Genomic DNA, 72,089 nt, shown 5'->3' with positions numbered 1-72,089 from the left:
TTCCAATTATGACTCTTCTGCAATGTCACAAGTTCTAGTGGGCATTATATTTGAAAAAAAAATTATCAAAATGTTTATATCTGTTCTAAAAAGTAGGTTTTATTATTCAGGTATGGTAAGGACAACAGAGATTATCATTGAACGATAATTTGTTATTCACAATATTGACTGAAAAAAAAAATGCACTGGGTGAGAATTGTGAGTTAAGTTTTTACTGGGGGCAACAGCCCAGGAGAGAGTTCTCAGGAATTGCTCCAAAGTGGTTGGGGGAAGGTCAGTATTTTATTTGATTTTAGTGCAGGGAGATAAGTACAAACACACATATAAACAGAAGGTTGCTGCTAGTCATGAGGAGGGGATGTCTCTGTTAATTATTTTAGTGCTTTTCTAAATATGAGAAGATTCAAAAAATTGGATTCATAAAATCTGAAAATATTTAACTCTCCAAAACCTGTTCTGCCAGTTTATCCAGAGCACAGAGTGCCTCATTCCTGATCTCCACCCTGAACTTCTTTCAGGTCAGTGACTGAAGTAGCCCAACCTAATCCTTATAGCAGCAGATGTTGTTGTTGTTAAGTCACTAAGTCGTGTCCAACTCTTTGTGACTCCATGGATGGTAGTCCACCATGCTCCTCTGTCCACAGAATTCTCGAGGCAAGAATACTGGAGTGGGTTGCCATTTCCTCTGCCAGGGGATTTTCCCAACCCAGGGATCAAACCCACGTGTCCTGCGTTTCATACATTGGCAGGCAGCTTCTTTACCACTGAGCTACCAGGGAAGCCCAGAGAGGCAGATGACAAGTGACAATTTTTAGCTGGCAACAGTTACCAAATGGAGGGGTCATGCCAAGCCATGGGTCTGTCCAGAGTAGAGGAAGCAAAGGGGAAAGATGGGCAAGAGGCTCTATTTTGGTTTCTGTGAGGAGCTGGGAAGACAGGGCAAATAGGTTTAGGATTGGCTAGTTTGAATGATTTCAGCAGGCTATTGGGTACTTAAGGCTTATTCCTAGTTGTCTGGTATCTGGCCCTGGAGTGATCAAGATAGAGTAATAGTGGCCCACAGGCAGTGGAGGTACGGACTCAGGATTGGTTCACTTGCATATAAAAGGTATGCTTGCAGCTGAGATGTTCAATGTCTCCAGGAACTGGTTGCCCTGGGAGGGACAGTCTCTCCAGGGTTAGTAAGGCCCCAGATGTCAAAGCACCAAAAATATAGAAAATAAACGGCATGATTAATAGAGTAGCAGTAACTATCTCAGCAAGAAACTGAAAGCACACTCAACTTAGGGCAATCTTATATGGTCTTAGTAAGAAAAGACTATTTTCGAAGGTTATGGAGAGGGTACAGAAAACTCACAAGGGACAGGAAAGTGGTGAAAACAAGGAATGTCCCTTGCCATCTAGTTCAGCAAGGATTACTGTCACTGACCAACGGTACACCCTAAAAGGAATTCAGGACTAAGAAAAAGTTGAGGCATTCTATGCTTAAGGGAAACAGGCCCTGAGATAGTAATATGAACCCAGATTCTTGCATCTTCCCACACTTAGAAAAGCACAAAAATAATTAACTGAGGTACCTGCTCCCTGTGACCAGCAGCAAATGTCTACTGAGATGTGTGCTGGGCTGCACCTACTCCTTAGTCAATATCACATTATATACTCACCTCTCCCCTTACATCCTCAGAGCAGTTCCTCAGAGCTCTCTGAAAGGCTGTCTCCCAGGTTGTAGTCCTTACTGAGTCCCCAGATAAAACTGAAACTTAGTTTTCTCACTGTGCCTTTTATGAGGAGAGGGAGTGGACACCAGAACTCAGAAGGGAGTTCTGAGGAAAGGACTGTCCCTGAGGAGTCCACAGTGATCCTGAAGGCAGAGAGCTGAACCTGCTCACTCTTCTGCCTCCCTCCACACCCTCAGTGGGCCTCCCCATGGACCAAACGCCTCTAGTCAGTCTCTGTAGCTAGAAACGGGGCAGACAGTGGGTCCAAAGGGGCAAAAGGAGATAGCAGGACTCTGATTTACATAAAACTTGGAAAACAGAGAAAATAAAAATACTTATACCTAACCAAGCACCTAACACACCAACTTTATCACAATGGTCTATTTCCTTCCTGTTCTATTTGTATATAGTTTAGTACATAACTGTATTTAAAATTAAATCATTGCACTTCCCTAATGGTCCAGTGGCAAGAATCTACTTGCTAGTGCAGGAGGACACAGGTTCAATGTGCCACAACGACTAAAGCCTAAACACCCCAGAACCTGTGCTCCACAACATGAGAAGCCACCGCGATGAGAAGTCCGCACACTGCAGCTAGAGGGTAGCTCTACTCTCGGCAACTAGCTCGTGTGCAGCAACAAAGACCCACATGATATACTCTGCATATAACTTAAATAAGCAGGGTGACAATACACATCCTTGAGGTATTCCTTCCCCAATTTGGAACCAATCCATTGTTCCATGTCCGGTTCTAACTGTTGCTTCTTGACCTGCATACAGATTTCTCAGGAGGCAGGTCAGGAGGCAGGTCAGGTGGTCTGGTATTCGAGTCTTTTTTACGAATTTTCCACAGCTCATTGTGATCTACACAGTCAAAGGCTTTGGCTTAGTCAGTAAAGCAGAAGTAGATGTTTTTCTGGAACTCTTTTGCTTTTTCAATGATCCAATGGATGCTGGCAATTTGATCTCTGGTTCCTCTGCCTTTTCTAAATCCAGCTTGAACATCTGGAAGTTCTTGGTTCACATACTGTTGAAGCCTGGCTTGAAGAATTTTGAGCATCACTTTGCTAGCATGTGAGATGAGTGCAATTGTGCAGTGATTTAAACATTCTTTGGTATTGCCTTTCTTTGGGATTGGAATGAAAACTGACCTTTTCCAGTCCTGTGACCACTGCTGAGTTTCCCAAATTTGCTGACACTTGAATGGAGCACTTTCACAGTATCATCTTTTAGGATTTGAAGTAGTTCAACTGGGATTCCATCACCTCCACTAGCTTTGTTTGTAGAGATGCTTCCTAAGGCCCACTCAACTTCACATTCTTGGATGTCTGGCTCTAGGTGAGTGATCACACCATCACGGTTATCTGGGTCATCTTTTTTGTACAGTTCATCTGTGTATTCTTGCCACCTCTTAATATCATCTGTTTCTGTTAGGTCTATACCGTTTCTGTCCTTTATTGTGCCCGTCTTTGCATGAAGTGTTCCCTTGGTTTCTCTAATTTTCTTGAAGAGATCTCTAGTCTTTCCCATTCCATTGTTTTCCTCTATTTATTTAAATTGATCACTTCGGAAGGCTTTATCTCTCCTTGCTATTCTTGGAACTCTGCATTTGGATGCATATATCTTTACTTTGCTCTTTTGGCTTTAGCTCCTCTTCTTTTCTCGGCTGTTTGTAAGGCCTCCTCAGACAACCATTTTGCCTTTTTGCATTTCTTTTCTTGGGGATGGTCTTGATCACTGCCTCCTGTTCAATGTCACAAACCTCCCTCCATAGTTCTTCAGGCACTCTATCAGATCTAATCCTTTGAATCTATTTGTCACTTCCACTGTATAATTGTAAGGGATTTGATTTAGGTCATACCTGAATGGTCTAGTGGTTTTCCCTACTTTCTTCAATTTAAGTCTGAAGTTGGCAAAAAGGAGTTCATGATTTGAGCCACAGTCAGCTCCCAGTCTTGTTTCTGCTGACTGTATAGAGCGTCTCCATCTTTGACAGCAAAGAATATACTCAATCTGATTTTAGTATTGACCATATGGTGATGTTCATATGTAGAGTTGTCTTTTGTGTTGTTGGAAGACGGTGTTTGCTATGACCAGTGTGTTCTCTTGACAAAACTGTTAGCCTTTGCCCTCCTTCATTTTGTACTCCAAGGTCAAACTTGCCTGTTCCTCCAGGTATTTCTTGACTTCCTACTTTTGCATTCCAGTCCCCTGTGATTAAAAGGACATCTTTTTTGGTTGTTAGTTCTAAAAGGTCTTGTAGGTCTTCATAGAACCATTCAACTTCAGCTTCTTTGGCTTAGTGGGTTGGGGCATAGACTTGGATTACTGTGATATTGAATGGTTTGCCTTGGAGACGAACAGAGATCATTCTGTCATTTTTGAGACTGCATCCAAGTACTGCAATTTGGACTCTTTTGTTGACTATGAGGACTACTCCATTTCTTCTAAGGGATTCTTGCCCAAGTAGTAGATATAAAGGTCATCTGAATTAAATTCACCCATTCCAGTCCATTTTAGTTCACTGATTCCTAAAATGTCGATGTTCACTCTTGCCGTCTCCTGTTTGACCACTCCTAATTTACCTTAATTCATGGATCTAACATTCCAAGTTCCTATGCAATATTGCTCTTTACAGCATCAGACTTTACTTCCATCACCAGTCACATCCACAACTGAGTGTTGTTTTCGCTTTGGCTCCATCTCTTCATTCTTTCTGGAGTTATTTCTCCACTCTTCTCTAGTAACATACTGGGTACCTACCAACCTGGGGAGTTCATCTTTCAGTGTCATACCTTTTTGCCTTTTTATAGTGTTTATGGGATTCTCAAGGCAAGAATACTGAAGTGGTTTGCCATTCCCTTCTCCAGTGGACCAGGTTTCGTCAGATGGCCTCACTGGTGCTGACCAGAAAATTCCAAACTGAGCAGTTAAAACTACATTCCTGGAAAAGACTGAAACTGCAACTAGGTTAGGTTCTAAGTTTCAGTTCGGTGATGTGACCTTAGCACTCATGACTTCATTAGAGGCCTGTTGCTTCTCTTGTAACAATAGTATATTTTATATTTTTCATTAAAATTATTTCATAAGGTTTTTGCTCTCCTCTGTCTTCATAATCATGATTTTTAATGCCTCTGTAATAAACTAAACAGTAGCTGCATCAAATTTAATGAAGCAATGATACACTGTGGCTGCTTCCTTTTTTAATTTTTGCTAAACAGCAATGTTAAATAATGTAATGTACATCCCTGAGATAGAAGTTTTTCCCATATTTTATTTTATTTCTTTAGGATCTACATCTCCAGGAATGAGAATATTGAAGCTAAGGATATAAACATTTTTGTGGCTCCAAATACATATTCCTAAATTACATTCCTAAAGAGTTGTACCAATGCCTAGTGCTACCAGTAATGCACAAGAAAGCTGTGATCATAAAATACTTATCTACATTGAATATTATCACTTGCAACTTTTTTTTTTGCTAATTTAACAGGTGGCATGCTCATTTTTTATTAATTTGCTTTTCTTTGATTACTATTACCGTTTCTGTATTTTACTGTATCTTTATTTACTAGTTGTACTTACTGCTTAGTTTTTGACTTTATACTGAATCAGTGACCAGTCCCTAAAACTGCTGCTGAAATTGACTCTTGGAAGAATCCTCACTGAAAACAATTGAGCATCATGGTGATAAGACAGTAATTTCAAAGGAAAGAGGCTAATGAATTTCAAGTTAAGGGTTTATGGTCTTAACATCTACTTTTCTGGGAAGTTTATTATTTAACTCTATTGGATTATAAGATATATCCTCCTCTTCCCTAGTACCCTTCTTGCCCCTTGTTTCACCACTTAAAAGAACTTTTGCAAAACTAAATTCAGTCTGAATGACTGCAGTAGCCAGTCATGTTACTTTCTGTTCTTTATTGGCAACATGATGATCCAGCATCCATCCCAGGAGATACTGGCCTTGACTGACTGATTCTGAGATATATATGGGTCTATTATGGCATAGACCATATTATTATCATCATCATCAATCATCTTCTTCTCTCTTTCATCATTTCACATGTTATTTGAAGAAGTATCTTCCTTGACCCACCAGAATCCAGGGCAGTGAAGGGCTTCTTATTATATCAGAGATTCTCAAAAATCAGAAGAATCACCTATGACAGATTACTAAAATCACGACCCTTGCACCTCATTGTTGGAGATTCAGATTCAATCGATATGAGGTGACCCCAGGAATCTACACTTTTTTTTAATGATTGAGAAGGAGAGGAGTCTAATGATCAAAAAACACTGGCATAAATCCTTGAGATAGGAAGTAAATTTGTATTGAAAATATTCAATATAGAGGCAGAAAAGAGGCTAGCAGTGGGAAGATTGGGGAGTATAGTCCATTAAGAGCTCCCTCTGGGCCCATTCTCCAAAAGTGTCAATGTGGAGGAAACTGCAAATAATGCCAGAATTGGGTGGAGAAGGTGGTCAAAGTACACCCAGAGCAACTTTCAAAATTGCAGGATTGTTTAAGATTTCTTCTAGGTTATATTCATGAAATGTCAGTGGTGGACAAGGATACCAGCTAACCACACTGTAGAGGTGCAGAAGCAAAGAAACAGCCAAATCTGGTGTCTTTTCCAACAGCACAGCAACTAGCAAATACATTTGGGGCGGGGGCCGCGGGGACCTGTCTCCTACTCCTGGCCCAAGGCTGCCATCTTGTGGCCATCTAAGGAATGGTGATGCAAGCTTATAGATTTTAAGAACTTTTGTTTTAGGGGAGGATGTGAATATATTGGTCCCCTGGAAGAAGTCTTCACATTTTCTTCTCACATCTTCTATAAAATTTTAGCTTGGATAAAACCTACTTTGGCTAATTCTGAAAGTAGAAAAAAACCTACTCAGATAAGCATAGAAATTTAGAACAGAAAAGATTTTAGAAATCACCTTATGAAGAAATAGCCTTGCTTTTTGTAAAACTAGTTCACCAAAATGCCAACACCTTGATGTGTCTATCACTCTGCAAAAATCACTAAAGACCACATTATACATTTTTCACACAGTAACTGTGCATTGTGAAATTCCTCTTTATCCTGAAATGAAATCACTCCTAAGGAAAGATTTCATTTGATACTCATTGCAGAAACCAACCGCCTCTGTTTGAAGTGCTCTCCCTGGCTCGTTTTTCTTTAGGGCTTCAACTATACATGCATATCTACAGTTCTGATGTCTTCCCTTGAGCAAAGGAAAAATCCTTGTTTCCAAACCCTTGGTAAACACCTCCAGTACTGTGTCATTTTCTTGTTTCCTCTCTGAAACGACTTGTAAGGCTCTACTCTCATCACTGAAAAGCACAAAACATCAAGTACACATACACATATATACAAAAATCTACCCTGGGCAAGCACTTTAGTTGTCCTCAGCACAGCTTTGGGCACTGTACCAAATGCACGAATAGTGTCAGAGCTCAGTAAGGTGGAAGCCACCACGGGAAGGGGGACTCGCAGAGACTGATTGCCAAATATAAAATGGAAGAGCAGTCCCTGGCAGCACTCACAGTAAAGAGTTAAGCAGTTACATGCACACAGATGTTTTTTTTTCCTCTAGCTCTCTGAAAGAAAATTTTTACCATAGATTTGTACAGGATTATCATAAATACAGTGTTATTGTAACAGACTACTTTTTGTTGATTTGCTGTGTGTGAGGTCAGGGGTTCAACAAGATCTGGTGGTGAACAAGGAGCTCACAGTCTTGTGGCAGCGATAGGCAATAACCAAGAACAAGCAAGTGATAACACGCTACAGCAGGTGCAGATTGGTTCAGATGCTGTTCAGTGCAGGGCAAGCAAGGGAGGCTTCCTGGTGTAACCCAACTCTCTCACTTGACTGAGGAGAAAAATATTCCGTTGTCCAAAAAGTTCAGATTTTTCCATAACATTTTATGAAAACCCGAACAAATTCTTTGGCCAACTCACTAAATCATCTGTATATAATGGTTTGCCCAGTGTTTCTGAGTTAGTAAATGGCAGCTCCAAGACCAAAAGCCACATCCGTGATTCCCAAGAAGGAACTAACAACGGCCCAGAGGAGCATGGCTTGTTCAGGAAATTCAACACTGTCTCATGAGGCTATGGTGATTGCTAAGGCAGTGTATGCATTTGTCTAGATTTCTAATCCCACCCTCCTTACCTCCACCTCAACCTCTCCCTCTTGTTTAGATTTTCAGTTCTCTGTCATTCTCCTTATTCAAAGTAACAGAAGATCATTCCCAAGATGAACATACACTAAAGATGGTTAGATTATGTTGTGGTAGAAAAAAGAAGCAAAGACAAAAGAGAAGAAGAGTTTAAGTTAAAGATTTACTCTTTCGACTTTTTAGTATGGAATGCATTCGCTTCCTAGAGATGCCAAAACAAAGAACCAGAGAGTAGGTAACTTGAGCCAACAAAAACATTTATTGTCCCGTGGCCCAGAGGCCAGAAATCAAGGTGTTATTAGGATCATGCTCCCTCTGATGAGTCATCAGATGAGAATCCTTCCTTGCCTCTGTCTAGTCTGGGGATAGCCATCAATGCTTGGTATTTCTTGGTTTGCACTTGTACCACTCTAGTCTCTGCCTCTGCCAGTCACATGGCATTTCCCTTAAGTGTCTCCATCCAAATTCCCCTTTTCCTTTTTTTTCCCCAGCTTTACTGAATATAACTGACATATAACACTGTGAAAGTTTAAGGTGTACAAAGAGTTGACTGGATACATTTCTACACTGCAAAAGGATTACCATCACTTTGCATTAGCTTATACCTCCATCAGCTCACACAACTGCCAATTCTACTCTCCAGTTCTACATTGGAGAGTAGATCCAATGTAAGATCTACTCTCATAGACTTTCAAGTATATAATATAGTATTATTAACTATAATCACCATACTATACTTGGATCCTCAGAATTGAATTCATTCATTTTTTTAATATTAATTTTTATTTATTTATTTGGCTGCACCAGGTCTTAGTCAAGGTACACGCAGGACCTTTGATCTTTGTTGTGGCATGTGGGACCTTTTAGCTGCAGCATATGGGATCTAGTTCTCTGACCAGGGATTGAACCCAGGGCCTCAGCATAGGCAGTGCAGAGTCTTAGCCACAGGACCACCACAGAAGCCACTAAACCACCAGGGAAGCACAACATCTTTTTAAATTTTGATTTAAAGTTAATTAAAATGAAATAATATTAGAAATGCACTTCCTCAGTCACACTAGCTATATTTCAAGTGCATAAGAGCCATGTGTGGCTAGTAATCAAAATTTATGAATCACATAAAATCTAGATGTCTAGCTTTTTAAACAAAAATGAAACAATTATCCTAGCCTAGGCTTAGCCTCTTCCATGGCAATATTGGCTGAATCTGAATATGCTTTTCTCAAGTTACCACAGTCGCCAGCACTCCCAACTGGAGTCCTGCCATGGGCCTGGAGTATCACTGGCCACTTACCATTGCGCTTGTGCTCTTGATTCTCTTATAATTGGCTTGCTTCATTCATTTACGTCACTTGCTTGACTTTTAGAGTCTGTCACCCTTGTCCCAGGTAATCTGCTGCATCTAGATGCTCTGTGGCTACAAAAAAATAATAATAATTTCATAACAATAATTATTCTAGAGCATCACTGTCCAATAGAACATTCTGAGATGATGGAAACGTTCTGTAATCTGCAGTGTCCAATACTGTAACCACTAGCCACATGTGGCTCTTGTGCACTTGAAATATGGCTAGTGTGACTGAAGAATTGAATTTCTAATGTTATTTCATTTTAATTAATTTAATTTTAATGGCCAGTGACTACTGTATTAGAGATGCAGTTCGAGGGCAGAGCTTCTTGAGATTTAACTTGCATAGAAATACCCTGGGGAGGGAGGGGGCATTGGGGAGCAAGAAACCTCTGGCGGTCCAGTGGTTAGGACTCTGAGCTCCCACTGCTGAGGGCATGGGTTCAATTTCTGGTCAGGGAACGAAGATCCCACAAGTTGTTTGGTGTGGCAAAAAAAAAAAAAAAAAAACTGGTGATCTTGTTAAAACACAGATTATAATTGAGCAGCTCCAGAGTGAAGCCCAAGATTCTGACTGTCTGTCTAATAAGTTCACAGATGATGCCAATGATTCTGGGGTTTGGTCCACACTTTGGGAAGGAAGATTTTAGAACGGTGCTCCTCAAACTTTAGCATGCACCTGGAGATTCCAGAAAGATTCCAAAACATATTCCTAGGCCCTGCCCCTCATAGTTTCTGACTGAGTAGGTTTGGGGTGAGGTCCAATAGTTTGCATTTGTAACAAGCAACTGGGTGATGCTGGACTACCAAAGGAATGGGATGGTGTTGGCCAAATAAATATCTTTTTAGTCACTTTCTGATTTTCTTCCCCATTACTATTAATAGTTAATATTTGTGTTTGATATTTATTATCCCATTTTACTGATGAGAAAACTGAGGCACAGGGAGGGTAATGAACTTACCTAAGCTTACTGCGAAGGTAACTGCTTTCTCTAGCGCAACCTTCTTAACCACACAATTCTCACCATGGATGATGTCACCATGGATGTTGCCCAGTATACTGTCCCTGCCTTGATGTAAAGACTTCATAATTCCTTGAATTTAAACTGGAAGATAAGAATCAAAAGCAGAACAGTCTACTTTGGATTCCCAATTTTCCTGCTTTCCTTCCACATCTCATTTTAAGAGAGGAAATGGGTTCAGAGAAGTAAAGGGCTTGCCTGAGGCCACACAGCTTATCATTTCTCTTTAAGTATGATCTGATAAATAACCTTCAGGCAGGCTTTTTTTCTTTCCTTTCCTTCTGTTTTTTCTGCAAAAAGCTTTACTGTTTCCATATGGTCCAAGGCTTGGGAAAGAGCTCCAGAGTGCTTAAAAAGCTACTTAGTGGCTGCAGAGAGGGGCTTCAGGCAGAAGGCTGTCACCAGAGGGGCTCTTCAAAGGCTGCTGGACTTCGGAGGCCACTAGTCATGCTGGAGGTGTGCCTTTGGAAGAGATACTCGCCCTGCCCCGCCTGGGAACCAGCCAGCCTGTGAAGGTTGGTCAGGTAGCTGCCTATTTTCTTGATGAGTTTCACCTTCTTGTTTAGGAAGCCGGTCGCCAAGGAGTCACAGAGGTGGGAGGGTGCGCGGACAGACCATCAGAATGGCGGCTTCCACACAGTCCTGGGTTTTACCCCACTCCTGCAAGTGGCTACTGCCGCTGGTTTTGCATTTTCCAGAGAGGCTCAACCTCGTGCTTCTCCTTAGCCAATTTCCAGAAAATAGTGTCCCAAGTTCTCCAGAGCCATATCCTTCGTGGTGGAAATACAAACCCAGAGAGAGAGAGGTGTAGGAGGCCCTCAGACCCCTGTTGACCAGGCGGCTGAAGACAACCTCCATCTCAGTGGGATAATTCTGAGGTATCTGGGAGCTCACGGTTGATCGGTAATAAGGAGTTAAGCTCAAAAACATGGTGTTAGCATGTCCTGGCGGCTGAGGATAGCCGAGTAACTGATTCCAAAGCTTGCGACTGGAAAATAGCCTGGAGGGGGTCGAGGCTTGAAGGGGTGTGCCTCGGTCTGTTCTGTCCAAACACTGTTGAAGCAAGAGCCGTGGACCTCTGACCTCGCGGCCCCCCGTCAGTCCCTCACCCACTCCTCACCAGCTGGCAGAGGAAAGGCACTGGGGGCGAGGCCAAGGTGAAAGAGGAGAAGGACGGTCTGGGAGAGCCAGTTCTGTGCTCCCAGTCAGGCCAGGGCGAGTCGCAACCGCTGAGGAATTGTTTAAAACGAGCCTAGCGAGAACAAGCCTCCGGAACAGGCCCCGAGGAGACCTTTCTTCCCGCCAGCAGGACTCAACGCGCGGCAGCGGCAGCAGGGGGCGCTCCAAGCGGCCTCCTCGGCTGGAGGTGAAAACCAGAGAGAACCGTGGTGAAGGCAACTGCCTTCGAAGGTGACTGCCTCTCACAGACCTGTTGGGAGCCCAAATGAAGCGCTTCTGGGGCCAGGGGAACCCCAAAAAATGAGCCGTGGCCCGGAAGGGAGAACTCTAATCTCCTGTATGCAGGTAGAGCTATCAAGATGTTAACCATTTCATCTGTAACCTACTTAAGCTACGTGGTCCTCAACACGTGGCACTTTAGTATTACCTGGAGCTGTGAAAACCCAGCGCCCTGGGGACAGACATAGAGGCCAATTAAATCAGAACCTCTGGGTTTGAGACCCAGACACCGAGGGGTGCACATTCCCAAGGCAGATTGCAAGACTGAGAAAAATGATTTCACACACACACAAAAATTAACTAAATTTAAAAATCTGTTTTCCATTCTATTGTAGTTTTTAGGATATAAAAAAAGCTACAAATTCCTCCAGAAAATGGAGTTAGTTGTGAGATTTAAACACGATACATGAGAAAATGCCTTGGAAACTGGTAAAGATAAGAGTTATTATTATTATTGTTATTATTTTACCTGTTTTAGAACCTCCCCTGATAGTCTAGTGGGCTGCAAAGTATTTAAATACTTTAATATACTCTGAAAACAAGTCACCATTGTCTTCAGAGATGGGATGCTATCAAGAATGGTATTGAACTCAAATGAATGTAAAAAAATAATTGAGGTATTCGAGGCTGTGCCTATAGATAGATATATTAATACATACTTAATTGTAATCTCTCCTTTTCTATCTCTGCCCTTTTACTTAAATGAACAGTAAGAAAGGAAGAGTTATTAGAAAAAATGACAGAGAAGGAACATTCTCCTCTGCCTTTCCTGTCCTCACTAATCTTTGACTTCCTCTTCTGGACTACACACTCCATGTTTCCACACCCTCCTGGCCCCCACCAGAGCCCTGAACAGGCCAACTCTGAACCTGGTCCTGAGCCAAGAGTCTATGTTCTATAAAGGGGAGATTCTTAATCCCAGCCTCAGGGAGAAAAAACTGGATCAGAGAATTCAAGTCATTTGCCCTAAATCTCACGATAGTTTAGAACCAGAGAAAGATCTAATTTTCCTTCAACCTAACCTAGATTCCACTGTGAAAACCTTTACTCTTGGCTGCTAATTAATACAAAAGTCATCAAAGCAAAAACATTGGAAGACATGAGAGCCGAGGTGGGAGGAAAAACGGTGAGAATGACCTGCCTAAAACAAAATGTTCTCCACCACGAGGGTAAGACGACACAGGGAGCTGAGAATAATACTAAACACACAGCCACGCTGATGCGTATCAGAAAACCTGAAATTGAAGGGAATTGAAGCCTTTCTTGTGAGACATTTCATCATTTTCTCAGTAATTGCATCAGTTTTATAATTTCTTCCATCACTGAGTCCCCAGTAGCCCTGGCATCTCCTCGTCTGTGATATGGAGGTGGTAGGTAATGGTGTTTGCCTTCAGGAAATTAAAGACCCCTCTCAATAACTGCATTAGTCATCCACACTTGCTGCTATGATTGATCTTGTAACCACAATCAGATCTGGGCACGGAAAGGATATGAAAATTCATAAGCGGGAAAGCAACCTTATCTTCCCCTGATCCAGCTCTCTCTTTACGAGAAATATCTGCAAAGTTTTTTTTCGCGTTTCTAATTTGCTCATCAAAGGGCATGTTTTTGACAGGCTGGTATATGTCCATGGGCGACTAGGAACTATTGGGGATCATAGGAAATTGTGAATTCTGCCCAAGTTTTCGAGATTTGCTCTGTTGAGTTGCCCTTTACTTAAAAGAGCAAAAATGTTTTAGAATTGTATTTCAACTTTTCGGGACACCCAGAAGCCATAACACTGAAAAGAATATCCTGAGCTCGTCCTGTCTCTGTGGAAGATACTAGAAGTATACTCTGATTTTATTTTTACTTTATATCTTGGGCAATCCCTGGTACAGCAGGGGGTCAGAGACAGCTGGTAAATTGTTCCATAAGCTTCAAACTGAGGTACTCAACAAAGTCTATCCTAGAGTGGAAAAGACTAAATACAAGAATCCCAATGAACATGAACTATTTTCTGGGTTTTACAATTCAGTGGCTCTAAGATCTGCAACTTACCAAACTGCATCTGTTGTTTGCTGAACTATATGGTAATCTAATTATGTGTGTGTGAAAATCACTAAGTCATGTCTTTGCAACCCCTTGGACTGTAGCCTACCAGGCTCCCCTGTCCATGGAATTCTCCAGGCCAGAATACTGGAGTGGGTAGCTGTTCTGTTCTCCAGGGGACCTTCCCAGCCCAGGGTCTCCCACATTGCAGGTGGATTCTTTACCATCTGAGCCACCAGGGAAACCCAATCTAATTCTAAATATACATATACACTCTTTGATCCGTTCCCATAAGAAGTATTTATCTTACAGTATATTTCACATACAAGAAACTGTGTGTAAAGCTATTCACTACATTGATCTTTGTGTTTCAGGGGAAAATTGAAATAACCTGGAAAGGCTCAAGTAAAGCAAATTAAATAAATTATGGTTCACACAATGAAAACCATGTAGCAGATTAAGAAAAAAAAGGGTAGAATTTACATACTAAACATGGAAAAATCTCCAAGACATAGAAACTGAATAAATGAAAGGTACGCCACAGTACGGAGAAGGCAATGGCACCCCACTCCAGTACGCTTGCCTGGCAAATCCCATGGACGGAGGAGCCTGGTAGGCTGCAGTCCATGGGGTCGCTAAGAGTCAGACCCGACTGAGCAACTTCACTTTCTCTTTTCACTTTCATGCATTGGAAAAGGAAATGGCAACCCACTCCAATGTTCTTGCCTGGAGAATCCCAGGTACAGGGGAGCCTGGTGGGCTGCCATCTGTGGGGTCGCACAGAGTCGGACACAACTGAAGTGCCAGCAGCAGCAGCAGCAGCAGCAGAGTCGGACATGACTGAAGTGACTTAGCAGCAGCAGCAGCAGCATGCCACAGGATAGTGTTCCCATTTGAGTAGAGAAAAGAACAGAAACACATGTAGGTGTGTAATGCACAAGATATCTGGAAGGATATACAAGAAACAGTGCTTCTGAGATGGAGAATTGGAGGAAAGGTAACAAGGAGGGAAAGAGGCCACAATTCTGTTAACTGATTATCACAAGGTTTAATATGTAAGAATAGTAATAGTACACTTAGTGCCTATTATGTGCCAGGCATGCACTAATCACATGACATACCTAAACTAATATAGCATGCCCCTTTTAAACTACGAGATATTCAGATATCTGTCTTATTTCACGAAATTATCAACTGTGCTAAGTGTGCTAATTTGTTTCAGTCATGTCTGACTCTGCAAACTCATGGACGGTAGCCTTCCAGGTTCCTCTGTCCATGGGATTCTCTAGGCAAGAATACTGGAGTGGGTTGCCATTTCCTTTTCTGGGGGATTTTCCCGACCCAAGGATCAAACCTATGTCTCTTACATCTCCTGTTGGCAGGCAGGTTCTTTATCACTAGCACCACCTTAAGCATTTTTATATCCTACACAAAGTGAAAGTTGCTCAGTCATATCTGACTCTTTGTGACTCCTTCCAGGCCAGAATACTGGAATGGGTAGCCTATCTCTTCTCCAGCAGATCTTCCCAACCCAGGAATCAAACCGAGGTCTCCTGCATTGCAGATGGATTCTTTCCCAACTGAGCTATCAGGGAAGCCCCAATTGCTAGTACATATCACATAATAATTTTCTCAAGAAATATGTGCCTCATTTATTCACTCATTCAATATCAAATATAAGAGAAACTAATTATCTTTTCCCTTTAGAGATGACTTAAGAGCTTAATCACTTTTATGTAAAATTATCTTTTCATAATCATTTTGCTATGCCATGAATTCAAGCCATAATCCAGTAATAAGTGGCTTTGAAAATGTGCTGTTACACATACATACAATTGTGATTGTGCTGGACACACTGGGGAATTCAAACAAATTACTGAGGAAAGTTGTCCAGTTTTCTTCTTACTTTTTATTCAAAGAGAAACACTCTTTCTTTTGATTGTATTATCAAAGTATAGTCACCTCCCTTTTTAAGTCTTGAGTTCAGGAGAGTTCTTAACTGTTTTAATGTGAAAGATCTCCTACTAAGTTAGATGGAATCAAGTAAATAAAGTGCTTAGCACAAGGCTGACCTATCCGAAATCCCTATTCAAGTGGCACTATTTCTTTAGAGGCTATTTCTTATTTAGAGGCTTCAAATGGGAGAGGAAATTAAACAAGAGCTAATGCTCAGTCTTATCAACAGTTGGGAAATATGTCTGTGACAAAAGCAGAGCAGACTAGGGGAATAAGAATGTTTTTCCCCTCCACAAGTCATTAAAAGTCATCAGTGCTGTAAATCAGACAGTCTAGGCGAAAAAAGAGGAAAAAATTAAAACCCTGATTCTTTAGATTCAAAAATTCAGTTATTCAATCTGGTATTTATTCGAGTGCCTACTTGGGCCAGGCAGGCATTATGACAGGCAACTATAGTCCAAAAATTTATTTTATTAATTTAACACGCAATCTCTTTGGAATTTACTTTCTGTTTTTGAAATAAACTTTGTAGATACGTTAACAATGCCAAAATACATTTTACTGAAGTGGTAAAATGTTGATAGAAATAATTATTTAAATGGCTGGCCCTGATTTTTGGATTTGACAAAACAACAAAACTTCAAATAATATTAAGGGAACCAATACAGGGTTGTATTTGTTTAAAAAAAAAAAGTTCTCATCTATGTTAGGTACTGAATCATGTTCCCTTAAAATTCATTTATTGAAGTCCCAACTCCCAGTAGCTCAGAATGTAACCTTATTTGGAGATGAGCTCTTTAAAGGGATGAAGTTAAAGGATGCTTTTAGGCATCCTTTCGAATATGGAGTCCTAATCGAATATCACTGATGCTCATAAGAAGAAAGGCCTTTGTGAGGATAAAGCAGCCATCTGCTAGGGAAGGAGAAAGGCCTCAAAAGAAATCAAATATGCATACACCTTGACCTTGGACTTCTAACCTCCAGAACCCTGAGAATTATTGTTTAAGTCACCCAGTCTGTTGTATTTTGTTATGGCATCCCAACCAATACAATCTAATATGACACTATTTCATAAAAGGGAATCACATTTTAAATCACAAAGATAGGAAGGACATAATTTCTGAATTATTTTGCTTTTAAAAAAATCTTCCTATATTTTTATTTTTTTCACTTTGCTATAGAATAGTGAAAATTCTGTTTTGAACAAAAAACTCCTGCTCTAAAATCATTTTTCTTCTTAATTTTTCTTTCACTTCTTTCCACAATAAAAAATAACCATCAACTACACTCCTGGTAGGCTGCAGTCCATGGGGTCTCGAAGAGTCAGACATGACTGAGCAACTTCACGTTCACTTTTCACTTTCATGCATTGGAGAAGGAAATGGCAACCCACTCTAGTGTTCTTGCCTGGAGAATCCCAGGGACGGTGGAGCCTGGTGGGCTGCCGTCTATGGGGTCACACAGAGTTGGACACTACTGAAGCAACTGAGCAGCACACTCATGATAAACCTAGTAATTCCAACCCAAAAAGGACATATTACCTCATAGGTCCATTTTCATAGTTAGAATATAGTTTATAAATGTATCACCTGCCATATAATAAAAGAAATCTTGTAAAAACATTTTCTCGAATAATATTTTAAATTTATAATTATTAAAATTGAAGTAGAAATACTTATTCAAATTATTTTCAAAATACAACTGAATTATAAATTCATTATGGGGACTTGCATGGTGGTTCAGTGATTAAGAATCAGCCTTCCAATGCAGGGGAGGCAAGTTCAATTCCTGGTCAGGGAACTAAGATCCCACATGCCTCAGAGCAACTAAGCCCAAGCACCACAACTAGAGAGCCCGTCTGCCGCAACTAGAGAATCTGAGTGCTGCAACAAAAGATCTCTCATGATGCAACTAAGGCCCAATGTGTGTGCGTGATCAGTCACTTCAATCGTGTCCAACTCTGCAACCCCATGGACGGTAGCCTGCCAGGTTCCTCTGCCCGTGGAATTCTCCAGCCAAGAATACTGGAGTAAGTTGCCATTCCCTTCTCCAAGGGATAAGGCCTGATCCAGCCAAATAAATAAATTTTTTAAATAAAAAATTCATTATGAACTTTGGAAAGATTATTTATTTCATTCAATTTACACAAGTAATTTCACATTTCATTTTAAGTTCAGAGTCACAAAACATTTCTTGTATATCCAGCACTAATAAAGATCATGGAGATCAATGAAATATTTAATAACAGGGATTGATTTTTAATAGATATCTATAAATAACATTAACAGGAAAATACACATAATACAATCTACTCTGGATCTAAGGGCCTTAATTTACTTCAATATTGAAAGAAATTAGTCTGAAAATTTTCTCATTTAAAAAACACATTGAGAGAATGGGTTCAAGGATGGAGGAATGATTTGGTACTCAGCAATTCACAAATATGACATTTTTAAGATCTGAAGAAAGACTGCAAGTTGGCAGCACAAGAAATGATCTCTCTTCTCTCTCTCTCTCTCTTTCTTTCTTTTTCTCTCTCCTCTATGGAACAGGGATATTTCATATTTCATAGTTTCTGAATTTCCTCAGGAGTTCTGAAGGAGCATCCCCAGACCAGCGGAAACGAAGGTGCCAACAGTTCACGTCTGCAAAACCTGTAGAAGAGAGAAGGGGATATTTTAAAATCAAAGGTGGGAAAAGTCAAGCTTATCATAGTAAAACAGCTCGTTCATAAGATTTCAAGCAATAAATGAAATGCAAGGGTAAGTCTTTGGTGTCAGTTTTTAGTATCTTACATAAATGGATAAGCAGACTTTTGAATCCTTATGAAAAGGAATTGGTTTATATGGATGAGAGGACTTCACATGTTTAAATGCTTAAAAATAAAAGGATATATATAGATGCTTCCAGTGGTAGGAATTTTGACAATTCATCTGCAAAGAAATTGGAAACTACTTTCAAACAGCTGCCAAAAGTAAAAGGTCAATGGAAAGAATCCCTGGAACTACAAATAATTTATTCTACAATAGTAAGATTGTTTTATTCTAATAAACAACTTTGTTGAAAACTAGAAAAAAGGTCATGTTCATTCTCTACTAGAGGCAGGGTCGGTTTTGTTCAGTTCATTTGCTCAGTCATGTCCAACTCTTTGCGACCCCATGAATCGCAGCACGCCAGGCCTCCCTGTCCATCACCAACTCCCGGAGTTCACTCAAACTCATGTCCATCAGATCAGTGATGCCATCCAGCCATCTCATCCTCTGTCGTCCCCTTCTCCTCCTGCCCCCAATCCCTCCCAGCATCAGAGTCTTTTCCAATGAGTCAACTCTTCGCATGAGGTGGCCAAAAGTACAGGACTTTCAGCTTAACATCATTCCTTCCAAAGAACACCCAGGACTGATCTCCTTTAGAATGGATTGGTTGGATCTCCTGGCAGTCCAAGCGACTCTCAAGAGTCTTCTCCAACACCACAATTCAAAAGCATCAATTCTTCGGGGCTCAGCTTTCTTCACAGTTCAACTCTCACATCCATACATGACCACAGGAAAAACCATCACCTTGACTAGATGGACCTTAGTCGGCAAAGTAATGTCTCTGCTTTTGAACATGCTATCTAGGTTGGTCATAGCTTTTCTTCCACGGAGTAAGCATCTTTTAATTTCATGGCTGCAGTCACCATCTGCAGTGATTTTGGAGTCCCCAAAAATAAAGTCTGACACTGTTTCCACTGTTTCCCCATCCATTTCCCATGAAGTGATGGGACCGGATACCATGATCTTCGTTTTCTGAATGTTGAGCTTTAAGCCAACTTTTTCACTCTCCTCTTTCACCTTCATCAAGAGGCTTTTTAGTTCCTCTTCACTTTCTGCCATAAGGGTGGTGTCATCTGCATATCTGAGGTTATTGATATTTCTCCCGGCAATCTTGATTCCAGCTTGTGCTTCTTCCAGCCCAGTGTTTCTCATGATGTATGTACTCTGCATAGAAGTTTAATAAGCAGGGTGACAATATACAGCCTTGACGTACTCCTTTTCTATTTGTAACCAGTCTGTTGTTCCATGTCCAGTTCTAACTGTTGCTTCCTGACCTGCATATAGGCTTCTCAAGAGGTAGGTCAGGTGGTCTGGTATTCCCATCTCTTTCAGGAAGGGTAAATTGGCAAATTTCTTCTAGCAAAATTCTTCTAGCAGGTAATTTGGCAATATTTATCAAACTCATTAAAATGTATAAACCTTCAAACCAATAATTCTACTTCTAGAAATTTATCTTAATGAAATAATCATGATGTGCCCAAGGATTTAACTATAAGATGTTTATTGTGATACCATCTATAAATGTTTCAAAGAAACAATCTAAATCTTCAATAACAGAAAATTGGTTAAAAGGTTTTAATGTAGTCATTAACAATTTTTTTAATATTTATCATTATAGAAAAATGTTCATAATATATTGCTAAGTAACTAGTAGTTAGGAAATAATTTAGACAGCATGATCTCATTCATAAATTCATTATTTACATGGGTATTTATATAAAAGCTTTTTTAAGTCTACAAGGAATTACCCCTAAATGTTGATAGTAGCTATTCCTGAAGAGTTACAATACATATGATTTTCATTCTTTATACTCTTTTTCTGTTCATCTGTATTTTCTTACTTTTCTACAATGAACAAGTATGCTTTATATTATTTTTTATGTTTAAAATATTGCCAATTAAAAACAGGTTACAGAATAATACATAAAATATAGAATAATAAATAATATATACTTCACTGATATTTAAAATATTATCTAAATATCTAGCAGGAAAAATATACACAGAATAGTTGACAGTGATTATCCCAGGAAAATAGGATCTGCACTTTCTTTACAATTATCAGAGAAAAAAATCTGAAGAATTTCCATTTGGGGGAAAAAGCAAAAAGAAAATTGTTTCCAACAACCTGTAATTGAAACACACACACAAAATATGTACAGTGATATCCTTTTCATTTTAAGTATACTAACATATCTTAAAAATATACCAAAATAGCAATAATAAAAATTTCCCTAAGTGGTAAGACTGCAAGTTATTGTATTTTGTTCCTTTTGCTTGACCGTATTTTCCTCACATTTCTACACTAAATATGTGTTGTTTTGGGAATTTAAAAAAAGATGTTTTCACATTTGGGTTACCCTAGAAATAGACCCCAGACAAGAATTTGAACGCAAGTGGTAATCTGGGAGGTGATCCCAAGAGACCCTGATAGGGAAGTAGGGAAAGGAGCCAAGTCTATAAAAGGTACATTTTCAGGAAGTTACTACTCTGGACAACTAGGATTTGATCCCCTGGGGAGCCCTGGGAGAAAATACTAAAAAAAAAAAAAACTCAAAGCTTGTTCCATTTGAGGGGTGAAGGTGTTGGAGAACTTATCCTCCCACTCACACTCATTATCTGACGGCTACATCCACAGGGTGTTTACTCCCTGGCACTTAACTGTCCGCTCACTTGCTGCCAAACCAGATTCACTGCCAGTGAAAGCCCTCTCGTGGGAGCCGTATGGTTGGCAATGCCTGGGAAGGCAGATGCCCAGAGGATATGTTGGCACATCAACAGCATCTGCTATTTTGATTTTTTTTTTTTTACTCCAGGATGTTATGCAATACTATTTGATTCTAGAACTGTATTTATCAGAAGGCACATTTATTGCATATTTAAATGAAAATAAAGTAAACATTAGATTGTCTCTCATGTGGGTTTTCAGATGCTGTGCTCCTTTTTTTCCTGGTTGCAATGAAGAGTTGGAAATGATGGGGGCTGTTTGATGGATGTTTATGACATAAGAGGCATCAAAAGGCAAACTTCAAAGTAAATACCAAGCACTGCTTGAGGAAATCAACAAAAGTGCTGAAAAGTTATGTGGGAAGCCACTTGGGGCTTAGTAAAGCTGGCATGAATAATATTTCTTAAATGCTGACATTATAAAAATTTTCATTGCAGTCAAATGAAATTATAAATAAGCATGCAACTGTACTTTGGCATATGAAAACCCAACTTTAAGGCACTACTCAGAACAGCCAATAATCTCTTAAATAACGTTAAGAAAATACTGATATATGCAGGCTTCAGCAAAATTTCCTAATTCTTATTCTTCAGTAGCAGCTTTCAGAACAGTGATCCTCTCCCCCCTCACCCCCTTCACCTCCTTCCTCAACCATAGTATAATATACTTCATGATATGAGGGTATCAAAACTGGCATCACAACTTGTTCAGAGTCAATTACAATATATCTACACTATGAAATATTTATCAGTTGTTAAAACCAATGAGTTCATTCTAAATATAAGGGTCTAAGGAGAAACCCCATAGTAATAAAAGCTAACACTAAAAAAGCACTGGCCATGTACCAGGTCTAAATAGTTTACATATGTGATTTACTTCTCAAAAAGACCTTATAAGGTAGACACTAATATTTTAACCATTATAGAGAGATAAGAAGATATAAATACAGAGAGGTTAATTTGCTTGCCCAAGGTCACATAACTCAGCAGTGGAAAAAGCCAGGCTCTGGTTACAGAGTCTGTACTCTTAGTTACTGTATAACAGAGAGGAATGTGCACGGTATAACCCTCACAAACGAACATATATTTATGCATGCCTTTGTTAACACAGAACAAGTGTAGAAGGAGACACACCTGGGCATTTGCACTATTTACTTCAGGAAGTAGAAGCAGAGAAGCATGAGACACTAGGGTAGACACTAAGTTATTGTCTATGTATGATTCTTTGAATTTTTAAAAATTTTTTTATTTTTTGGCTGCACTGCTTGAGATGTGGGACCTTAATTCCCAGACCAGAGATCAGACCTGAGCTCCCTGCCCTCTGGAAGTGGGGAGTCTTAACCACTGGACCACCAGGGATGTCCTGATTCTTTGAATTTTCAATGGTAAGCTCATATTACTTTGAGGCTTTTAAATATCTAAATAACTTTTTTAAAAGAAAGAGAAAATTTTATAGAATCTTATGAAAGGGATTTAAGCGTGGCCTTAGTGTAAGGCTCTGACATGATCAACCCCCTCAAATCTAGTGAACTCAGAATAGGCCTGAATCTGAAATAAAAAGTCACAAGGAGGGCCTAGAGAGGTTCAGAAAGCATAGATCTGAACATTCCAAGGATAAATGGGGAAGCAGTCACGTGTTTACCTGTATATGCAAACTGTGGTGGGTGGGTGGGTATTTGTATGTGAATGTTTCCCTGAAACACTTCTTGGGACATCTGGCCTTCTCCTTTGATCTGTTTGTTATATTATAACCGTTGCCAGTTATGAGGCTGATGCAATCAACTGCAGGCTCTATGAAAGGATCTCTTGGAAAACCAGCAGAGGTACCTGAATGCAGCACTAAGAATCTTCATTCCCACCAAGAAATTAGCATGTAAAAATTCTCCCCAGAGAGTTTAGAAGTGACTATTTCTAGAAAGACTATAGTTCACCGTAACCTAATTAGTTTCTGTTTTTATAAGAAGATTTTGAGGACATTCAGGAAACTTCTTCTTAAAGACTAGGGACTTCCCTGGCAGTCCAGTGACTAAGACTTTGCCTTTTGATGCAGGGGGTGTGGGTTTGATCCTTGATTGGGGAGCTAAGATCCCATATGGCCAAAAATCCAAAGCATAAAACAGAAGCAATATTGTACTTAAAGGCTAAATTCTACTGGGGTGTTGAGGGTAGAGTGTGGATACATAACACACCTATACAAGATAAACAGATGGGCAAATAGACAAAGAAATCATAACCATAGCTAACAATTGTCCAGGGCCTGCTATAGGCAAATCACTGTCCTAAGCATTTTGCATGGATCACCTCATTTAATCCTCTTGGTAACTCTATAAGAAGGTACCACTTAGATCTCTGTTTTGTAGATGAGGAAACTAAAGTGTAAAGGAGTTAAATAACTTTCACTTCATTTCACTTCAGTCAGTCATGTCCGACTCTTTGCAACCCTATGAACGGCAGCACGCCAGGCCTCCCTGTCCATCACCAACTCCCGGAGTTTACCCAAACCCATATCCATTGAGTTGGTGATGCCATCCAACCATCTCATCCTCTGTCCGGCCCTCTCTCCTCCTGCCCTTAATCTTTCCCAGCATCAGGGTCTTTTCAAATGAGTCAGCTCTTCGCATCAGGTGGCCAAAAGATTGGAGTTTCAGCTTCAACGTCAGTCCTTCCAATGAACACCCAGGACTGATCTCCTTTAGGATGGACTGGTTGGATCTCCTTGCAGTCCAAGGGACTCTCAAGAGTCTTCTCCAACACCACAGTTCAAAAGCATCAATTCTTCAGTGCTCAGCTTTTTTTATAGTCCAACTCTCACATCCGTACATGACTACTGGAAAAACCATAGCCTTGACTAGATGGGCCTTTGTTGACAAAGTGGTGTCTACTTTTTAATATGCTATCTAGGTTGGTCATAACTTTCCTTCCAAGGAGTAGGCATCTTTTAATTTCATGGCTGCAATCACCATCTGCAGTGATTTGGGAGCCCAAGAAAATAAAGTCAGCCACTGTTTCCACTGTTTCCTCATCTATTTGCCATGAAGTGATGGGACCAGATGCCATGATCTTGGTTTTCTGAATGTTGAGCTTTAAGCCAACTTTTTCACTCTCCTCTTTCACTTTCATCAAGAGGCTCTTTAGTTCTTCTTCACTTTCTGCCATAAGGGTGGTATCATCTGCATATCTGAGGTTATTGATATTTCTCCCGGCAATCTTGATTCCAAGTAATATAAATAATAAATGGTAGAGCTAGAATGTGAGCTGACATGGTCTCCTTCAGTGTCTATTGCCAAGGACATTGGGCCTCTGGATGCACGCATGGCTCTGGGCCTTTGGACCACCACCTGGCACCCAACTTGGCCCTTGCTGCTTGAGCTCTTTCATGTGCATCTGGATTTTTAGGGGCTTCCCTCGTGGCTCAGACAGTAGAGAATCTGCCTGCAATGCAGGAGACCTGGGTTCAATCCCTGGGTTGGGAAGATCCCCTGGAGGAGGGCATGGCAACCCACCCCAGTATTCTTGCCTGCAGAATCCCCTGGACAGAGGAGCCTACAGGGCTACAGTCTGTAGGGTCACAAAAAGTTGGACAACAACTGAAGGAACTTAGCATGGAATGTGAACCCAGGTGGGTTAGCTTAGGAGCCAAGAGTTTAACCTTTGTAATACCCTGCTTCAGTGGACCTATACGTGGGTCAGATGTCTACAGAGCTACCTACAGATAATGTATCTTCTGAGGAGAGTGCAGTGCCTTAGAATGCAGACTCTGCAGTCAAACTGTCTCATCTCAGACCCCCTCCCTGCCACATACAAGCTGGATAACCTTGAGAAAATTATTCAGCCTCCCGAGGGTTCAGTGTTCTCATCTGTAAAATGAGAATAATACTTGTAATGAGGATTAAATAAATTAACTCATGTAAAATTAATATTAAATAATAGATTTTAAGTAATATATGTGAAGAACTGCACACAGTAAATACCCAACACAGGGATTTCGTTGGTGGTCCAGTGGTTAAGACTTTGCCTTCCAATGCATGGGGTGTGGGTTCAATCCCTGGTTGGGGAGCTAAGATCCCACATGCCCCAAGGCCACAAAATCAAAACATAAAACAGAAACAATATTGTAACAAATTCAATAAAGACTTTAAAAATGGTCCCACATCAAAAAATCCAAAAAAAAAGTTTAAAAATAAATAAATATATACATATATACCCAACACAAGCTAGCTAGTGTTATTTCAGTAAAGCAGAAGATGATCCCAGAAATGTCTCAAGTTTTTGCTTGCAAGGAATGTGTTAAGGAGTATATCTAGTTTCTGTGTCGATGCTAAGTATCTTTCAAGGTGTCAAAACAACATTTATAGTTGGTAGTACTATGTAATTGGAAAGGTTGAGAATACATGTGATGTAAAATGGGTCTTTTAATTTCAGACCTCTGTTCTACAAAATACATAACATGACTTACCTGGAGAATCTGGATTTTGTGGGGAGAATGACTTCTCCACAGATTTGGATTCTTTCTGCTCCATTTTCTCTGTGGTTGAACCAAACTCCTCTTTCTTTATCTGTTTTTGCTCATCCTGTTCCTCATTTTCAATTTTGTCAGTAGGAGTCTGGTCAGATTCTTCCAACATCAGATCCTTTTTTCCTCTGACAGCCCAGTGCATTGACTACATTAATTGAAAGCAGATGTATAATATAAAATCCATATTATCTAGTTTCTATATTTAAAGTTCAATATGTGGTAACATTAACCTATTATTATAATGCTGATTAACAAAATGTTAGACTTGACTATTAGCCAGATATTAATCAACTAATTCAGATATTAATTGATTAATCCTCACTGATTTGGAAAACTAAGAATATGAGGAGAAATTTGTATCCTAGTATAAAGGAAAGGGACCAGCATCAGAGAAATTAAAAGAATGATGTTTTTCCAGAATATTAGCCATAAAATTACCATATGTCCAAGCAATTCAGTTCCTAGATACAAAGAATTGAAAACAGGTGTTCAAAGAAAAACTTACACACAAATATTCATAGCAGTCATGGAAATAATCCAAATGTCCATCAATTCACTGGATAAACAAAAATGTGGCACATCCATGCAATGAAATATAATATTACCATAAGAAAGGAAGAAAGTACTACAATGTGGATAAACCTTATAAATATTAGGCTTAGTAAAAGAAGTCAAACATAAAAAGCCACATTTTGTATAATTCCAGAATAGACAAATTCATACAGATAGAAAGCAGATTAGTGGTTACCAGAGGCTGTGTGGGAAGGGAATAGGAAATGATTGCTAACAAGGACCTGGGTTTCCTTTTGGCGTAATGAAAAAGATCCCAAACTAGATAGTGATGATGGGTGAACAACTTTGGGAATGTACTTAGTGCCACTGAAACGTACACTTTAAAATGGTTAAATGGTAGGTTTTATGTGTATTTTACTATCAAAAAACAAACAACTGGACTGTGTACCTTGAGCCATGCCAGAGATTAAACCTACTACTGTTGTGACCTTCCTTCCAAAATTCTGGATTATACATCTTCTCTTTAAGAAAACTCATGGCACAAGCAGTTGTTCAGTGACTCAGTCGTGTCCAACTTTTTGCGACCCCATGGACTGCAGCACGCCAGGTTTCTCTGTCCTTCTCCATCTCCTGGAGCTTGCTCGAACTCATGTCCATGGAGTCAGTGATGCCATCCAACCACCTCATCCTCTGTTGTCCCCTCCTCCTCCCGCCCTCAGTCTTTCCCAGCATCAGGGTCTTTTCTAATGAGTCAGGTCTTCGTATCAGTGACCAAAGTATTGGATCTTCAGTATCAGTCCTTCCAGTGAATATTCAGGGTTGATTTCCTTTAGGATTGACTGGTTTGATGTTCTTGCAGTCCAACGGGCTCTCAAGAGTCTTCTCCAACACCACAGTTCAAAAGCATCAATTCTTCAGTGCTCAGCTTTATTTATAGTCCAACTCTCACACCCATACATGACTACTGGAAAAAGCCATTGGTTTGACCCTATGGACCTTTGTTGGCAAAGTAATGTCTCTGCTTTTTAATAAGCTGTCTAGGTTTGTCATAGCTTTTCTTCCAAGAAGCAAGCATCTTTTAATTTCATGGCTGCAGTTGCCATCTGCAGTGATTTTGGAGCCCAAGAAAATTAAGTCTGTCACTGTTTCAATTGTTTCACCATCTATTTGCCATAAGGTGATGGGACTGGATGCCATGATCTTAGTTTTTTGAATGTTGAGGTTTAAGTTAGCTTTTTGACTCTCCTCTTTCACCTTCATCAAGAGGCTCTTGAGTTCCTCTTTGCTTTCTGCCATAAGGGTGGTATCATCTGCATATCTGAGGTTATTGATATTTCTCCCTGCAATCTTGATTCCAGTTTGTGCTTTATCCAGCCAGGCATTTCACAATATGTAGTCTGCATATAAGTTAAATAAGCTGGGTGACAAATACAGATTTGACATACTCCTTTCCCAATTTTGAACCATTCTGTTGTTCCAGGTCTGGTTCTAACTGTTGCTTCTTGACCTGCATACATGTTTTGCAGGAGTTTTCTTTAAGGAAACTCATGGCACAAAGCAGGAAGTTAGTCAATATTTATTGTGAAATATCTGTCCTAATTTTAAGTGAATTCAATTCAAGTCCAGTTGCCATCAAATAACGAGAACTTTTAAAATATCTCTCCATTTGGTTTTTTTAATGATATTATGGACTTCCCTCAGAGAAGGCAATGGCACGTCACTCCAGTACTCTTTCCTGGAAAATCCCATGGATGGAGGATAGGCTGAATTTCATGGGGTGGCGAAGAGTAGGACACAACTGAGTGACTTCATTTTCACTTTTCACTTTTATGCATTGGAGAAGGAAATGGTAACCCACTCCAGTGTTCTTGCCTGAAGAATCCCAGGGACGGGGGAGCCTGGTGGGCTGCCATCTCTGGGGTCACACAGAGTCAGACACGACTGAAGTGACTTAGCAGCAGCAGCAGCAGCAGCATGGATTTCCCTGGTGGCTCAGACGGTAAAGCATCTGCCCACAATGCAGGAGACCCAGGTTCAATCCCTGGGTCGAGATCTCCTGGAGAAGGAAATGGCAACCCACTCCAGTATTCTTGCCTGGAAAATCCCAAGGACGGAGGAGCCTGGTAGGGCTACAGTCCACGGGGTCACAAAGAATCAGACATGACTGAGTGACTTCACTTTCCTCTCATTCAATGATAGAATTATTCTGGAGACTTTTTATGAATGTGCCTGTATACATTATGGAAGTTTTCTGAAAGAAAACACAAGAAACTACAATGGTAGCTTTCTGGGAGAGGGAAGTAGAACTGAGGTATGAAATAAAGGTGGACTCACTTTTTATTACATATCCTATTGTACTAGTTTTTTTTAAGTGTTTTATTTTTTTTTAAGTTACAGTTTTAAAAAATCAGGGACCATAAATCAAGTGTTGGGCATTCCCCCATTGACTTCTGGCTAAACTTTTATATTTTTAGACAAACACAAGATTCAAAACACTTGAAAACTCTCCCCAGAAACTCGATATCCTAGAATGATGTCCGATATACTTGGTAGTGGTCCTTTGCCAAATAATTTAACTGTGTAATTTTTCCAACCTAGCTCTGGCTACTGATGGTGATGTCAGGAGTGAGGAAAAAATGAAAAATGGATCTTCAAAATGGAGCAAAGGTAAGAGACAATTACTTTTACCCATGCATGCTTTTGGACCCTTTTCACATATGTCTTATATATGTATTTCCTTCTCTCTCTTTTTTTTTTTTTTTTTTTGGCTGAGCTGCATGGCTTTCAAGATCTTATTTCCTTGGTCAGGGATTGAACCTTGACCATGGCAATGCAAGGGCCCAGTCCTAACCTTGGGACTTCCAGGGAACTCTCTGTATTTCCTATTAAGATGTTTAAAACTGGATGGATGAGTAGATAAATTAAAGGGAGAAAAGATGAATACAGAGTAAGAAATAGAGTTTGCTGTATCAAGAATATTCAAGTAGAATAATTAGCTGTGGCATAAGCCAAAATAATAAACATAACTGTTTCCTGAAATCTCATCTGATACTGTGGGATGCTGTTCCTAAAGCACTACTGAGGAGTAACCTCTGTTACTCAGAAACCCAAGAAAAACCCATAAGCCATGTATTGGGGCAAATTAAAACCATAGAATAAATTATTTTCCTAATAATGAGGATATTGTTTTCCTGTGCTAAAAAAAAAAAAAAAAAAAAGAATAAAAGCAAAGCAAGAGCACAAAGCAAAAACAAAAACATTGATTTTCTGAAGTCCAAGGCTTAGTGAATAAACTCAGAAGTTGTGACATTTAAAAATTGTGCCAAAACTCACAGAAGGGGCCACTGCCTCTGCTACACACCCATCCCATGATGCAAGGGACATCAGGCTTTTCATCTGCAGTGCACAGAAGTCTGAACTCTCAAAACACTGCAGCTGCCAACTCCTTCCCAGAGCACCATTTTATTTGCCAATTTGAACAAAGCAACACAGGGAGGCGGTGGCCCATTGCATGTGGACTTGGTCATGTTTGCTCACCCAAGCAACGTGAAGGGGATGGGGCGGGGAAGGAGCAGGGATCATCGGCATCTTACAGAGCTTAGAGTGATACCATAATTTCTTACCACTTGTCTCAGGAGCACTAACTCTGACCACATAGACAGGAACCAGGAGAAGCACCTCATCAGAAAAAAGGGAAAGTACAACCTGGTAAAATGCTTCCTTGGAATCTTAAATAAATCTGTTCATCATCATTTTTTAAGAGAATTTAGAAATGTTAATAAGATGGTATTTATGAATAGCAGCCAACATGATCACAAATGGGCTTCCCAGGTGACGCTAGTGGTAAAGAACCTGCCTGCCAGGAGGCGCAGGTTCAGTCCTTGGGTCAGGAAGATCCTGGGAGGAGGGCATGACAACACACTCCAGTATTCTTGCTGGGGAATCTCATGGACAGAGGAGCCTGGTGGGCTACAATCCATGGGGCCACAAAGAGTCAAACATGACTGAAGTGACTGAGCACACACATGATGACAAATAGATGATCTCAACTAAAAAGGTACAAAGATACATTCAAATATAGATAAATAAATATATATGTAGATACACATACATAAAATATACATACTAAAGGGCAATATAGCCTTGTGCACACCCTAAAACCATAAGGATATTCAAGCCTTCTGCTTTGATCCAACCAGAGAACTCACTTCTTCCCACATTCAACCTGTCTCTCCTCAACTGCAAAGGAGCATCATCCTAATTCCTCTTCCCCAAAGAAAAACCTCGTAAAGCAATGTCATCATTCAATGTAACCGGCTCTCACACTAACAAATGATGGGCAGAAAACACTGGAAGGAAATGCATCAAAATACTAATGGGGTTATCTTGGCATGGCAGCATTATAAAGTCTTTTTTTTTTCTTTTTATATTTTGGTGTCTTCTAAATTTTCTCTGACAAGTCTATATATATGTACAACTAGGTTTTAAAAATTTAATGAAGGACTTCCCCAGCGGTGCAGTGGTTAAGACTTCACACTTCCATTGCAGGAAACACAAATTTGATCCCAGGTCGAGGAATTAAGATATGGCATGCCAAAGGGTGTGGCCAAAAATAAAAATTTAACAAAATAAAAATTAGATGGAGTTATGATTGCCAAAATATATTAAGGAGGGAGCTTCTGGGTACCAGTAATAGGTGTGTTGGGGAGAGGAGTGGTTACGAGTATACACTTCACAACTGTTTGCTAAATTATAAATGCAGGTGTTGAGCATTTTTCTGTAGTTTTATTTCAAAATAAAAGTGTTAATTTTAAAAAGAGGCAATGGCTTCAGCTGGTGTAAAATAGAAGCTAGTTTTAGTTTGGTTGGTTTGGGTCTGTTGTTATTGTTTTGTTTGCTTCGTTTCTTGGGTTTTTTGCACGTGCAAGGAATAGAGGAGGCTGGCCAGTGGCTTTGTCTGTGGAGGGCAAAGGATATTGAGAAACTTAGTGAAAAACTGAGAGTAAGAAATGCAAGCTTTCAGGGCCCAGAGAACTGAAAACGTGAGCTGTATGTGTCACAGGCCAGGTAGGTGGCCTGAATACAATATCTTGACTCTCTGTCTCAGTACTTCTCTCTCAGAATAAAAGCGCCTACAGTCTGCCTTAGATGACGGGGTGAGGATTAATGACGGACCTATAGTAAATACTCTGAAAGCATTTGTAGTAACTGATACAGCATGGGACACTTTTAACAGCTTATGAGAATGTTTTCCTCAGAATTTTATTTTGACTGTGGCTTTGCTGTAACCCTTTCCCCAGAAGCATCCTCAAGCCATTTTGGAGGAAGAACCATTCACACCATGGATCCCTTTTTATATTTTGGTGTCTTCTAAATTTTCTCTGGGGTAAAACCATTTAATGAGACAGTAATGATTTCCCCAGGATTCTTTAAGCTGGAAAGGTATCTGTTTTCAAGTTATTCCAAGATCTGAAGGCCACAGTTACTGAAGTCCCCACTTCATATTCCCTTTTTTAAAAACCAACATTACATATCTAGATTTAAATTTCCCTCTTTTAAACCAATATTACATATCTAGACTTAAATTTCCAACATATTCATTGACCTGATCGAATTCTTTTTTAGTTGTATAGTTGCCTTACAATATTCTGTTAGTTTCTACTGTACAGAAAAATGGAAAAGCCATTCATACATATATATCCCCTCCCTTTTGGTGATTGATTCATCAAAAATTTTACAAATTAGACTATCAAGAGGAGCTTCTAAAAAGGAAAAAGGAAAATCAATAGCTGGTTAAGTGACAAGGACTTGCTGTGGGGGAAAAAAATACAAATTAGCGTTTCATCACCGGTGAATGATAGAAATGTATCATCCCTGAAGCTGTGTGAGGAATTCCCTCTAGGAGATTCTCATGATAGGAACCTGTGTGATGCTGCAAAAGTACATTGTGATTTGTCCTTAGGGCAACCAAACATGCAGATGTGTTTTAGATAAATGTCACCTAAAATTTCAAGTCCTGAATTATAACCATTTTATTGTCAGAATGGCATATGTAGTATATCTAGTCCAAATACCCTAATGATGATATTTATCTACACAATGGTAGTGATCTAATAGGTGCTGAACAATACTGGGTATGACAATGGTTATTAATTTCTCTAGAGTAGTGAGTGTGAAAGGATGGACAAAAAATGCACACACACAAAAAAAACGACAACTAACATGTTATAGAGAACCTTACTTCTGCACGCAGAAGTCACTATGAGAATTAGAACAGAAAGGAATGAAAGGAAGTTACAGAAAGTCTATCTGGGACTTCCCTAGTGGTGCAGTGGTCAAGAATCCGCCAGCCAAAGCAGAGGACATGAGTTCAATTTCTGGTCCAGAAAGATCCCAGGTGCTCCATGGCAACTAAACCTGTGTGCCACAGTTACTGAGCCCATGTGCCTCAACTACCAAAGCCTGTGTGTCCCCAAGCCCATGCTCCACAACTAGAGAAAGCCCACACCCAGCAACAAAGACCCAGTGCAGCCAAAAATAAATAAATGAATAAAATTTTTTTTAAAAAGAAAGTCTATCCAGTAAGGTACAAAACACATGAAACTTGGTATAGGGGTTTCAAAGTTCCCTGAGGAAGAAATACAGAAACAGCATGGTTGAGCCCAAACAAAGACTGTGCAAGGAAAAATATCACTGCTGATTTAAAGTGGAAAGATACGCATTTCATCATTTTTGTACCACTAATAAAAATAAATCCCGAACCAAACGCTAGCCCAGCATAGTAGTTCAACATTGATGACAAGACCAATAATGCAGCCAGTAAGATCTGAAATGTAATTATTATAAGCCCTCAAACACTTCATAATTAAACTAAATTCTAAGCAGGAATGATGTGTTTGGAGATGGGACATTAGTATTTAATGGAAAGACATCTGCAATATAAATTAGAACAGGGACTTGGAGAAAAGTTTTTGAAAAATCCACAGCTAACTTAATATTAGCAGTTAAAATTAAGTAATACAGTTCAGTGGATCATCAAGAAAAATGAACTATAAATCAAAAGGCATTAAAATAGCAAGGGTCACTAATTCACTAGCAGTTACAGTGTATAATACTCAAGAGAATAGAAATATGGTTATATAGAGGTGGCAGAACAATGTTTAGTCAGAGTTAACAAGGAATTTTGGATATACAAAATGTAGAAGAAAAATCCTATTTTTGAGTATGTGAAGCTAAGTCACTATTTTTTTAAAGATTCTCTCTAGTTATTTTGTATGTATATTCAACAGTCTTATAGTTAGTCCTTCATAAATAATTAACCAACCATAAACAAATCATATGAATATACACTGCATTCTAAAATGAAATGAAGAAAACCATTTACATGTTATGTAGAGTGGCTTTAACTATATACTTTGAGAGTTTTGCATGGTTCTTCCCCATTACTTCAAAGACCCTCCCTCACTGGTACAGGTCATTTATCAGTGAAAAAACAATTTGATCAAGTCTTGTTTAAATAAAAACTATTAAGAAGGAATCTGAACATAACCCTGAAGAACTGGAATTTAAGAGATGTGAATCACTTTATACACTTATTCTAACATGTCCCTGAACACTTCCTTATAAGGTAACTTCTCCATTTTTAAGTCTCATGTTATAGAAAAGCATCCCTATAGGAAAAAAAAAAGGCAGATTAACAAAATCATGTAAATCATGACTAAGAAGGTAGAAACCTTTAAAATTACATTCTCTCTGCAATCTACAATGGTCCATGGAAGGACAAAATAAATATATAACATAAAAGTTATAGAGATTATTTTATATTTGGTTTTTTTAATGGCGTGGAAGAAAGTAACAGAATGGTTTTAAAAGTCTCTCTGCACCTATCCAATAATTCTTTTACCAAAATAATAAGAATAATTTACAGATTTCTTTGATTAATCAGGTCCTGTTTTATTGACTTTATTAAGCTTTGAAAAGAGAACAGGCTTATATGAACTAAAAAGATGGAGCATATGAATTTGCATTGGTTCAAACTTCAGCAGTGTTGTATGAGCAACTTGAGAAGCACAATTATCAGAATGTATCAAACAATAGACGATAACAGGAAGCATATGTATATATATATACATGTATACAAATCTACATATACATATACAAACAGCCAAAGACACTGAAAAGCATAGTCGGAGAGTCTTCTGACCCTGATGTATTGAATTTCCTTTCACAAGATTTTGTGGATACTGCATTGTATCCAGATTCTACCAGCTTCTTTGTCTTCTCTCTCCTCTTGTCCATTGACACTTTAAGCTACTGGGCTGTGTGCTGTGCTTAGTTGCTCAGCCATGTCCAGCTCTTTGCGACCCATGGACTGTAGCCTGCCAGGCTCCTCTGTCTATGGGAAGTCTCTAGGCAAGAATACTGGAGTGGGTTGCCATGCCCTCCTCCAGGGGATCTTCCCAACCCAGGGATCGAAACCAGGTGTCCCACATTGCAGGCGGATTCTTTACCATCTGAGCCACCAGGGAAGCCCCTTTAAGCTACTATGTGAGTCTAATCCAGGGCAGCCTAAACTTCAAAAATTCCCTTCATCCCAGAGAGAAACCTACCATTTTCACCGAGTCACTCAAAGCTTCCCACTGCTGGAATGACATTGACATCTGGCTCCTTCGCCACTGGTCATAGCGGGCTCGACTTGCTTCATTAGTCAAAATGTCCTTTGCCTTCTGCAGTTTCTGAAAAGTCTCCACTGGAAAACAAATCAAAAAATGAGCATGCCCCAGAGGAGTTATTTTAAATGCCCAGTCAAACTGATCTCACTGAAATATGTGTCTGTTATTTACCAGCTATGTAACCTTGGGCCAGTTCACTTCATCAAGCTTTCTTTTCCTCATTTATAAAGTGTGCCATAAGGACAAGTGAGATAATGTATGCAAAGTACCTGGCTCACAGTTTATCCACTCCCTTTACTGAGCTCCAGTGATGTGACAGGTGCTATCCCAGGTGCTGATGATGCAGATATGAGCAACAGACATAATTTATCTCATGGGATAGACCTTTACAAACATTGGATAAGTTACAATCTTTTCTGTGTATGTGTGTGTGTGTGTGTGTTCAGTCACTCAGTTGTCTCTGACTCTTTGCGATCCCCTAGACTATAGCCCACCAGGCTCCTCTGTCCATGGAATTTTCCAAGCAAGAATAATGGAAAGCGGTAAAGAATCTACCTGCAATGCAGGAGACCTAAGTTCAATCCCTGGGTCTGGAACAATTCCTTGGAGGGGGGCATGGCAACCCACTCCAGTACTCTTGCCTAGAGAATTCCATGGACAGAGGTACATGACAGGCTGCAGTCCACAGGGTCACACAGAGTCGGACACGACTAAGCAGCAGCAGCATGGAATCTAGAAAGATGATACCGATGAACCTATTTGCAGAGCAGCAATGGAGATGCAAACATAGAGAATAGACTTATGGACACCATCAGGGGTTGGGGAAGGAGAGGGTGGGATGAATGGAGTGAGTAGCGTGGAAACATACACACTACCATATGTAAAATAAATAGCCAGTGTGAATTTGCTGTGTGACTTGGAACTCAAACCAGGACTCTGGTGACTACTCTGTGACTACATAGAGGGACGAGATGAGTATAGTTTCTTGATCAAACAACCTTATCAAGTGCATATTATTAATATTAGTATTATTCACATTTTACATGATCTAAAGCTAAAGGAGGTTAATGTAACTTGTCCTAAGCTACAAGTGATGGAGCCACGATTCAAATCCAAGCCTGCCAGGCTCCCCAGCTGGTGCTCACCAGGCTACACTTGACTGCCTCCTGCCCCTTCCATTTTCCTGCAGTACATGTTACCCTCTAATCCCCACTTTCTCCTTCATCTCTGAGGATAATGAAAATGTCATCATTCATCACTAAGATCCAGGTTGTGCCCTTGAGAAACTTAGAGTCTAGTAAGGAAGCAGACATATAAATAAATCATTTCAATACAGTGTGCTAAAGAGAAATACAGAAGTAAGATTAATTGTGCTTGAGGGGCCAGGAAATACTTCACTAGTTTCCTCTACACTTGGGGTCATCCTTGACTCTTCTCTTTCTTTCACATCTCATTTCTAATTCATCGACAAGCCCTGTTGACTCTATCTGTGGAGTCAGTATACCTTTAAACTATACCCAAGCTTTGACCTCTTGCCCCTGCCTCCACTGTCGTCACTCTAGTCCAAGCCACCATCCTCTCTTGGCTGGATGATTATATTAGCTGCTCAACTCATCTCCTTGCCTTTGCCTTGCTTTATCTTCTACACAGCAGTCAGAGTGGTCTTTTCAAAAATAAGTTACATAGGGGATACCCTAGTAGTCTGGAGACTAGGACTCCATGCTTTCATAGCTGAGGGCCTGGGTTCAACTAAGACTCTGCAAGCCACACAGCATGGCGAAAAAAGGGAGAAAAAAAAAAGGAAGAGGGACTTCACTGGTGGTCTGTGGCTAAAACTCCACATTCTCAATAGAGGAGACTGGGATCATTCCCTGACCAGGGAACTAGATCCCACATGCCAGAACTAAGAGTTCACATGCTGCAACTAAAGATCCTGTGTGCCACATCTAAAAACCAGCACAGCCAAATAAATAAATAAAATTAAATTTTTTTTAATAATCTTAAAGAAAAAAGTAAGTAAAAGAAGTCACATACTATCACTCCTCTGCTCAAAATCACTTCCATTTTTACTTTTCAGTTTTGTTGGAATTAAACTGAAAATTCTCACCATGGCTATTAGGTCTGACATGCTCTGCCTGCTCTCTACCCCTCTTTTCCTTCTCCGACTTCATTTCCTCCTTCTTTGCCCATCTCCTTCGCTACAGCCATAGTAGCTGCCCTGATGTTCCTTGAGTACACCAAGCACACTGCAGCCCCAGGACTTGGAACTTGCTGTCCTTTCTGCCAAGAACACTTTACCCTAAGCACTCACACAGCTTACTTCTTCCAGATGTCAGCTTGGGTATTGTCTTGTTGATGGCGTTTTCTCCAACCTTCTACATAAAATAGCTGCCCACCCCATCAGCCCCATTCCTTTATCTCCCTTACTCTGCTTTACTTTTCTTCATGGTTACCTGAGTGTGTGCTAAGTCACTTCACTCATGTCTGACTTTGTGCAACGTTATGGACTATAGCCTGCCAGGCTCCTTTGTCCATGGGATTCTCCAGGCAGGAATACTGGAGTGGGTTGCCATTTCCTCCTCCAAGGGATCTTCCCAACCCAGGGATCGAACCAGCATCTTTTATGTCTAACCTGCAATGGCAGGGGGGTCCTTTACCTCTAGTGCCACCTGGGAAGCCCCCATGGTACCTACCCCCTGACATTATGTACAGTTATTTGTTTATAATCCTCCATGAGAATACAAACTCCATGAGGGCAGAGACTTTGCTTTGTTTTCTGCTGCATCCCTCGTACTAAAGCAGTGTAGCAGGTGCTCAAAAAGTATTTGTTCAATGAATGAATGAGCAAATGCTTCCAATCTGAATGTGAATATAAAGATGTTCATAGAATGCTATTACCTAAGCTCCAAGCACCAAAAGAGTGACATACCCTTAAAACATTTTGTGAATTAGGCACCTTTTAATAGTGTTAGTGGGAAAAATAATTAAAATTATCCTGACAGTGCTTAAAAATACCTCATGGGAAGTAGTCAATATCCTCTGAAACAAAAGATGTTAGGACAATGTACAGTCAGTACTGGTGGTACCACCATACCAACTGTGAAACTACTGAAATACTTCTGTACCCCAATTGGTAAAGGGCTACTGTTCCTGAGCTCTCATCCCCCAAAACCATTACTTCAACTATTCCTTCGGCAACCAGAGATACTGCCCAACATGGCAGGGTTCCTCCTGGACCCTGTCCAAAGCTGAGCAGCACAGGTGCTTAATATATCATTAAATATTTAATATCACTGCTGGAGGTAGTAGCAATTGATGGATTAAAAGGAAAATCCTAAAGGTGGGGCTATTGAAAGTGAAGGAAAACAAATACATAAAAAACATCTTGCAATAGCTGCCAGCTCGAGTGAGTAATCCTTCCTGTTGCTGACGACAATGTAAATGTACCAGTGTATAAATGAGATGTCACTTTTTCCAACAGAAATAAAAAGCTCATTAAATTATTACCATGGATGCACACACCAGTGACTACTAGAGCAGAGGTTGTAAAAATTTACACTTTTATCTATGATTCACCTTCTGTTTGCACATTATTGTTGGCCTCATTTTTCAGAGTTTCCGGAATGAAAGAAATTATTCTTATTCCAATCCCTCAACAGCAGATGATAAGCAGAAAGCAAAAGAGACCTTACCTTTCCTGTTAGGTGGCCTTTTCTTTGTTCCACACCTTCACCACATTTAATAAAAATGAGTTTGGATTTATACTTGTCCTTTAATATACCAGCTAATCAAATGAATCATACAAGATAAACATGTACCAGTTCTGGGAAGAGAGATTTCATTTTATAAGCTTATACGAGCAAATGATGATGGAATACTTAAGAAACATTCCAATTTAACTCCAGGTCTGCTTTGAAAATACAGAGGTTCTCTTAATTCATATTTCACAATAAAAATTATGTTATTATAATAGCCACATTTTAACTGTAGGCCACTTAAAATTACTTGAGAAATAATAATGAGAAGAAGTCAGGATATGCTTTGAAAACAATCTGGAGGAAAATATATCCACTGTTAACAGTGGTTCTCTGGCAAAGAGAGATAAGAGCAGACTTTCACTTTCAACATTATTTAATACCGTGTGTTATTTTTATTCTAAGGGAAAAAAGCAATAAAGAGTTTTTAAAGTAGGAAAACATTGAGAGATTGAAAGATTTCAGTTAGTAAAAGACAAAGAGTTCCCCTTCTTCAAATATTCATTCAGATGTCTCTGAAGCCTGTAAATCAATAACAAAAATACCATTTCACAGGTCCTTAAGTTAGTCTGAAATCTCTTCAGGGTCAAAGGGAAGTTAATAAAGAGTTGACTTGAAACCATTAGTGTTTCACACACACACACACACACACACACACACACACACACACACACAGGACTGGCATGAGCACCAACCAGCGGCTTTTGATCTCAGTGACTCAATTTCTATAGCACAACCACTCCTGCCTGCATCACCCACTGCAAAACAAGGCTCTCAAAAAGCCTTAGATTTAGAGATTTTTTAATGAGAGAGATGGCTAATGTTTACTTACAAAAAAACTGTCCCATTTTGTTAAATTTTCATCTTGAAGTGCTTCATAGAACAAGAAAAGCACACTGAACGATAATCGCCGACATCCATTGAGTTCTTCCCACATGCAAAACACCTCATTTAATCCTCACAGCAGATACATGGGCTTCCCAGGTGGCGCAATGGTAAAGAATCTGCCTGTCGAGGCAGGAGACTCAGGAGACTCAGGTTTGATCCCTGGGTCAGGAAGATCCCTTGGAGGAGGGCATGGCAACCCACTCCAGTATTCTTGCCTGAAGAACCCTATGGACAGAGGAGCCTGGCGGGCTACAGGCAATGGGATCACAAAGAGTCGAACACGACTGAGCAACTGAGCACACACAGAGACAGAAGAGGTGATAATATGCTATTAGTCTCCCATTCTGCCAAGGAGAATGCTGAGGCTCAAAGAGGTTGTCCAAAATCAGCTAGCGCATAAGTAGGAGCTAGGAGCAATGCAGACAGACAGACCTGTGTTCTTATCTACTACTCCATCATACTACCAAACCAGTCATTTCAATGGCAATGGTTGAGACTACATTTAGCAAGCCAAAAAGGCATATTACACAAGTTTAATTTCTTCTACCTGCATTTGCTCTACAGGCTTAGCTTTTTACCTTAATGAAATGTGTTTCCAAAATCTGTCCAATATATTCTGGATTTCAGTCAAGCTAAAACCAGCATCAGGGTGAATTTTTGTTTCACATTTTAAAGTATTTTTATCAGTAACCTTAACCCTTCTGCAAGTATGTAAAGAACGACTTAAATTTTCAGGAAGTCATGTTCATCCAAATTAAGTAAATAGATGCTTGAACATGTTTGAAAACAATTTCTATCCAAAGGTTGAATCATCTATCTATTGCAAGCCTGACAAAGGAAGATATTAATGTCTGAGTTTCTTTTCATTTTAAACAATATTTACACAGTCCAGTGTTTCTCTGAACAGGAAACCTTCAGGTCCCCGTACATGGAACTCCCATCACCATGGCAACTAGAATGGCAATGACTACACAATGATTCATCATGTATCCTTAATGGAAATCATTTGCCGTGACAGGAAAACAACTCAACGCCATGCTTCACTGGAAGAGAACCCAGCTAAAGAATAATCTGTGTACAGAATTGTAAAGTAAAATAAAAAATAAATTTAAAAAATTAAAAAATTAAAAATTAAAGCAAAAAAAAAAAGAATCTGTGGTGGTGATTTTTAAGTGTTTATCAAATTTTTACAGTTTTATGCTAAGATACTATCTTAATATAAATTCTAGAAGGGTAACTAATATATGTCTCCTACAGAAATGTTCATGAATTCATTCTTTCACTCATTCAAGAAAGTTTGTGCACAAAGTAGCTGTCCTCCATGGCAGGTGCTGTGCATACTATTCTGGGTGCAAGGCATACCATTTTGAATTAGATAAGCAAGACCAGCTTCACAGAGCCTCCAGTATAAGTTATAAGCAAACAGTTAACAAGCTAACAATATATTATACAGTTGGCCACCTGACATATGTATAGGGGCTCTGGGTAGCTGGGGCACACATGAATCCCAGAGGAAGTGATGGCCAAGCTGAGACCTGACTCGGGAACACGACCCAGCCAATCAAAAGCAGGGCAGGGGTGTAAGCAGGCCTCAGGAATGTTCCAGGCTGAAAAAGCAATACGTATAAAGGTCTAGAGAGTAGACATCAGGACACATTAAAGAGCCAAGGTAGTTCTTTTTTCTTCTTCTTCTTTTAAATAATTCCTTAAATGCTGGGATTTTTTAAATATTTATTTTTGGCTGAGTCGAGTCTTAGTTTCAGTACCCAGGCTCTTCACTGTGATGCATGGGCTTCCCTTTAGTTGTGGTACTAAGGCTCCAGAGCATGTGGGCTCTTTGGTTTGCAGCACACAGACTGTCTAGTTGAGGCACTCGGGCTTAGTCATTCTGTGGTATGTGGGATCTTAGTTCCCCAGCCAGGGATTGAGCCCATGTCCTCTGCACTGGAAGTCAGATTCTTAACCACTGGACCACCAGGAATGTCCCTGGGAGCCAAAGTAGTGCTGAGTGGCTGAAACATAGGGTTGTAAGCATGGTGGTGAAGAGAAAATGAGACTGGAGATGTGGGGAGGGGCACAACATGAAGGGGCTTGTGCCTCAAGGCCCAGCAATGACAAAGAATGAACCACTGTTACATGTACAATCAAGGTGTAAATATTACAGACATAAGGTAAAGCAAAAGAAGCTTCACAAAAGAGTACATACCATATGATTCCATGTATATAAAATTTAAAACTAGGCAAAACTAATCAATGATGATAAAGATCCAACAATGGGAAAGGGTGCTGACACTGAATGGGACATTAAAGGGGACTTTTCCTGGAGTGGCAGAAATGTTCTATATCTTCATCTGGGCAGTGGTTAAACTGGTTATATGTAGACAAAAATTTATCAAGTTTATACTTACGATTTTTTCACATTTGCTTTAAGTAAGTTATGTCTTAATGAAAAGGGGAAAAATCAAATGTGCAATGGTAATAGTTAAGTATCTAACAAAAGTTGACTCTATACATTGGAAAATAACCCATTTATACAATCAAAGGGATCAGTGATTTCTAGAGAAAATTAAGAGCTTTAAGATAAGGGAAAGTTTTTTAATTAAAAGGAGTTGAGTTTTACCATTTGTGAAATGTAGAGTTAAAGACAAGTCTTAATGGGCTTTCCTGGTGGTTCCAGGGGTAAAGAATCTGCCTGCTAATGCAGGAGATGCAGGGTCAATCCCTGGGTCAGGAAGATCCCCTGGAGAAGGAAATGGCAATCCACTCCAGTATTCTTGCCTGGGACATCCCATGGGCAGAGGAGCCTGGCAGGCTACACTCTATGGGGTTGCAAAGACTTGGACACAACTTAGTGACTAAACAGCAGCAGCAGCAGACAGGTCTTAATCATACTTTCCTTATAGAAAAATCACATATAGTACTTCCCTGATGGTCCAGTGGTTAAGACTCCACCCTTCCACTACAGGGGGGTAAGGGTTCAATCCCTGGCCAGGGAAGATTCCATATGTTCCAAGACATGGCAAAAAAAAAATCATAGGTATACACATACTAGACATATATCAATAGTAGGGTGGTACATACATGGACACGACTGAGCGACTGAGCATGCATATAACAGGTGAGAGAAGGATGAATAATGAGGCCAGTTTTGGACAGAGTGACATTGAAATGTCCTCAAAAGGATATTTTCAAAAAGCAGTCAAAGCCACAGTCTGAAACTGAGGAATGAGAACTGAGTTAAGGATAAAATGGGAAGCCATCAACAAATAACTGATGATTGAAAACCACAGATTTCAACAAAATTCTAGAGAAAAAGTGGGGAGTAAGCCCAGAAGAGTTTAAAACTTTTTCAAAGATTTTTTTATGTGTTCCATTTTTAAAGTCTGTATTAAATTTGTTACAATATTGTTTCTGTTTTATGTTTTGCTTTTTTTGGCTGCAAGGGATATGGGATCTTAGTTCCCCAGTCAGGCCTCAAACCTATACCCCATGCAATGGAAAGTCAAGTCTTAACCACAGGACCAGCAGGGAAGTCCTCAGAAGAGATTTTAGAAGGGAACCTTAGGACAGAAGGGAAGAAGTCACAACGGAGACAGAAAGAGGAGCCCAAGAAGCAGGAGGAAAAGCATAAGGGCATATCCTGGTAGCTAAGAAAAGGAGTGTCAAGAAGATGAGCAAGATCAGCAGTTCCAAATTCTGATGCAAGCTCAGGGAAGGTAAGAACTAAAAGGAGTTGGCAGCCAAGAAGCTCTTGGTGACTACTGCAAGAGCCATTTCCTAGAAAGATGAGGAGGAAGTCAAACTGGGATAAACTGAAAACTGGCTGAAAGGGAAGTAGCAATACCAACTGTGAACTTCTTTTTCAGGAAAACTGGCTCTAAAGGGAAGTACAGAGATAGAGAAGAAGCAGGAGGGAGACAGGTTAAGAAAGGATTATTATTTGGTCTGTATTTTTTCAAGCTGAGATACACAAGAGCATTTATGTATAAATTTATGATCATGAAATTTAAAATATGATAAAGAAAAAACAAATGTATGAATATATTATTATACAATATATACAGACCTATTCAGAAGAAAACACAGCAAGGTTCTCATTAAGATAACCACCTAGTTACAAATGGAAGTCACTGTTAACATTCAAAAATTGGTGAAAGGAAGCATAAAGCTGGACACATTTTTTTTTATTCTTATTGTTATTTTATTTATTTATTTATTTATTTAGGCATGTGGGATCTTAGTTCCCCAACCAGGGATCAAACCCACACCCTCTGCATTGGAAGCACCGAGTCTTAACCACTGGACCACTACGGAAGTCCCAACTGGACAAACTGTAAACCATGAAGCAGCACATTATAGCAGAAAGATAAATGAATGTTAAATGACTGCTATTAGAAAAAAGACCCTACCCGGTTTCCTCTTCAGCCTCCATCCAATAGTGCAAAAAACACTCTTTGGCATTAAATGAAAGAATAATTTTGAGCATAAATAGATAAAAGAAAATGAAGCTACTATTCACTGGCTTTTTAGCTCTATATGCTATACATTTTCATGAAAAGCAACCATTATTAAATACTTACCAGCTTTGGAATTTTCAGGATGCTTGTCAGGGTGACATTCCAGGGCCCTGACCTTAAATTCTGCAAGGATTTGTTCAACCTAAAACAGAAATTAATGAATGAGGAATCCAACTTGAATGGCATAAAGGGGAAAGTAGGGTGTCAGCCCTTCCCAAAAAAGCCACCATGAATACCTACCTTTTTATTTTGATTCCTATTTGTATTTTGACTTTTTAGTCTAAGAAATTATTTTCTCAATCACAAAATTCAGAAAGTATCCAATAAATATTCTTATTCAACTAGTAGTATGTAATGATGATTAAACTTGCTACTGTATTTAGATGATGGTCCAAGACACCTATGAGTTCAGTAAATTTAAACATTAAAAGTGGTCATATATGTTTATCCTGCTGCTGCTGCTGCTAAGTCGCTTCAGTCATGTCCAACTCTGTGCGACCCCATAGACGGCAGCCCACCAGGCTCCCCCATCCCTGGGATTCTCCAGGCAAGAACATTGGAGTGGGTTGCCATTTCCTTCTCCAATGCATGAAAGTGAAAAGTCAAAGTGAAGTCGCTCAGTCATGTCTGACTCTTAGCGACCCCATGGACTGCAGCCCACCAGGCCCCTCCGTCCATGGTAGTCTCCAGGCAAAAGTACTGCAGTGGGGTGCCATCCTAACAATATATAAAAGGTGTGTTTACACACCTGAGTTCTTCAAAGGATGTTTAGCCGCCTCTGTTATTCAAGATGATTGTCCAGTTTATAAATTACCCATTATAAAGTTGTTTCTTCTTTTTTTGTCCTTTTCTTTTCTATTAAGAATTTCACACATACGCACAAAAAGAATTTCACAATTGGGGATGGAGGGGTTAAATAAAGGTAGTCAAAAGATACAAATTTCCAGTTAAGTAAGTATTCATGATGTAATGTAAAAAATGATACATATAATTAACACTACTATATGTAGTACAGGAAGGGTGTTAAAAGAGTAAATCCTAAGAGTTCTCATCACAAGGAAAAAATTTCTATTTCTTAATTTGGTATTTATATAGATGATGGATATTCAGTAAACTTGTGGTAAGCTGCACTTCAAACTTACAGTACTGTATGTCAATTATATCTCCATAAAGTTGGAAAGAAAAAAATGTCTCACAATTTAGGGGGGAAAAAAAGGATAAACTGGATCATTTTGTTACCAGTAAACAGTTTGGTTAGAGATATTGATTGAAAAAACAGAGATTTCCGCCCAAACTAAAATGAGGTTTGAGGGCCATCTATGATTTTTATTGGGTTTCACTCAACCATCTAATCCTTATTATCATGAGGCTTTATCAATTATAATTGTAATGTCAACATCAGAATGCAAAAGTGGGTATGTGGCTCTTAGTATCTGACTTTTTGTTGTTGTTTAGTCGCTAAGTCATGTCCGACTATCTAATTGCTTTGTTTTAAATCCCAGTTCTGCTCTGTCAGTGTAGGCAAGTTATATAATTTCCATGTGCCTAGATTTCCTCATCTTTACATTTCATGAATAATGTAACTCCAGCACTTAACACAAAGCCTGATCACAGTAAGAACTTAATAGCTATTAATTAAACATCAGTGGTTAAGTTCCTTGAACTCATTTAACTTGATACTGGAAAAAAAAGCTGAGTTTTCTGTTAACTAAGCAGTTGGAATTCAAATCCAATAATTCTTTTTGTTTTTTGGCTGGCTGCACAGCTTGTGGGATCTTAGTTCCTCAACCAAGGATCAAACCAGAAATGAAAGTGAGGAGTCCTAACCACTGAACTGCCAGGGAAATCCCCAAATCCCATCAACTTAACCACTGTTTTACATGGGCCATTTCTTCAGGCTTAGGACCTGTTAGCAAGTTCCACATTTACTATGCACGAATTCATGAAAGCAAATTACCTCGTTTGAGAATTAAATTTTCAAGCAGTTCAGTTCAATATTGTCATAAGAATCATGGGAGAAATATTTTTATCAGCTCCATGTCATCCTTAATCAACTCTCATAAAAAAAAGCTTCACTTTTACAATCAAAGACAGTATTAGATATGAGTATGTTTAAAGCCCAGATTGATATCTCTGTTCTCTTCCTTGTTAAGTATGTCCTGAGAGACTCTTGGAATAACAGGAAGAGATAGATTTCCTAGTAAGAACTATAGTTATGTTTCCTCTTCCTGGGTGCTCCCTTTACCTGTCACCATAACCTGCTAATAGAACAAAGAAAATTGATTGGGACTTGTTTTAAAATTTTTTAATATTAAATATTTTAAAGAATCTAATAGCATTTTTTAATTAACAAGTAATTTATAAGTACTCACAAACTCTCTTTGAAAAGATTTCCATCAATACAGAATTTAAAAAAAAAAAACAAACCTTTATTCCTGGACTTTCCTGGTGGTACAATGGATAAGAATCTGCCTGCCAATTCGATATCTGATCAGAGAAGATTCCACATTCCTCAGACCAACTAAGCCAGTGTAGCACAGCTACTGAGCCCATGCCCTAGGGCCTCCGAACCACAACTACTGAGCTTGTGTGCCACAAATTCTGAATCCCACATGCCTAGAGCCTGCGCTTCTCAACAAGAACAGCCACAGTAATGAGAAGTCCTTGAACCACAACAAAGAGTAGACCCCGCTCACCGCAACTGGAAAAAGACCCCAAAAAGCAACGAAGATCCAGTGCAGCCAAACATAACATAATAAAATTTTAAAAACACTTTTACTCCTTTTGCCCTATGATAGAATCCGTCAAGACACATTTTTATACACATTACATATTTATGCATATATCTTGGGGAAATTAATAGCACAAATGGATAAAAACTATACCTATATATCAAAAGTAGAGAGTTTGGGGGGGGTTGTTGTTATTTATTTCATTCTTATCCAATTTTTAAAAGTTAAGAATAGTGCATATCAGTCTATCATTACTTTTCATATTTTACTACCACAAAATTTATCACAGATGTCCTGTGTAGGGCTGGTTCTGGGAAAACTAACCAATAAAGTGGCTTAGTTTGTCTTGGGCACATTCAATTTATCTCCTGGCATCGCCACCCCATGTTCCTGGTGCCAAGAGCAGCTCATGGACAACTGAGGCCCTTCATGTCAAAGTCCACTGAATTTTGCATTTCTGACACAATGTCCAGTGATCTGGAAAGCTGTCTGTTCTACTGGCCAATAAATATACCTTAAATATCAACTTTACTCATAATCAAAACGTCAAAACATCCATGGATTATTATAACCAGTGTCACTGAGGGTACAAGGAAATGAACTCACTTGTGCTTTCCTGGGAAGAATTTAAATGTTCTTTTAACATTTTTAGCAAATTTTAGCAAATTTTTTATAAATCAATTGAGATATACATATATAAAGCTATAATAAACATAGACAGGATATTAAAAAGCAGAGACATCACTTTGCTGACAAAGGTCCATATACTCAAAGCTATGATTTTTCCAGTAGTCATGTACAGATGTGATAGTTGGACCATAAAGAAAGCTGAGCACCAAAGAATGGATGCTTTCAAATTATGGTGCTAGAGAAGATTCTTGAGAGTCCCTTGGACAGCAAGGAGATCAAACCAGTCAATCCTAAAGGAAATAAACCCTAAATATTCATTGGAAGACTGATGCTAAAGCTCCAATACTTTGGCCTCCTGATACAAAGAGCCAACTCATTGGAAAAGACCCTGATGCTGGGAAAGATTGAAGGCAAAAGGAGAAGGAGGTAGCAAAGGATGAGATGGTTAGTTAGCGTCATTTACTCAATAGACATGAGTTTGAGCAAACTCCAGGAGATAGTAAAGGACAGAGGATCTTGGTGTGCTATACCCCACGGGGTCAGAGAGTCAGACATGACTTAGCGACTGAACAACAACAACAAAATATATAAATCCTTTAATTTTTTTCATACTTTTCAATCCAACCATTTCAATTATAGGAATTTGGCTAAGAGGATAATTGAAGGTAGGGAATGGATTTAGTTATAAGAAGCTTCAATGAATAAAAAGTTATACATTTTAAACAAAAACCTGTGTGCCTAGTAATAGGATATTGTTAAAGTTAATTGTAATAGGGCTATAGGATGGCATATTTTGCAGTCATTAAAAAAATCTTGTAGTAGAAGATTTTTAATAATCTGAGAAATTTTATATAAAACATTCTATGAGAAAAAGGTAAGCTATAAAGCATTGTGTGAGGTATAAAATCTTAATGTTTTACTCAAAAGGAATCATGTAACATATATGTATATGTGTGTATATGTAAAATAATGAGGAAATTATCCGGCAGTCCAGTGATTAGGACTCCATGCTTTCACTGCCATGGGCCTGGGTTCAGTCACTAGTTGGGGAACTAGGATTCTGTAAGCTACACCAAATAAATAAAATAAAATAAAATAATTATAAATAATAGCTAAGATTTATTGAGACCTAGTGTGTGCCAGGTACTGTTCTAAGTATTTTAAATATAGCATGTCTTTCAATTCCCACAGCAACTCTATGAGGTGGGTACTATTATTATTCCCATTTTGCAGATTAGGGAAACGAAACATAGGAAAGTAATTTTCCCAGTCACAGAGCTAGTAAGTTGCAGAGCCAGGATTTCAACTCAGGCAGTCTGACTCCAGACACAAGACCCCATGGACTATACTAGAGTCCATAGCATTCTCCAGGCCAGAATACTGAAGTGGGTAGCCTTTCTCTTCTCCAGGGGATCTTCCCGACCCAGGGATCGAACCTAGGTCTCCCGCATTGCGGGTGAATTCTTACCAGCTAAGCCATGGGGAAGCCCATATATAAAGATAAACATATAAATATGTATACATATGTACATGTACTTATTTATACAAAATCATATATATATATATATGCATGCATAAAATGGCATGCATATATCATAGTCCCAAACATTAAGCATTTGGGTTGGCATTTTTCCTTGTGCTCTCTTTATACTCCTCATTTCCTTATTGAACATACATAATTTTAGAAATTAAATTTTAAAACTTAAAAGCTTATCTTTTGCATATCCTAATAGCACAGTATTTTGCTCTGTGTCAGGAAATACTCATGTGAAATAGGGACTAATTTGATTCCCACTTGGAGGGGTCTTCTCCAGCTTTCCCCTGGTCACTCAAATGCCCTCTGTGTCTCCCTCCATGCATCTAAATTTTAATGCAGAATCGTTTCACACCCCATCTCTTCTCCAAAGTCTTTTCAGACATTCTTTCCTTAAACTTTGGTAAATGTTTCTGAACAGGGAGTATTTGTTTTCTACTCAACAGCATGGAAATTCTTCCATGGCCTTACATGTGTCATTTATTAATTTCCAACACAAGCTTTAAAGTGTAAGAACTGTATACTAAGCAAAAGAATTATGTGTGTGTCTCAGTAGTTTTAAGTAGTATCAAAATATCAAGTTGCTAAATTGTTTTTGGATAGAAACAGTTCTGGTTAATTTTTTAGAGTATCAAACCAAGGAATATTTGAAGTAAAGAAAATCCAGACAACACAAATCAAATAAAGGAAATGTCACAATAATAGTTTAAAAAAGCATTAAGATGTTTGTAAATGAGAAGGATACATATAAAAAGAGGAGAAAGATAATGCATAAAAGGAATTGATAAAATTGTGACGGGTCACTTCATTTTAGATAAGTGACTGTTATCTATACATGCTATGCAATGACAGAATTAGTAAAATATATCCAGAAGAAGGAATGTCAAGACCATGCTCTTATTCGCCTTTGTTTTGACAGATTCTCCTTTTAATATATGCCACAGTATACACAGAGAAGTATGATTATAACTGGTCATGACAAAATGAAACTGTTATAAACATTGTAAATAAACAATGGGATCATTTTTTTAGTCTATTCAAAACTAATCTTTCTTTGTAAACTGAAAAGACAATAACATAACTACAAAAGCCTGACTAAAGAGATTTATTTAGGGGATACTACAACCTTTACTTTATAACCTAGCATAACAATATTTTTAAAAAATCCAAATTGTGAAACTTTTCAAATTAAATTATGTTCCTTTGATTTAAATAGTTCCTTCAAAAATTATTTGGCAAGAGTATAATTCAAAGTATGAATAACACATGATAAGCTTTCTCAATTAATATAAGTAAACCACCCCTAAAGAAAACAAAAGTAACATATTACCCTAAAGAAGAAATATGCAATTAAGAGAATATTATAACCTCTTTTGTGTGGGGGTGTTTAACTACAAGGTACCTAAGCTAACTTCCTCAGAGTGATGAAGATAAAGATTTCAATCTTTGCATCCAATACTGCATTCGATTTGCCAAACAAATCTAAGTATATTTTATTACTTAACTCCAGCCTTATAAAACAAAGATAAATAGAAAACTAATTTGCTTTAAAGCATTTAATATTAATAGTTCTATTTTAGTAATAAAATAAATATTTTAATACTCATATATATAAAACAATGTGAATATATTTAATAATGTAATAAAATATATTTCATACGCATCTAAACAAAATTTTAAATACTAAAAAAACTGTAAATGAAATGTTTAACAATAAGAGAATAATCAGTTTTGGTACAATAGTAAAATAAAATATTGTGCAATCATTAACCCATGTATGAAGAACCTTTAGTAGCATGGAGAAATCCTTATTATAATATTAATGGGTAAAAAGTAAACATGTTCTTCAAAAATAATACATAGGAAAGAGTCTGGAGACTAATTTACCAAACGTTAAGAATGTTACCTTTGGGAGGTAAAATTATAAATGAACTTTCCATAATGTGAAAATCTTTTATGACCTTATGATTATCCATAGGGACCTTTAAAACATTGTTCTATTATAGATCAAATGAACAATTACAGACTTGTCACATACTTTGTTTCAGAAGCCACAGTTTAAAGAAGTAATTCCTTTTACACAATTTGAATTATTAACCCAAAAGGATGTTTCTTGGTTTAAATAATTTACGTGCTCATGTAAGACTACATATTTTAATGAAACATTTAAAAATCATTACTAATAAAAAAAAGACCAAAAAAATAAATAAAATAAAAATAAAAAAATAAAAATCATTACTAGAAAATTAAATTTCATCTCAATTACAGTATACATTACAATAATAAAGATATAGCTTATGTATATACTATGAAACACTGCCAATAGCAATTACAATAAAATTTCAAATATATATTTTTAGTATATTTGGAAAACAGTCTATGACCATGTGTAAGAATACACATATTTAATCAGAAGTGTCCAGAAAATTGAAAGAGGACACTATTCAAGTAAAGACCCAACACTCCATTTTAAGTCCTTAACTTTCTCTGAGCCAAAAGAGCTTTAAAATAATACATGATTAGGTTTTTAGGCAATGTGACTTAAAGTTCAAAATGTTAAAACCTTAAATAAAACTTGAAATACTGTTGTGAAAAAGAACAGCATTATTCATTGCTTACCGAAGACAGTTCATCACATCCCAGTAATGTGTAGTAATCTTCAGTATCTTCCGACTTGTAATTCAGTATCGCATCCATTGAGATAACTAAACCAGTTTTTCTTCCCTTTGAAACGAGAGGCACAATGAACTGAGAATTAACAGGAAACGCCTTTTGAGATCTGGTTTACAGCAGTGCGTTCCAAACGGCAGTTAACTAGATTTAAGGCTGGCCACAGTCAACACGCCAGCTGTCATCCTAGACCTTTGTAAACTCTAGTTTTCATTGGCTGTTTATACAAGAGAAAAGAATAGCCCACGTGCGGAACTGTTGCAGTGCTGGCTGGGATCTGTAGTTTGAGTTTATGTAAGTGATGCAAATGAACCATTCCTTTTAGAAGCTGATAAACACTATCCATTTTTACATACTCCTCAAATTGGCCATTTTTTCACCTCTGATATATTTTCACCTCTTTTTTTTTTTTTTAAGGAATAGAAAAAAATTTGAAGCATTATGGTAAAATCTTAGTGTTTCTTAAATATGAGTAGTGAGCACCTTTCTGAGTGTTAAGAATATTTCATAATTTTTTAAACAGCTTAAGAGTACACAGGCTTCCATGGTGGCTCAGGCAGTAAAGAATCTGCCTGCAATGCAGGAGATGGGGTTCAATCCTTGGGTCGGGAAGATCCCCTGGAAAAGGAAATAGCAATCCATTCCAGTATTCTTGCCTAGAAAATCTCATGGACAGAGGAGCCTGGAGGGCTACAGTTCATGGGGTCACAAAGAATCAGACATGACTAAGCAACTAACACACATAAGAGTAGAAAGAAACAGACTAAGAGATCATTTGATAATTTATTTGATAATCTATTCATTCAACAAATATTTATTGAGGACCTATTTTGTGCTCAGCATGATTGTAGAAAAAGATGTGGTAAACAGTTCTTAGCGAGGTTATAGTGCAACGGAGGGAGGCAGACAAGACACATACAAACAAACAGGATTATTTAAAACAGTGACCCGTGGAACTCCCCTGGCAGTCCAGTGGTTAAGACTGCACTTCCAATGCAGAGGAAGAGAGTTTGATCCCTGCTCCAGAAACGAAGAAACTAAGATCCCACATACTGCATGGTGGAGCCAAAAAACAAAAAAGAATGTATACAAAGATACAGCAATAATGATAGTTATCATTACAAATTAAACTAATGAAAGTTTTGTAGAAAAATTAACTGTCCAACAATCATTTAAATAATGATCCACCTACAGTAGTATATCATATAGTCATTTTAAAAGATGCCAGTTCAGTTGAGTTCAGTCGCTCAGTCATGTCCGACTCTTTGCAACCCCATCAACCGCAGCACACCAGGCCTCCCTGTCCATCACCAACTCTCGGAGTCCACCCAAACCCATGTCCTTTGAGTTGGTGATGCCATCCAAACATCTCATCCTCTGTCATCCCCTTCTCCTCCTGCCTTCAGTCTTTCCCAGCATCAGGGTCTTTTCAAATGTAGAAACATATTTAATACCTGGGAAATGGTCACACATTGTTAGGTGAAAAAAAGGTAACAAGCAATTATGTAAACATTCACTAAGCATTGAGACTTATGCACAGTACTGGGCATAAGTTATATCTCAATTGAAAAAAGAAAAAATACAAATATTAAGTTTTAGAAGTATGGTATGATTCCTGTTTTATAAATATACAGCTCTTCCTCAATTTAGCATGGGGTTTTGACACCATAAACTCATCCTAAATCAAAAATGCATTTAACCCAACTATCCTACTGAATATCATAACTTAGCCTAGCCTACCTTAAATGTGCTCAAAACACTTACATTAGCCTACAAGTGGGAAACAGCATCTAACACAAGCCTATTTAATAATGAAATGTTGAATATTTCATATAACTTATTAAATACCTGAGTATCATACCACATGTCCCTGGCCCAGGAAAAGATCCAAACTGAGAACTCAGAGTACCATTTTTACTGTACTATATTTCTTTTGCACTATCATATTCCAGGCCAGAATACTGGAATGGGTAGCCTTTCCCTTCTCCAGGGGATCTTCCCAACCCAGGGATCAAACTCAGGTCTCCCACATTGCAGGTGTATTCTTTACCAGTGGAGCCACAAGGGAAGCCCAGCATATTACCTCATCAAATGTTAAACTGTACGGTTTAGAGGGAAAATTTTAAAGAAATCCATAGGAGCATTTATAGAATAAATGGAGAGAAGGAGGAAGGAACAAAATGCATAAGGTGTTGCAGGAAAAAAAATTCAGGGAAAAGTGAAGAAAACAACTTTACAGCAGAGTGTGTTGAAGAGAATAACATTTGAGACCAGTACTCAAGATGAGAGCCAGAACATGGAGAGCCTTGAGGATCAGGCAGAGGACACTGAACAAGTGGGGAGGCAGCAGGGAACTGCTGTAGCTTCGTAAGCATGTGACATGTTAAAAGTGAAGGTTTAAGGGTAATCTGGTGGCTGTGTGCATTTGGAGGAAGGAAAACTGGAAAACATTGACAAATATGACTTAACCATCACTTTGAAGTTAAATTTAATTTTAATTAAATTCTATATTTTTAATGGGCACTGCTGTTTGATGTTTAGTCTCTAAACTGTGTCCAGCTCTTTTGAGACCCTATGGACTGTAGCCCACCCGGCTCCTCTGTCCACGGGACCTCCCAGGCAAGAATACTGGAGCGAGTTGCCATTTCCTTTCTCCAGGGGATCTTTTCAACCCAGGGACTGAACCCATGTCTCCTGCTTGGCAGGCAGATTCTTTACCACTGAGCCACTTGGGAAGCCCTTGATGGGCACCACATGCACATACAACAAAATTTTAAAGCTACAAAAGGGATGAAAGGTAAGTGTCCCTCCCTCCTTGGGTCTTCCAGCCACTAGTTTTATTCCCTGGAGGTAACCAAGATAACCACTGCCAACAATGTCTCGTTTTTGCATTCATTATATGCATTTACACACATATATATGTGTGTGTGTGTATGTATGTGTGTGTGTGTGTATTTATTTATTTATTTAATCTCAGTTCCTTAGTGTCAGACACTTCAAATCCTCAGCTCTAATAAGAAATACTACACTGAATACTCTTGTTCTTAGATTCTTTCACTCATGTTGGCACATCTTTTAGAAAAGAAAGCTAACATATATGTAAGTCAGTAGGGATTTACTGAGAGCCTATTGGCTATACACTTACACAGTTCCTGTAGTTTTGTGCTTTTTTTTTTTTAAGAACTCTGATAATTTCTTTTATTTTCCCTACATCCTATAACTGAGTTTTACCAAAATTTTTATTTCATGTAAGCATAAGGTTTTCATTCCATTCTTTAATCACCTAAAATTAAGCAGTTCTACAAATATAATACACCTGCATCACATTGGGTTATTTATCATATTATTTACTAAACTGTGGCCTACATGTTTGACTCCTTGGCTCTGAATGGCTCCCTCCTTCGTGCCCTCAACTCACAGCACCCCTTAATGCCGGGGTCCAGCCCCGGTGGATCCAGGGTGATTCTAAGGTGTGGATGGAGTCGGCGTCCTTGGAAAAATACATATTTAATTACAGATATATAGAGAGATTAGAAACGGATAGTGTAGTAGGAAAATTAGTGGAGGAAAAGAGGCTGAATAGCTTGGTTTACATGGAATAGCATCCATGCTCCAGATGGGAATTCAGCCAGAAAAACGGGGAGCAAGAAAGAAGCGACATGGGGGAATCAGACTTTCCGGAAACTGATCCAATTTCTTTATTTTGGGGTTTGTTTATATACCTTTTGTTACGTATAGGGATGAATACAGAGTCACGCGGGGGTCAGCAGTCCTGACCCTTATCAAAATCAGGTGCTTCACATAAATGTATAAAAAAGGTCTTAGGGATATTACATCATCTTCTGGCCATGAGACCCGCTGACATTTTATGATCCTTTCTTTCTGTTAATCAAAAAACTTATTTTTTCCAAGGGTGTTTTTTCTTAAACTAGGCACCACCCTCCAAATCAAGTTGCATTCCTATAGGGTGAGGGTGTAGTGAGTTACAATCAGGAAAGGAATTTATTTAACCCAAGGTTAACATGATTAATCTTAAAGGTTAATACTTATTTCTCCTATATACTTAAAGGTTAATACTTATTTCTCCTATATGCTAGTTATATTCATTATAAGGACAGGGAATATGGAGATTTAGCAGCAAACATCAGCCCAACAAATGAAAATCCTTTCACCAATGTTCCCCTTAAGATCTATTTAGTCTTAAGATAGTGATAGAGTTACATTTTCACATAGCAAGGACACAGTGATTTATAACAAAGTACAGTGATTATTACAAAAGAGAAAATCCATTAACTCAAAAAGTCTAGTATTGCTAACCTTAAAAACTACTATATTTCCTTTTCTATGTTCCAAATACATTGATTAATATATTCCCAGGTGCCTAAGGATATGGAGGCCTGGTGGCAATCATTGACTCAACAATGAGAAAAGCCCTATGCTAATTAAGACTCTCAAAATACTCCAAAACTCTCTGTGCTGTTTATGGTTGAGAGGTAGTAAACAATCATGTAATCCTGTCACACAAGCTAGTCTGTCAGCAGAGAGGTTTGACCTGAGACATCCTTGTCCCACCGAGGGCAGGGAATTAGCAGCAATTATTGACACAACAAATGAAAAAACCCTTCACCAATATAATTCCTAACCAACCCATTATGCTAATAATTTCTAACTCCCCAAAAGAATTTGCCTTTAATAAGTCTAAAACATCTCATGCCTCTCAGATTGGGAGGCTGTAAACAATCACATGTGGCTGGAAGAACGTATACAGGCGGGCTAGATAACCTTCAGAGGAGTCGTAAGCTGAAACACTCTTGTCACGCCCAAGAATTTTTATTGCCTTGGAGCTGCAGGTTTACTCCTTCTCCGAGAAAAACGGTTATGGGGGAGAGCCTCCCGTAAAGTCAGAGGTGTAGGTGAGAGCATAAAACAGACTCTGGTTTGGGGGTAGATGCTCGGGAACAGGGGGTTTCCTGAGGCTTGATCACGCCTTGCATATGCCAAGCCTCCTTCCTCATGACCTTTGCCATGGGTGGAGTTCCTCACGCTGGCTCCAGCACCTTAGGATAAAGGTAAGGATTAAAAAGAAAGAGCTCATAATTCAATAAGTACCCAGCTGAAGGTGTTCTTTATGTTGTGAGGTTACAGTTTTACATGGCATTACTGGTAATTTTCCTCATTTTGATATTTCCATATTTATTTTCACTGTCAGAATTCAGTAAAAAGCTCCCTCCCATCTTGTTTTAAGTCTCTGAGGTTTTGTTATTTTTATTAATAATAGTACTGAATGACTTGGTTACAAGATCATATCTCAAAAATAAGAACATTGATTGTAACAACTTTGCATGGCTATAGATGGTAACTAGACTTACTGTGGCAATTATATAAAAATATTAAATCATGGGAGTTCCCTGGTGGTCTAGCGGTTAGAATTTGGTGCTTTCACTGCCTTGGCCCAGGTTCAGTCCTGATTGGGGAACTGAGATGCCACAAACCACACAGTATGGTAAAAAAAAAAAAAAAAAAAAGCCAAATCACTATGTTGTACACTTGAAACTAATATATTACTGCATGTCACAAATAATCTAGCTGTATATATTTAAATATATATTAGTAAAATAACTTAGTTGTATATATTTAAATATTTATTAGTATATTTTTTGGGCTCCAAAATCACTGCATCACTGCAGATGGTGACTGCAGCCATGAAATTAAAAGATGCTTACTCCTTGGAAGAAAAGTTATGACCAACCTAGATAGCATATTCAAAAGCAGAGACATTACTTTGCCGACTAAGGTCCGTCTAGTCAAGGCTATGGTTTTTCCTGTGGTCATGTATGGATGTGAGAGTTGGACTGTGAAGAAAGCTGAGCGCCGAAGAATTGATGCTTTTGAACTGTGGTGTTGGAGAAGACTCTTGAGAGTCCCTTGGACTGCAAGGAGGTCCAACCAGTCCATTCTGAAGGAGATCAACCCTGGGATTTCTTTGGAAGGAATGATGCTAAAGCTGAAACTCCAGTACTTTGGCCACCTCATGCAAAGAGTTGACTCATTGGAAAAGACTCTGATGCTGGGAGGGATTGGGGGCAGGAGAAGGGGATGACAGAGGATGAGATGGCTGGGTGGCATCACTGACTCGATGGACGTGAGTCTGAGCGAACTCCGGGAGTTGGTGATGGACAGGGAGGCCTGGCATGCTGTGATTCATGGGGTCGCAAAGAGTTGGACACGACTGAGCGACTGAACTTATATGTGTTCTTAATTGCTTCAGTCGTGTCCAACTCCTGGCGACCTCGTGGACTGTAGCCCACCAGGCTCCTTTGTCCATGGGATTCCCCAGGCAAGAATACTGGAGTGAGTTGCCATACTCTCTTCCAGGGAATCTTCCTGACCAAGGGATCAAACCCTCGTCTCTTATGTCTCCTGCACTGGCAGACAGTTTCTTTACCACTACTACTACTAAGTTGCCTCAGTCGTGTTCAACTCTGTGCGACCCCATAGATGCCACATAGACGGCTCTGCCGTCCCTGGGATTCTCCAGGCAAGAACACTGGAGTGGGTTGCCATTTCCTTCTCCAATGCATGCAAGTGAAAAGTCAAAGTGAAGTCGCTCAGTCGTCACCAACTCTTAGTGACCCCATGGACTGCAGCCCACCAGGCTCCTCCGTCCATGGGATTTTCCAGGCAAGAGTGCTGGAGTGGGCTGCCATTGCCTTCTCCATCTTTACCACTAGTGCCACCTATATATTTTTACATAAAATGTTGAGTTTGGTTAAGTCTTGATGAAAATGAATACAATGTGATTTTATAATCAGAGAAGAATAAATCTTAAAAGGAAGTGCCCAACCATACATCCTCATGTTTTTCTTGTTATAAAAATGGGCTTCCCTGGTGGCTCAGTGGGAAGCTACCTGTCTGCCAGTGCAGGAGACATGGGTTTGACCTGTGGTCTGGGAAGTTCCCACGTGCCGCGGAGCACTAAGCCCACGCACCACAACAATTGAGCCTGTGCTCTAGAGCCCGAGAATCCCAGCTATTGAGCCCACATGCCTCAGAACATAGTTTTCTAAGGTTTTAACAGAAAAGGAAAAGACTTGCCTCGTATCTCCTTCTGCCTTAGAGGCAAATATGGTAAAACATTTAGTTTTTTCTTCTTGTATTTTTCAGCATGTTTTTAAATGATGTTTATATTTCAGAATTTAAGTTCAACATATTGCACCACTGTATCCACACTAAAGTCTTGATCAAACAATAGCAAAATGACAAGAATACATTATCCAGGCCTGAATAAAAGCCTAAGTTTCACCAGTGAGACAATCCACCTCCCCCCTAAAAGATGACTTTGGGGTCATATTTGTATATATTACATGTGAATGTAGTATATATGGTAGTGATGGTGGCTTAGCCGCTCAGTTTTGTCCAACTCTTTAGACCCCATGAACTGTAGCCCCCCCTGGCTCCTCCATGGAATTTCCCAGGCAAGAGTACTGTAGTGAGTTGCCATTTCCTTCTCCAATATAGTGTGTACATTATATATAAAATAGTCAAATGCTTACATGTAATACTTAACTTTCATTATTTAGCTATATATAAAATGATCCAATGACCTATAATATTCAGCTTTTTAAATTTACTTTAACCTATATATTTAAAATACTATATTATGAAAAACTGTATTAATTTAAGAATAGTGCTGTTCTTCCACTGTATGAGAAACTCTGTAAGGTTACAAGTATAAGGTATCTACATTTTCTTCTAAAGGATGATTTGGGGGAAAAGCTTCCTTTATATTTGAATATACATAACCCTCTGTCAATTTGGGAATTCTACTTCAATTATTCATAATTTTTAAAATCATTTTCATATTTTTTATTTTTCAAGTTGTATAATGATTAGAAATCTTCATTAATATTAAAAAATAATACTTTATATAAATATAGTATAAACATAAATAATAGCAACCTTTTGGGGCTATTGTTTGAAAAAGCAATAATATAAGGTTAGTATGTGTTTGGAGAAAAGTAGAGTACCACTTATTTATTTCTACTTTTTTCCCCAGAACTAACTTCTAAACTTGCTGCAGCATCTTATGGTAGGGTATATCTTTAATGTTCACTGGGTTTTTCTCTCTAATGATAAAGGTGATAAAAATCATGTTGGCGCCATTGGCTAGTATTTTGAAAAAATGATGATGCTAGAGCCATTCCTCCTTATACCAAAGTAAGTTACAGATAACCAAATAACCCAGAAGCCATAGGATAAAATTAATAAACATGAGCCAAAACCAATACAGAATTGTAAAGTAAAAATTAAAAATAAATAAATAAATAAATTTTAAAAAAATTAATAAACATGACTGTACAAAATTTATGCAGATGTGTAGTAGCAATATAAAAAAAGTACAAATGCAAAATCAGAAGGTAGGTAAATAATGTACAAGGAAAAAAATTTCACAATTCCCATAACAGACAAAAGACTGAGTTCCCCAGTTTACTAAAGTACCAAAAAATCAGTAAGAAAAAGATTAACAACCCAATAGAAAACTGGATTAAGGGTATGATTACTTTCAGAAATATAAATAGCCATTAAATGTATCAAGAAAAGTGCAGCCTCATTCATAATTACGAAACTGCTAATCACTCAAAGGAAGATACATTGTTTACTTCTCAGAGAGGCAAAATTTCTAAAGTTGATAATACCCAATGCTAGAATAGAAGGGAGGAAGCAAATACCTTCATACATTCCTGGATACTACTATAAATCAGTGTGTGTGTGCATGCTCAGTTGTGTCTGACTTTGCAACCCTATGGACTGTAGCCCACCAGGCATCTCTATCCCTAGGATTTTCCAGGCAAGAATACGGTAGTGGCTTACCATACCCTCCTCCAGAGAATCTTCCCTACCCAGAGATTGAACTTGTGTCTACTGCATTGGCAGGTGAATTCTTTACCACTGAGCCACCTGAGAATTCCAGTGTAAACTGGTACAGTTTAGCAATTTGGTGATATTTGTAAACTTTTATAAAGCATATATCTCCTTGGCTCGATAATTTTTCTCTACAAATTTATCCTGTGGACCTACACCAAAATATGTTCCAGGCAATCACTGCAAAATTGTTTTCAACAGAAAAAAAGTTGGAAATAATCAAAATGTCCCTCAATGGGATGGTAAAGAAGAGATCAATGGATGAATAAATTATGGTATTTTTGTTATGAAATACCATACAATCATTAAAAAAAGAGTAAGATAGCTCTTTTGTGCAGTATGGAAAGATCTCTAAGATGAATTATCAAATGAAAAAGAAAGTTTAAAAAGAGTATGATGTCATTACCTCTTTTGCATACTTTTTCATAATTCATATATTTATTGACCAAAAAAAAAAAATTTCCCTGTGTAAGTGGACCCCTGCGTTTCAAAGCCCTTTTGGTCCAAGGGTCAACAATATGTACATTTGCACCTTTTTTTCTTTAAAAATCAAATATACGGATTCCTTTTAAGGGAGGGAGCTGAGCAGGTACAGAAAGCCTTTAGTTTCGGTTTACATCTCTCTGAACTGTTAGTGTGAAGTCAATATAATCATCCTACCACTTTTGTTTTCTGTATGCTTTTTATTCTATTTAATAACTTGTATCTATCTCCTTACTGGCCCGGCTTTAGAGATCTTAGTTCCCCCACCAGGAATGGAACCCAGGCCGCCTACAGTGGAGGCAGGGAGCCCCACCCACTGCACCCGCAGGGAATTCCCTTGGGATGCTTTTTAAAAGAAAAAATATAGTTTAATTTACACAAGCTGGTTAAAAAGAAAAAAATTTTAAACTTAAAAAAAATACATATACCAGATATAGAAATCACACAGAGCTTTTTAACTTAGCGAAAGATCTTCCCATGTGGCCCGTCAAAGCCCCAGCCTCAGAACCAGAAAAACCGCCCAGTCTCCTACGACCCAGGCGGCAATCGCCGTCCCAGGACTACAGCTCCCACAAGACATCGCGGAAATTGGCGTGTAAAAGGAGCGACAAAGGAAAGCCCAGTTACTTCCGGCCTCCCGGAAATGTCCCTCCGGAAATGCCTTAAAAAAAAAAAAAACAAAACATAGATTTCAGAGCCTTTTAAGTGAGGGGGAGAAAGCCAAAAGAGCCAGAGCTCAAACGGAAAGTCTAGAAAAGTTTCCAAGCCCGAGGAGCTCCGAGCGAGAACAGAAATTAGGCAGACCATAGAAATTAGGTGGGCTCCACGCGGACAACTCTGAGAGTCGTTCTGACTAGCAGCTACTCCGTTTTCCTTCCAGGCTAGCGCCAAGTTCTGCTAGGCAGAACGAAATCGGCACCTTCCCCTTGCGGTCCTTCGGAACCCGAACTTCCAAGACGCCAAAGCCCAAGTTCCAGAAAGACCTAGCAATCGTTCGTTCTGATTTCCCACAACACGGGCCCCTTCTCCCTTCTCAAGCTGGGGTTTGGACATCAGCTGAGCGCTCTGATTAAAAACGGAATCTCATTTCTGATTTAGCTCCTACCTCTCAATGTCTTTTCTTCAGAATCTGCTGCTCCGTTCCAGCGTAATATTCAGTGGAAAGAAAACGGAAGCTGCCAAGACCTTAACCTCACTCTTTCAGGCCTGGTTGCCAGAGCAAAAGAACATTCTGAGACAGGAACAGGATATGTTTTTTTTTTTAATTTTTTTTTTTTAAAGAAAAGAAAAAGTCTTTCTGTTAAATCAGACATAAAATAGAATCTGCAAATGATTCGTTAAACGCTGTTGAAACATTGCTTTGAAGCTTCGGTCAAGTGCAAAGTGCAGTGACAAATGGTAGTAATCCTCTTGTTAATGTGTGCAGATATTGATAGTGAAGGACAGGATAAAAGGGAACTCTGCTTAATTTGGCTGTGAACCTAAAACGGCTCTTCAAAGTTACTTATTAATTTTAAAAATAAAATAACAGTAACAACAGGAAGAATAATCACCATTATTGAGCTCCTACTGTATGCCATGAATAAAGCTAGCATTTTAACTGTGCTGTGTCTGACTCCAAAGCTCTTAGTTAACATAATGCATAAAACCACTGCATCAGATTATTTGGCCAGAATTTCGGCATTTCAGAAAATGCACTTGACAAGGCTGTTAGGAAACCTGATTTCTAGTATCAGCTCTCCACTGGCTCCTTGTTGAGCCACACCACCTCGATTTGTGAAGGAGAATTCAAGACCAGAGCAGTGATTCTCAAAAGTGCCCATGAATCACGTGGATTTGTGAAGATGCAACTTCTGCTTCAGGATGTCTGGGAGAGGTCTGAGATACTGCATTTCTGACATGCCCCCAGCTGAAGTCCCTATTAATTCAGGAATAGCAAAGGACAGGATGACCTCTGAGATCCTTTTAAGTTCTAACACTCAGCATGGATCATTCTTTCCCACTCTAATCTTAGCACCTTTGCTCTTAAGGAAATATGGGAGGATATGTCAAAAAGGAGAATGACTGAAGTACAGATTCCTACTGAAGCCAAAATATGAAAATTAAAAATAACTGTGGACTATAGTGTCCCTGGAAAGATACACAAGAAACCCATAAGAGTACTTATCTTCAGGGAAGTAGACTTGATGATCCAAATGCAGGAATGGAAGGTAAACGTTATACTTCTATACCTTTCGTAATTTCACTATGTGTGTGCTTTCTTTTTAAAAAATAATTCATTTTTAATTATCATTGAAAAATGGTTTAATATGTCACTTGTTAGTGAGGCAGAAATCACCAGGTTTTTAGTTTAGGCCTCCTGTTATGATCACAGATTTCTTTTAAACAGAAAGAAATTCCATGAACAGTCACTCAATTATGTTTGGGAAACAAGCACTGAAATATCTCCCTGAGGTTTCAGCTTTTTCCCCCTCTTCTCAAATAGAACTACAGACAAGTATATTGGTAAAGTGAAAGTGTCAGTCTCTCAGTTGTGTCCAACTCTTTGCAACCCCATGGACTTATAGCCTGCCAGTCTCTATGTACATGGAATTCTCCAGGCAAGAATACTGGAGTGGGTAACCATTCCCTTCTCCAGGGGATCTTCCTGACCCAGGGATGGAACCCAGGTCTCCTGCATTGCAGGCAGATTCTTTACCGTCTGAAGGGAAGCCATATTAGCAGTATAGTAGTCAAATAAGATATAATGGCAATTTTAGGAAAATAGTGACTTAAGGGCATGAAACTGGGCCAAATAACTCATGAGGTAACTTCTGGCAGTAAGATCAAGATTATCTGGTCTTATGAGTTCTGATTACCAAATACCAGACCAGTGACCCTCTGTAGTCTGGCTACACATTAAAATCACTTGGGGAAGTTCCTGGTGGTCCAGTGGTTAGGATTCTGGGCTACCACTCAGGGGGCCAGAGTTCAATCCCATAAGCCATGTGACCTGGCCAGAAATAATCACTTGGTGAATATATATATATATATATACACACACACATATTTATACACATATGTGTATATACATTTACATACACAACAGTGCCAAGACCCTCCGTTAGAGCAATTAAAATGGACTTCCTGGAGTTGAGCCATGGGTATTTTTTTTTAAGGCTATCACCAGAGATTAAAATGTACATCAAGGTATGACCGAGACCAAGGATATCAATCTGATACCAGGATTATTCCAAGTACAAATGCAATAAAAACAAGAAACTACTAATGAATACTTTGTGTCCTAGGCCCCATCATCCTCTTTAGTAAATTCAAAGAATCCATTGGCTCTGATAAATTCAGAGTACAGTGTATGTTTGCCAAAAGGAACTGAAATCTAAATATAGAATAATATTCATGAATAGTTTCAAAGCTCAGCAAAAATCTTTTGAGTACTTGGCTGGTACCTACCACTGTGAGAGATAGAAAAGAAATCTGCTTTTGCAGTTTCTCACAAGGAACTTGCATTGCAGTTAAAGAGACAAGAACGAACTTATGACCCACTGATCAAATCAGTCCTGCCAAACCATGTTCTTAAAATGTGAATTCATTGCCAATGTATTAAATTTGGGAGATTTTGCATAAAACTCCAGGGTCCTATCTTCTCTTAAAAAGATCTGATGATTTGGGATCCCCTTGCTTCCCTGGTAGCTCAACTAATAAAGAATCCACCTGCAATACAATTGCCCAGTTCAATTCCTGGATCAGAAGATCTGCTGGAGAAGGGATAGGCTACCCACTCCAGTATTCTTGGGCTTCCCTCATGGCTCAGATGGTAAAGAATCTGCCTGCAATGCGGGAGACCTGGGTTTGATCTCTGGATTGGGAAGATCCCCTGGAGAAGGGAAAGGCTACGCACTCCAGTATTCTAGCCTGGAGAATTCCATGGACTATATAGTCCATGGGGTCAAAAAGAGTCAGACACAACTGAGTGACTTTCACTTCACTTACCATTCCTAATGGCAGCATTTTTCTGAAGCTGAGCTGGGAATAAATACCTCCTTTATGTGAGACCCATGCTGCTGAGTTTACCACAGTCTCCAAACTCTCTGTTGCTTTCTGATACTGAAGTTAATAATCAATTGCCAGGTATTATCACACATTTTTATGATAAAGTTAAGAGGAAAGTGAAATATTTTTGATCCCCCTTTTTCAAATGTAGAGCAGCAAAAAATAGAGCAAGAAGGCCCCATATTTCATATCCTGGTGCCTATACACATCTGAGTTTATGCCCTATGATCTACACTGATTATATGTTCAGTATCCAAATAAAAAACTATATTCAGGTAATTCAAGTACTGGCTAAATGCTTGTGGTCTTGAGTCAGACAGGGATTCAGTTCCAAGCTACCACTTACCAGCCATACGTAGACATATGGCCCAATGCCTCAGGTCTACCTTCTCCATCTGTACAAGGGAAGCTATCAGAGCACCACCTCCCAGGGTTGATTTGAGGGTTGAACAGGGTAACATTAATTAACATGGTATCTGGTACCCAGTGACAACTCCCTAAACATCAGTTATTTTTTATCCTGTTTAGGAAATGCCAAGGTATGAGTTAAGGATGGGGCACAGAAGGAAATGGCAACCCACTCTAGTACTCTTGCCTGGAAAACCCACAGACAGACAAGCTTGGCAGGCTATAGTCCATGGGTCACAAAGTCAGACACAACTAAGCAACTAACACAACAAAGTGAGTTGTTGGGGAACCTTTGTAGAAGGATGAGCTGACCAAGATGGGTGGAAGATATAGATTGTTCACATGGAGAAAAGACAAAGCAGGATAGGCCTGAGCAGAGGCTTGGAAGAGATGGTGATCAGGGCCTTAATATTTAAGCCACACCATTGTAAGACTGCTGCACTGGAGCGTTTTCCTCATGGTTTACTTTTGAACTCTAAAGACTACTTGTCCATTGCTTTATGATATACAGTAGATGACTGTAACAATCACTGTAGAGATTTGGGAATCTTTCCCACTCATGCTTTGGCAAGGATTTCAAGAATTCAGACGTCTGAGTGTTTCAGAGTTCCGTTAAAGATATGTTAGCTGCGAGTGGAATGTTTGTGCTTGTACTCAGTCACCAGGACTGCCCCGTGCTTGCCACTAGAGGGACTAGAACCAAAGGAATCATCAAGCTTCTGGGTACAATTTTCACCTTCCTAGATTCTTACTCAATAAATACTCTATTAACATTTTTTTTCCCCTTGAAACATATTTTTTTTTTGCACCTTAAAATACTTTAAAAAATCCAAACTCTCCTGTATTATTTCTTCTACTTTGTTCCGTGTAAAAGGGGGAAAATTAAAAAGCTAGAATACTACCTCCCGCTAAAAAAAAAATCCAGATCCTGCTGTGGTATAGAAAATTAGAGTCCTACTAACCATCATTCCCACAAAATAGCCACTTAATAATGTGAATAAGATTTTGTGTCTCTTTCCAGATGTTTTCAGTTTGTATACAAACATATGTATTATTCTTTTATTTAAACCCATGATTTGTCCCCTGACTAGCACTTTGATTTCACCCCCTACCAGGCTCTGCCTGCTGTACAGACAATATTCTAGATCTTCAAACTTGCCAACCTGCTCCAGTACCTTTGCACTCACTACATTATCTTCTTGAACCGCTTACTTCTCCCAGGTTATCCTCACTCAGGGTTCAGTTCATATGTCATTTCCTCAGAGAGGTCTTTGCGATACCCATCAGGTAACTATTCCCCAGCCCATGTCACTCTCCATCACCATTAGTTTTACTTTCTGCTTCTATCACTGTCTGAAATTAACCTCATTTATTTAAATGCTTGCCTACTGCATTGTTGTTTACTCAGTCATGTCGGACTCTTTGTGACCCCATGGACTATAGCCCACCAGGCTTCTCGGTCCATAGGATTACCCAGGTAAGAGTGGAGTGGATTGCCATTTCCTTCTCCAGGGGATCTTCCCAACCCGGGGATCAAACCCATCTCCTGCATTGGCAGGTGGATTCTTCAGAACTGAGCCATCTGTGAAGCTCTACACACTACTAAAATGTAACCTCCATGATAACAGGAACTTTGGCTGCCTGATGTACTTCCATATCACTAGTATCTAGAACATAAATTAGGGACCTGAAAGTATTTGTTAATTAAATAAATAAATGAAAAGAGTGTTGTACATATTATTCTGTGACATTCTTGTCACTTAACGTATCTTGTACAAGTTGTAATTTACTTATTGTAGATAAGCCTTATTCTTTTATTTCAGTCACAGTCTTAATTTTAATTCAACTTCTTTTAAGTTAGATATTCAAAAACCTCAAAAATAGAACAATGTAGAAATGTAGTCAGTGAAAAGTCTCACATCCACTTCTATCCACCAAATACTTAGTCCCCAGTCAACAGGTAAACATTTATATTAGTTTATTGTGTATCCTTCCTTATGTCAAACACACATATGTGTATTTTTTTATTCTTTCTTCCCTTTTTTGCATAAAACAGAAGCATAATATATATGTATAAGGTTCTACACTTTTATTCTTCTAATGCTTCATGGTATTCATAATTTATATGGATCTATAATTTATTTTGCTCTGTTCTCTATTAATTGACTTTTGATTGTTTCTGAATTTTGTTATTGTAATTGATGTTTCAGTAATCATTTTTATACTTGATAACTGTACAGAGGAATAAATTCCTGGGAGTGCAATGACTAAATCAAAAGATCTATGTATATATTAAATCATGAAAGATCTTACCAGATTTCCTTTCAAGAAGGTTGCCTCAATTTCTACTCCTACCACAGTACAAGAGCACAGCTTCCCCACACCCTCACCAAGTCCTAAATATTATAGGCCTGAAAATATTTGCAAATCTGATGGATGAAAAATGATTGCTACTGTTGTTTTTAACTTTCATTTCTCTATGTATGAGTGAAGTTGAATATCTTTTCATATTTTTAAAATAGATTTATTGATATGTAGTTCACATTCCATATAACTTACTCATTCAAAGTGTACAGTTGGATTTTTTTTGGATACTCACAAGTATCGATGCAGTTGCACAAGGTGCAACCATCATCAAGGTCAATTTTAGCACATTTGCATCACTTCAAAAAGAAGCCCATATTCTATCATTGAAAAAGCAAGAGAGTTCCAGAAAAAGACATCTACTTCAGCTTTATTAACTATGCCAAAGCCTTCGACTGTGGGCTTCGACTTTTTTCCATAAAAACTGTGGAAAATTCTTCAAGAGATGGGAATACCAGACTACCTGACCTGACTCCTGAGAAATCTGTATGCAGGTCAAGAAGCAACAGTTAGAACTGGACATGGAACAACAGACTGGTTCCAAATCAGGAAAGGAGTACATCAAGGCTGTATACTGTCACCCTGCTTATTTAACTTACATGCAGAGTATATCATTCAAACTGTCAGGCTGGATAAAGCACAAGCTGGAATCAAGATCGCCAGGAGAAACATCAATAACCTCAGATATGCAGATGACACCACCCTTATAGCAGAGAGCCTCTTGATGAAACTGAAAGAAGAAAGTGAAAAAGTTGGCTTAAAACTCAACATTCAGAAAACTAAGATCGTGGCATCCGGTCCCATCACTTCATGGTATTTGCCATGGCAAATGGGGAAACAATGGAAACAGTGAGAGACTTTATTTTTCAGTTCAGTCAGTTCAGTTCAGACCAATCGGTCAGTCATGTCCGACTCTTTGCAACCCCATGGACTGCAGCATGCCAGGCTTTCCTGTCCATCACCCACTCCTGGAGACTACTCACTCATGTCCTTCCCATCACTGATGCCATCCAACCATCTCATCCTCTGTCATCCCCTTCTCCTCCTGCCTTTAATCTTCCCAGCATCAGGGTCTTTTCCAGTGAGTCCGTTCTTTGCATCAGGTGGCCAAAGTATTGGAGTTTCAGCTTCAACATCAGTCCTTCCAATGAATATTCAGGACTGATTTCCTTTAGGATGGACAGGTTGGATCTCCTTGCTGTCCAAGGGACTCTCAAGAGTCTTCTTCAGCACCACAGTTCAAAAGCATCAATTCTTTGGTGCTCAGCTTTCTTTATAGTCCAACTCTCACATCTATACATGACTACTGGAAAAACCATAGCTTTGACTAGATGGACATTTGTTGGTAAAATAATGTCTTTGCTTTTTAACATGCTGTCTAGGTTGGTCATAGCTTTTCTTCCCAGGAGCAAGCATCTTTTATTTTAATTTTCTTTGCACAGCCCCAGTTCTGTACAATCTAACAAAATAACAGCTTGCTTTGACAAGCAATATTTCTTCTTGTGATGATGAGCTTATTGTCAGGAAAAAACAATTTGCCTCACAAAATAATCTGAATCACAAGCAAGTCTCCCATTCAACTAATGAGAAAAGTCTACATGTAAGTAATGCTTCAACAACATTCTTTTCAGAGTTATGGCTGCACTCTATTTTTATGGATAAAAATAAACAACTTCTTAATTGTCTGTAGTCAGTAGATAAACTGAAAAAAAAGTGATGATCTTTAAACAGATACTAAATCAAGTTAGTTTGAAAGGCAACTCTAATGCAAAAATGTGTAAGAAATGGAAGTACATTGGTTTTTCCATTAAAATCGAAGCCCCCAGGACTTCCCTTGTGGGTCAGTGGCTAAGACTCCATGCTCCAATGGGGGCCAAGGTTTGATCCCTGGTCAGGGAACTAGATCCCACATGGCACAACTAAGACCCAGTGCAGCCAAACATATAATTTAAAATAAGTAAATACTGAGAAAATTGAAGCCACCTCCCCCCACCCTCTCCCCCAATCAGAATGGGAGAAAGTGAAAGGCATGTATCTACTCAGGGAATTATATTCAGAATATGTAAACTCTTATGGCTAAATAGTACGTAGGCAAGTAACCTAACTAAAACACTGGCAACCAGTTTGAATACACATTTCTCCAAAGACATAAAAATGACCAACAAGGAAATAAATGATGTTCAATGAAAAGATGTTCATTGAAAAAAAATGTTCAACATCATTAATCACTAGGGAAACACAAAACCACTTCATACCCTCTAGGGTGGCTCAGATCATAGTGACAAGAGGACAGTGGAAGCAAAGATGTGCAGGAATTGGAACACTCATACTGTGTTGATGGGGAAGTAATGATGGTAAGGCTGCTGTGGGAAACAGCCTGGCAGTCGTTCATCAGGTAATTGAAACATGGTTTACCACAAGGTTCAGCAGTTCCACTCCAACATATATGGGCAACAGAACTAAAAAACATAGGTTCACACATAAATCTGTACATGAATGTTTATACCAGCATTATTCCCAATTGTTCAAATGTGGAAACAACCCTAATGTCCATCAACTAGTGAAGAGATCAACAAAGTGTGGTGCATCCATACAATAAAATATTATCTTGAAAATGTTATGCTAAATACAAGAAGCTATTCACTAAAAAAACACATATTGAATGATTGTATTTATATGGAATATCCAGAGCAGCCAAATCTGTACAAATAGAGAAAAGATGCTTGCTCCTTGGAAGAAAAGTTATGATCAACCTAGACAGCATATTAAAAAGAAGAGACATTACTTTACCAACAAAGGTCCATCTAGTCAAAGCTATGGTTTTTCAAGTAGTCACGTATGGATGTGAGAGTTGGACCATAAAGAAAGCTGAGCACCAAAGAATTGATGCTTTGGAATTGTGGTGTTGGAGAAGACTCTTGAGAGTCCCTTGGACAGCAAGGAGATCCAACCTGTCGCCTCTAAAGGAAATCAGTCCTGAATATTCATTGGAAGGACTGATGCTGATGCAGAAGCTCCAATACTGTGGCCACCTGATGCGAAGAATGGACTCATTGGAAAAGACCCTGATGCTGGGAAAGATTGAAGATGGGAAGAGAAGGGGACGACAAAGGATGAGATGGTTGGATGGCATCACCCACTCTATGGACATGAGTTTGAGCAAGCTCTGGGAGTTAGTGATGGACAAGGAAGCCTGGCATGCTGCAGTCCATGGGGTCACAAAGAGTTGGACACAACTGAGTAACTGAACTGAACTGAACTGAAGCTGGAGACTGGGTGAGGAGGAGTGACTACTGAGGGGCCCTGTTCAATTTTAGGGACAATTGCAGTGTTCAAACATAGTGGTGATTGCTTCAGCATCAAACCTCCACATTTTTAATAGTAAAAAAGAAAACCCTTGACTCATATGTATGTATTAAAAGGATGAATTCTATCTCACCTTCATTCTTAAGAAGCATAACTGAGAAAATAACTGCACACTGCATCTGGTTTCCTACGGCAGCAGCAGTGATAATGATGTGCAGAGGATTGGCAGTGAGAGGCAAGGATGGAAGCAGGGGGTTAGCAGGGGAAGGAGACAGGATGCAGCTGAGGTCTGTCCTGAGATGGGTTGGAAGGAAATCAGGAGGCCACTTCAGGGAGCAATTAGGTAAGACTTGTCAATGCTACAAAGTACATGTTCTGTTAGGAAAATTTTCTACTTCTTAAAATTAATCCTATATATTCAGACTCTGGCTGATGCATCACTGTAGAAGAGAATTTCATGGTGGCATCATAGAGGAAGACTAGAAATGGCCCAAACGTTCTTCAACAGCAGACTGGCTAAATAAATTCTGGCTTAGCCAATTAATAGAATACTGCACTGCTGCTGCTAAGTCGCTTCAGTCGTGTCCAACTCTGTGCGACCCCATAGACAGCAGCCCACCAGGCTCCTCCGTCCATGGGATTTTCCAGGCAAGAGTACTGAAGAACAATTACATTCACATGTGCAGATGGAAGAAATGGAAAAATATATGGTTAAGTTTTAAAAGACAAATACAAAAAAGGTAAATGGTATCCCCATATTTTAGGAAAGTTAAAACAGAGAAAAAATCATGTATATTAAGAGTACAGTGGGGACTTTCCTGGTGGTCCCCTGGCTAAGACTCCACACTCTCAATGCTGTGG

General features: G+C 39.0%; 1 protein-coding gene across 1 annotated transcript; it reads right to left on the bottom strand.

Moving 5' to 3' along the window:
* Positions 1-17,965: 17,965 nt before the first annotated feature.
* On the bottom strand, positions 17,966-62,491 carry DNAJC12 (DnaJ heat shock protein family (Hsp40) member C12). The gene is made up of 6 exons (XM_040242278.1): positions 62,206-62,491; positions 51,645-51,749; positions 44,193-44,271; positions 34,907-35,046; positions 25,725-25,929; positions 17,966-18,382 (listed from the first exon to the last, which is right to left on the bottom strand). The coding sequence occupies exons 2-6, from the start codon at positions 51,720-51,722 to the stop codon at positions 18,288-18,290; spliced, it is 597 nt and encodes a 198-aa protein (XP_040098212.1). The 5' UTR covers positions 51,723-51,749; positions 62,206-62,491; the 3' UTR covers positions 17,966-18,287.
* Positions 62,492-72,089: the final 9,598 nt, after the last annotated feature.

This window comes from Oryx dammah, unplaced genomic scaffold (assembly GCF_014754425.2).
Source record: "Oryx dammah isolate SB20612 unplaced genomic scaffold, SCBI_Odam_1.1 HiC_scaffold_6, whole genome shotgun sequence".
Classification (NCBI taxonomy): domain Eukaryota; kingdom Metazoa; phylum Chordata; class Mammalia; order Artiodactyla; family Bovidae; genus Oryx; species Oryx dammah.
The sequence above is the reverse complement of the archived record's forward strand: the minus strand, read 5'-3'. Positions and strand labels throughout refer to the sequence as shown.

Coding starts and splice junctions, on each gene's coding strand:
- DNAJC12 (XM_040242278.1), bottom strand. CDS start 51,722: ATGGATGCGATACTGAATTACAAGTCGGAAGATACTGAAGATTACTAC. Junction 44,272..51,644: donor GATGTGATGAACTGTCTTCG/GTAAGCAATGAA, acceptor TTTCTGTTTTAG/GTTGAACAAATCCTTGCAGA. Junction 18,383..25,724: donor ACAAAATCCAGATTCTCCAG/GTAAGTCATGTT, acceptor TCTCTTCTACAG/GTTTTGCAGACGTGAACTGT.